This window comes from Tenrec ecaudatus, chromosome 2 (assembly GCF_050624435.1).
Source record: "Tenrec ecaudatus isolate mTenEca1 chromosome 2, mTenEca1.hap1, whole genome shotgun sequence".
Taxonomy (NCBI): Eukaryota; Metazoa; Chordata; class Mammalia; order Afrosoricida; family Tenrecidae; genus Tenrec; species Tenrec ecaudatus.
Window position 1 is genome coordinate 193,738,272 of NC_134531.1, and position 72,089 is coordinate 193,810,360.

The 72,089-nt window shown below is 43.8% G+C and overlaps 1 protein-coding gene, 5 non-coding genes and 1 pseudogene across 6 annotated transcripts; 5 read left to right on the forward strand and 2 right to left on the reverse strand.

The window, feature by feature from the left end:
* The first annotated feature begins 3,180 nt into the window (after positions 1–3,180).
* TRNAV-CAC (transfer RNA valine (anticodon CAC)) lies at positions 3,181–3,253 on the forward strand. The gene has a single exon. It is a non-coding gene; the product is annotated as a tRNA-Val (tRNA).
* A 359-nt stretch (positions 3,254–3,612) lies between these two features.
* Positions 3,613–3,685, forward strand: TRNAK-CUU (transfer RNA lysine (anticodon CUU)). The gene has a single exon. It is a non-coding gene; the product is annotated as a tRNA-Lys (tRNA).
* An 11,857-nt stretch (positions 3,686–15,542) lies between these two features.
* Positions 15,543–15,615, forward strand: TRNAT-UGU (transfer RNA threonine (anticodon UGU)). The gene has a single exon. It is a non-coding gene; the product is annotated as a tRNA-Thr (tRNA).
* A 4,284-nt stretch (positions 15,616–19,899) lies between these two features.
* Positions 19,900–19,971, forward strand: TRNAP-UGG (transfer RNA proline (anticodon UGG)). The gene has a single exon. It is a non-coding gene; the product is annotated as a tRNA-Pro (tRNA).
* Positions 19,972–20,401: 430 nt separating this feature from the next.
* Positions 20,402–20,474, forward strand: TRNAV-AAC (transfer RNA valine (anticodon AAC)). Its single transcript has one exon. It is a non-coding gene; the product is annotated as a tRNA-Val (tRNA).
* An 18,234-nt stretch (positions 20,475–38,708) lies between these two features.
* Positions 38,709–40,444, reverse strand: LOC142440253 (glyceraldehyde-3-phosphate dehydrogenase-like). The gene is made up of 2 exons (XM_075542739.1): positions 40,305–40,444; positions 38,709–39,396 (listed from the first exon to the last, which is right to left on the reverse strand). Exons 1-2 carry the CDS (start codon positions 40,442–40,444, stop codon positions 38,709–38,711), a joined length of 828 nt encoding a protein of 275 aa, XP_075398854.1.
* Positions 40,445–54,115: 13,671 nt separating this feature from the next.
* LOC142441160 (chromatin accessibility complex protein 1 pseudogene) lies at positions 54,116–54,557 on the reverse strand (annotated as a pseudogene).
* Between the last annotated feature and the right edge of the window lie 17,532 nt (positions 54,558–72,089).

Below are 72,089 nucleotides of genomic sequence, written 5' to 3' on the forward strand. Positions count from 1 at the left end.
CATATCAAGAAAGCTACTAAGAGCAGATGGACATTGGGCCTCCTCATGCATAATCCCCCAATACAATAGCACCTCGCCCTGCTAAGCAGCCATTGCAGGATACCCATCTTCCCGACATGATCACTGAAGACAGCCGTGTGTGTAAGCAAACGTGGTGAAGAAAGCTGATGGTGCCCGGCTATCAAAAAGATATAGCGTCTGGGGTCTTAAAGGCTTGAAGGCAAATAAGCGGCCATCTAGCTCAGAAGCAACAAAGCCCACAGAGAAGAAGCACACGGCCTAAGCGAATACAAGGTGTTGAATGGACAATGTAGCAGACACCAAGGAACAAAAACAATCATTGCGTAATCACCTTCCTCATAATCGCTGAAGACGAAAGTGTGCATAAGCAAGTGTGGTGAAGTAGGCTGATGGTGCCCGGCTACTGAGAGATATAGCATCTGGGACTTAAAGGCTTGAAAACAAACAAGCGGCCATCTAGCCCAGAAGCAACCGAGTCCACACGGAAGCAGCACACCAACATAGGTGATCGTGAAGGGCAGAGGAGGCCAGGTCTCAAACAACAAAGGTGGGGTGGTGGTGAGAATCACATCACCGTAAAAGAGGGGGAGTACATGATGGGGACCCAATGCCCATCTGTAGACAGCTGGACATCCCTTCCAGAGGGGTAGTGGGGAGGAGATGGGCCACTCAGGGTTCAGTGTAGCAACAATGAAACTAAAAACCTTCCTCTAGTTCCTGAACGCTTCCTCCCCTCCCAATCATCATGACCCCAATCCTACCTTGCCTTGCGGACCTGGTTGTACCAGAGGATGTACAGTGGTGCAGTGGGGATCTGGAGGCACAGGGAATCTAGGACAGACCCCTCAACACCAGCGGTGGGAGTGGCGACACCAGGAGGGAAGGGGGTGTAGAAAGGGAGAACCGATCTAGGAGATCTATGTGTAACCTCCTCTCTGGGAGATGGGCAATGGGGAGGTGGGTGAGGGGAGACGCCGGGGAGTGTAAGTTAAGATACAATAATTATTTATAAACTATCAAGGGACCAGGGGTGGGATTGGGGAGGGAGGGGGACGGGAAAAAAAGGGAAACCGAGCTGATTCCAGGAACCTAAGTGGAAGGTGAATTATGAGAATGACGAGTGCAACGAATGTATAAGGGTGCTTTGCTCAATTGATGTATGTACAGATTGTGATAAGCGCCTTATGAGCCCCAATAAAAAGATAAAAAAGAAAGCTACTAAGAGAAAGAGAGAAAAGTTGACTAATGTTTACCATAGGTGAGGGTGAAGAATTGTTGCTCAGGGGCAGGCACTAAGTTTATGGTAATGGTGGTGGAATAACTTGGAAAAGGATATCAATAATAGTTGCACAACACGAAGAGTACAATGAATTATGCATGTCGAAGTTGAGAATATTTTGTTGTGTGTATTTTGCCACAATTAAAAAAATAATAATCACACTAATAACTGCACAGAAGGAAGAAGAAATATTTTAAAGTGGATCGTGGTAATGATTGTACGACTCCTCTTGATACGACTAAACTATTGAATTGTATGATATGTGCAAGAAGCGTCTATAAAACTGTTAAAGCAAAATGAACTCACTACCCTCCAGTCGCTTTCTACTGACGGAGATCCAGTGGGGAGAAGCTGACTGGCCGCAGGGTTTCCAAGGCCGATCTTTGTAAGCGCACGCGGCCGCGTCTGTCTCTCGAGGCCTTGCTGCTGGGTGGAGGCAGGCCTTATGGTTAACAGCCAAGCGCTCCAACCGCGGAGTACTTCAAGGGCAGTGCTTCAACAGTGCTCCTTCCAGTACAATTGCAGCCGTCAAAGGGGAGAGGGGGGAGGGAGGGAATAAAGGGGAGCTGATATCAAGGAGTTCGAGAAGAAAAGAAAATGTATTGAACAGACAGAGAGAGAGGTTGTACACTGGTGCATATGGGAGCTGGAGGCACAGGGAATCCAGGGTGGATGATACCTTCAGGACCAGGGGTGTGAGGGGCGATGCTGGGAGAGTGGAGGGTGAGTGGTTTGGAAAGGGGAATCGATTACAAGGATCCACATGTGACCTCCTCCCTGGGAGAGGGACTGCAGAGAAGGGGGGTGAAGGGAGACTCCGGATAGGGCAAGATATGACAAAATAACAATCTATAAATTATCAAGGGCTCATGAGGGAGGGGGGAACGGGGAGGGAGGGGGAAAAAAGAGGACCTGATGCAAAGGGCTTAAGTGGAGAGCAAATGCTTTGAGAATGATTGGGGCAGGGAATGTATGGATGTGCTTTATACAATTGATGTATGTATATGTATGGATTGTGATAAGAGTTGTATGAGTCCCTAATAAAATGTAAAGAAAGAAAAGGAAAAAAAAAGAAAATGATGAGGGCAAAGAATGTACAGCTGTGCTTTATACAATTGATATATGTATGGATTGTGATAAGAGTTGCATGAGCCCCTAATAAAACGTTAAAAAGAAAAAAGAAAATGATTATGGCAAAGAATGTACGGATGTGCTTTATACAATTGATGTATGTATATGTATGGATTGTGATAAGAGTTGTATGAGCCCCTAAAAATGTTTTTTTAAAAAAGAAAGACAATGTATTGAAAATTATGAAGGCAGCAATTATACAATTATGCTTCATCTAATGGAGCTATGGATTGTATAGTATCTGGAAGAGCTCCTAGTAAAATGTTTTTAAAAAAACCCACAGCCTTGGAAAGCCTATGGGGCAGCTCTGCGCTGTCCCTGGGGTCACTCTGGGTCGGAATGGACTAGATGGCAACGTATGGGTAACGTGCGTGCGGAATTCCCAGTGAGTGCCAGGTGCCAGGGCTCGCCCTCCAGAGTGTGACCGGAGAGACTCTTGCCACTTGGCAAGGAGGCTCCGAGTGTACGCGAGTTTCTTAAAGGGGCGGCGGGGAGGGGTGTCCGAAGACTTTGAAGTTGCTCCAAGGACACAAACTGTGATTGGCAAGGTGGTGGGTAGCTCGGTGGCTGAGCCAGCCGAGCCTCGGACTCGCGGGGTTGTCGAGGCAGATGTGTCCAGCTGCGGGACCTGAACACCGTGCAGCCGGCTGCGCGCCGCGCCCTGCAGACCTCGGTAAGGCGCGAAGCCACCTAGCTCAACCACTGGACGGACTTGGCTTGAGGACTGTCAAGCCCTCCTGTAGCCGGTGGTTTCCGTAGTGTAGTGGTTATCACGTTCGCCTCACACGCGAAAGGTCCCCGGTTCGAAACCGGGCGGAAACAGTACGCTTACTTTTATTTTTCATTTCGATTCTTCTGCTGTGCATGCATTTGTCTCTGTTTCGGGGCCGCAGGTAATAAAGTGAGATCACAATAGAGCCGGTTGACAACGAGTTATTCATACATGCTGGCAATCTGGAGTGAGAGCTTACTCAGCCCTTCTCTTGTCCTTGTCTTCTGGAGCCCGCGCCTCTACCTTTTCTGGAGAAAGGTTGAAGGTTTAGGACCTAGACTCTTGTACCGAGGACAGAGGCAAGCACATAGCAAAGACTTGGGCAATCGATTCTACAAAACGCCTTAAAAGACAGATACAAGTCTCTTTGAAACCCTAGTCTCTAGAGACTGAGCCAGTGCTCCAGGTCGCCCGGCTAGCTCAGTCGGTAGAGCATGAGACTCTTAATCTCAGGGTCGTGGGTTCGAGCCCCACGTTGGGCGGACGCTTGATTTTTTGGAAATTAATGTGGTTAAAAGAAATTTTTGTGACGAAATTTGGCCAGTCAAAAACTTTGTTCACATAGTCACTGTAGGGCTTCTAGTCGGGGAAACCCACATTGATAGGGCTTTCACAGAATTAGGGGGAAAGAGTAACCAGTGAGAGCTAGCTAACAAACTATTAGGTTATATACCTCCCGTTAAGCTTCCACCTGCTGCTATCTATATATCCACTCTTAAATCCACATTCAACAAATAATCTACCTATATTGGGGATTAGCTTAGAAGGAAATACAGAGTGGTGGATGAGCTGCCTGAGATGTGGCTTCCCAAAATTGTAGGTAATGGGCTTGGTACCCCCCGCCAGCCACCCCAGGTATTTGTGAATATCAGTCTTCAGTATAGGTTACAACTCATTGTAAAGAAGACTCCCCACTCCCCGCAAAAAGAAGACCTACATCCTCACAACTGGCATCTTGATAAGTGGAGAACAAATAGAAGTCGTTGGATCCACAATCAATGCTCATGGAAGCAGCAGTGAAGAGATCAAGCAACACAGTGTGTTAGGTAGATCTGCTGCATAAGATCTCTTTAAAGTGTTGAAAAACAATGATATTACTTTGAGGACTACGGTGCGCCTGACCCAAGCCATTGTATTTTCTGTCATCTTATATGCATGTGAAAATTAGACATTGAATAGGAAGACAAATGAAGAATCGATGCACTTGAATTATGGTGTTGGCAATGAATAAAGTAAGTATCATGGACTGCCCAAAGCACAAACAAATCTATCTTGGAAAAAGTATAGACAGAATGCTCTTTAGGAGCAAGAATGGTGAGTCTTGGACACATTGTTATATACTTTGGACACGCTGACAAAGGACATGATTGGTTAAGTAGTGGGGCAGGGAAAAAGAGGAATGTCCTGGACAAGATGGATTGACACAGTGGCTGCAACAATGGGCTCAAACATAGGAACCATTGTGAGGATGGCACAGGACCAGGTGGTGTTTTGTTTAGTTCTGTAAATTCCATCTACTTTATATTTTCTATCTGTACACGTCACCACTACATACACACCAGACCATAAGGGAAATCTGTTGATAAATAAATAAATATGTGAAGCTGATCGATAGAGTTGCTGAGTAAGGTGGAGCATCACCTTGGCAGTTTCAGAAATGTGTCCAAGGGGGAGAAAGGGAGAATCACAGATGGAGTGGGTGTTGGAGGGTGTGTTTTAGTTTGGTACCCTAGGAGGCTTGTCTGAGCACATAGATTGATCAGAGTCTATAAACTAGTCAGAGTTGCTGGTACAGTCAGAGCCCATCAATGGGAAGTCACTGTTTCTATGATACACAGGGCTTGAACAAACGGATGTCCGGTATGAACTATGATGTTTTGTTTTGTATAAATATTCACTTGCACATTATGATTTCAAGGTCTTCACTGGAACTGGAAAACTTTTTTTTTTTTTTTAAAGAAACTGACTTCTTTAGTAAGGAGAAGTCAAGGTGGACAGGTCTCACTTCCCTGATTTATAACAAACTAAAGACACACTCATCTGAGTTTTTGGCTACATTTCTCCCCCCACCCCGTCCCCCCTATTTTGCCCCTTCCCCTGCCGTATCTCTGGTCAGGCCCAGTTGAGAATGCTCTTCTAAGCTACCCACGCAGTTCTGGGCACAAAAAATTCAAGTGTTCATCTCTTAAGTCATGTATGAAAGATACGGGTCTGGGTGGGATTTCTGGCCTTTTCTCTACGGTCATGGAGGATGCACCATCAGAGGGACATGCTCTAATTTATGTTTTAGAGGGTTTCGCAGAGGAACAGTGCACAGGAAGTGTAATGGGGTGAGGTAGCTTATGGGAGAAGGATTGGGGAACACAGCAAGGGTGCAGACAGAAGGTCATCCACCGAGCCAGGCAACAACCAGAGGGATAAGGAAGATGGGCTGCAGGGCCAGTGCTAAGGAGCGCTGGCATTGGGAGTGTGAGAGGTATTTGAGTGTCCTGAATGCGTTGGGTGAGAGGTATTGAGGAATATACCTAAGAGAACAAACACGTCCAGGACACATGTGAATACGACGCTTATGTTACTGCTGGGGCCACAAATGCCAGGTTGGGTGCTGGGTACTGTTGTGAGCGCGGGTCGTGACTCTCCAATTAAATGGAGAGGTATGGAGGGGACAGGCAAATATTCCCTTCAGGCCAAAGACGTGAAGGTGTGCCCCAAAGAGGAAGAGATTCACATAGCTAACTACCTGGTGACCTTTACCAGAGAATTAGACCTGGGCAAGGGGCCTCCTGCCCTGCCCTGGGCACAGACCCTAAGGATCCCTACCCAAGAGGGACTCAGCCTTCATCTCAATTCCTGTACCCCAGGTATCCGGAAATCCTCAGCGAGTAACAAACATTTGACATTGTTAACCATCGGTAGTACTTTTAAATTTGCATATATGTAGATTGAGACATTCAGTAAGCCTTATCATTCCCAGTTCTTTTTTTACTGAATATCCAGTGTTAGGAATTATAAACATTAAAAGATTGATACGTTTTGAGAATGTTTCATTACATTTTCAAATTTTAAAAATATTTTCAGCCTTATTTTAAAACAATGAATAAATATTTGGTGAGAATTCATTTCAATTTTACCCTTTACGAGCTCATTTTGCATAACTTAGAAACATTTTTGAAAACACCTAAATATCTTAATATTTAGTTGTTTGTTTTGATCACACTTGGCTAGACTATATCGATGTTTTGCATACAATACTTTGAATAGTTGCATTTTATTTTTTAACTCTTTTAGATAGTTACTGCCAATTGTCAAACACAAATTTTGTGAAAATTCCAACTCCCAGGCTGTCAGTTCCAATCTTCTGAAACCACCTTGCCTTTCCTGCGGTGGGCTCCGCTGATTACGGTTGCTCTCTTTTATTTTTCTAATTGCCGCGCTCGACATTGACATTGTCATCCTGCCTACTGAAAGCCAATGCTTTAGGATGGCTTGGCTCCAGAGCTCCACCCCCAGTGCCTAGAACCTGGAGAAGCAGGTGGTGACTGTACGTGTTACGCAGTTCTTGGAATTAGCCCTAATTCGGGAGTTTCTGTAGTGTAGCCGTTATCACACTCGTGCAGCCGTGTGCAAGGTCTCTACCTAGAAGCTAACGTTGCAGGCGCCGCGGCGAGGAGACAGGTGAGCCCTAGGGAGCCCGCCCGGCGCTGAGACCCGTCTCCCGGCCGCTTTCCACGGCCGTCCCGTCGGGGCGACGGCGACCGCTGGCCGCTCAGGTGGCCGCAGGGAGCGCGGCCGCGCGTCTCTCCCCCGCACTCCGCCCGCAGCGCCCCGGCTCCCGCCGCCGTGTCCGCGCCGCCCCCCGCCGTCCCGCGAGTCCCGGGTGGTGGTGGACGCCGGCCAGGCGCACCCTCCGCCCCGTCTTCACCAGCCCTCACTTGCACCGCGGGCCGGGGGCTGGGCACGAGTCTGGGGGCGGCTGCAGAGGGGGCAAGGGCAAGAGGCCCTGGAGACCCCAGAAGGCAGCCGGAGCCGCCCCCGCGGGGTTGCTCACTGTGGACAGCACCCAAAGGCAGCTTGTGGATGTAATGTGAACTTCAGGTATCTTCGGTGGTCTTTCCACAAGGCCATGTTCATTGTGGGGATTAGCGCACTAAATCGATTATAATTCGCTACTGCCTCCATAAACCAAGGGCGTGTGCGTGAAATATTGACTATGCCAACGCACGGGACACGCAAAAGGCACGTGGGGAGGATGAGCAAAGTCTGATTGGTTGAAGGTTCGAAAGAAGGCTGGATGTGACACAACGCCAAGGTATTTAGCTCTCAGTCTGAGCTCTGGCGGGGAGAGGAGGGTAAGGTGGACAATGCTTGCCCTCATGCTTGGTTAGGGCCTGAGCACCGGCTGATGTGTCCTGTGCGTTGATAGAGTTCAGTTTCAGGCATGTCAATTCAATATTAAGCTTGTAGGCCTGCTGGGGATTCAGCTAAGGGTCTTCTTATTACACACTTAGGAAGTGTACACCAGGCCTTTGAACGTTTTTCTTTCTTGATGAGGAGTCCTTATTTTAAAAAGCGAGACTAATACCAAGGCTTTGATAAACTGAATATGTTGGGTAAGTGTTGGACTTTGAACTGCAAGGTTGGTGGTTCAAATACACCAGCCATCCACCCTAGGGTGAAAGAAGATCCTGCCAACTTCCATAACGATTTACAGAGCTGGCTCAAACAGCATTACTGTCACATAGCGATTGAGGTAATTGTGGTTATACTGGATTTACCTCCCTCTTGACCCAACCTCAACTTCTTCTAGGTACAAGTATTTCTTGCTTGTTCCATGACAAGAATTTCTTCCCTGGGCTTTAAAATGTTCATGGTGGTCTTGTCTTTCTTATTCATTATTTGTTTTTATATCCCTGTATTATTATTTCATCCTTACCACTTTTTTTTGTATACAAAGAGGTTTATATGGGGAGTGAGGGAGGGGAAAATGAGGAACCCAGGAGGTACTGTTTTCGACTTAGAGGTCCGGAGAGGCTATCAGTGGGTAAAGTCATTGTTCCCTGTGACAGAAGAGCAGTCCAGGCAAGGGGCTAAAAAGACCCCTGATACCAATTTATAAAGTCCTCTTCAGAATCACGAAACACATGCAATGATGCCGAATGTAGGACAATCACAGGCCAGTGGGTAGAAAATCTTTGGATCCCATGGTGTTGTAAGCATCTCAGCACCAGCAGGAGTCTCTAACGTGGCTTCTCCAGCTTCAGAGATCTGGTTGCATCTGGGTAAGTCCATTGGCTTCTCCAGCTCAGGACACTAGTGTAGTTCGATGTATCTTGTCAGCTGCAATGTATCTCCCAGGGAGTGAGGAGAAAGAGAGAAAGAGAGAGAGAGAGAGAGAGAGAGAGAGAGAGAGAGAGAGAGAGAGAGAGAGAACCACTTTGTTTTATATTGTTTCTGGTGGGTTTTCCAGTTTGCGAATCACAGGAGTAGATGCATAGAGATAAGAGCTGATAGAAGGGTCTGTAGGGGAGAGAGGGGTGTTGGGTGGGAGAGAGGGAGGGTGAGGAGGTTGGGTGGAGTAAAAATGTATGTGGGAAAGGAGAGAGCACTGGAACGGATGGTGATTACACAACTCATTTTAAAAGCGATTTAACCATGGGGGTGGGATGTTCTAAAATTGATTGTGGTAATGATTGAACTATTGAATTGTATGCTATGTGGATGAAGTGCCAATAAAAATAAAACTGCTAAAAAAAAAAAGTCAGACTCTTGCTCTATACAAGAATCCAGAGCACTTTTTGTAAGAGATTTCAGCAGATCCACTCAATGTGTACGGCAGCAGTGCAGCCTGTTTCCACACATGGGAAATGGAATTTGTGCTTCCATATATGATAGAGGGGACAGACAGACAATATGTGATAAGCAACTTCTCTGTCATCACTTCCACCAAGGATGACATTGATGACAAAATGTGTTAAGCATCAGCATAACTTACACACACATAGACAACTGTTATTATATCAATTTCTTTATCCTTACTTGATCATAGATTGTTTTGGTTACCTTTCCAGAATTTATAGATATTCTCACCCTGTTAGGAAAGCAGATATCCCATCAGTAACCCTACCCTGGAAGGTACAGACTCAGGGAGTAAGGGGTGGGGTGAATGGAGAAAGGTGAGGACAGTGGACCTGAGAATTCTCCCAGAATCCACCTGCTAAATCAGTTTTCCTTACAGTCTCTCACAGTTTTCCTGGCTGACTTGAGTGGGCACACACCTCCACTCCCGACTGAGACTCTGGGCTTCACACCCTCCAGTCTGACCTCCTTGACTGTTCCTAGGCTCTGGGAGGCCATAACGTCACTGGGTCCTCGGTCACTGCTCTCAAGGAAGATTTTGACTTAGACCTCAACTAACAAAAGACAGTCTCACCTGTCCTCTTGTGGAGGCAGCGAAGTTCAAAGCAACACAACAAACCGCCTTCAACTGGATAACAAGATCTACAGAAAACTACCTCATTAAAAAAAATACAATGCTAACTAGTCATTATGGCCTCACAACTTTTCCAAAATCATTTTAATAAGTTGTAAGTAATCTCTATAATGCTTAAATTGTAGCTGTTTGTCTATAGGAGCCCCTTTATACTGGCTCCTTTGGTCTTTTGGAATTGCCCTCAGAAAAGCATCTTTGATTCTTGGCAGTAATACATGCTTCAGATCCATATGCAGTGTTTTCTGCACTAAGATGCGGAGAGTGATCAGGAAGCTCAGATTCTTTACAATGTCGAGTAAAAGAAGAGAGGTAGATCTGGATGCGGAGCAGTGTAGGGATAGAAATGTCCCCAATGGAGTCTGAGCTCGCCATTTCTGGGTATCTTCGACACAGAACTAGAAGGAGAATACGTTAATGCACATGCGCTCACGTCGATGGTTCCATTTAGTTCTGGCTTTGATAAAGCTTTCCTCCCCAACCCACAATAAGCAGAATATTTTCTCTACAAAATTATCTACCTAAATGTTTAACTTCTTTAATTAAAAAAACAACTAGGAAATGTAGAAGGGTTCAATGAACCCCCAAGTACCTACTACTTGGGTTCACCTGTCCCCCACTCCTTCTATCTTTACTTCTCCCCACTGCCCACTCTCCTGTTCCCACTTCCTGTGGCATCCTCATAGAGCTCCTCAGGGGCGACCCATCTATGGGCGCTTCATTGACCATCTCCCCTCACTCTGGTGGCTCTCATCCTGCATAGCTCTTTGAGGTCTAGAACTTATATTAATAACTACAAGTCACATGAACTGGACTCCAACTCTGGACTAGGAGCTCTTATAGGTGCGGGGCATGCATGAACTCATTTCATTTTTGCAAGTCTATGGAGTGACCCCTTCATTGATTTCATTCATTTGAATCTCAGCAAAAAAAGACCTGCCTCCTCAGCTTACCTCCTGGTGGGCAGTCTGCAAACCAAACCAGTGGACACACATGGAAACTCACTGGGAGAGTGATTGGACTGAAAACAAGAGTGAAGTGAGCTGAGAGAGCGTGGCAGGCAAACAGAGGGCAGCACTAGAGAGAGAGAGAACAGGAAAGCCTTAGCAAAGGAGGTGCCCTTGAGATGGTTCAGGAAAATAGGAAAGAATCAGCCTCCCAAAGACTGTGTGGAAGAGGCCTTCAAGAGTGTGTTGTGGGAGTAAGTTTCCTCTGGGCAGTTCATCTGACTCTAGTGAAAACACTCCTAAAGGCCAACAAACAGTCCTTGAACTAACTACAAGTTTCTCTTTCTTTCTTTCGTCATTGGCTTGTTATTGTTATTTTGTTTTCTTTTGTTGATTAGTTTGCTCTGTCTTGTTTTTGTGCATGTTATTATCTCCGCAGGTCTGTCTAAATAAGATAGGCTGGATGAACAATCTGGAAGAGAAAACAATGGGACCAACAGTTGGTGGGGGGGTGGACATGGGAGAGGGGGAGGGGGGGAGGAGGGAAGAAGTGGTATTAACAAACCCAGGGACAAGGGAAGAACAAGTGATCCAAATTGGTGGTGAGGAGGGTGTGGGAGGTCTGGTAGGGCATGACCAAGAGTAATGTAACCGAGAGGAATTACTGAAACCCAAATGAAAGCTGAACATGATAGTGGGATAAGAGGAAAGTAAAAGGAAATAGAGCAAAGAACTAGGAGGCAAAGGGCATTTATAGAGGCCTAAACACAGGCATGTGCATATGTAAATATATTTATATAAGAGGATGGGGAAATAGATTTATGTACATATATTTATAGCTTTAGTATTAAGGTAACATATGCATATTGGGCCTCCACTCAAGTATTCCCTCAACGCAAGAATACTTTGTTCTAATAAACTGGCATTTCATGATGCTCACCTTCCCGACACAATCGCTGAAGACAAAGCGGGTGCATAAGCAAATGTGGTGAAGAAAGCTGATGGAGCCTGACTATCAAAAGATATAGTGTCTGGGGTCTTAAAGGCTTGAAGGTAAACAAGCGGCCATCTAGCTCAGAAGCAACAAAGCCCACATGGAAGAAGCATGCCAGCCTGTGGGATCACAAGGTGTCGAAGGGATCAGGTATCAGGCATCATCAGAACAAAAAAATCATATCATTGTGAATAAGGTGGACTGCTAGTGGAGACCTAAAACCCATCTGTTGGCAATTGGACATCCCCTTACAGAAGGGTCGCGTGGAGGAGACAAGCCAGTCAGGGTCCAGTGTAGCAAGGATGAAACATACAACTTTCCTCTAGTTCCTAAATGCTTCCTCCTCCCCTCCCCCACCCTCAACTATCATGATCCAATTCTACCCTACAAATCTGGCTAGACCATAGGATGTACACTGGTACTGATAGGAACTGGACACACAGGGAATGCAGGGTGGATAATCCCTTCAGGACCAGTGGTGAGAGTGTCGATACTGGGAGGGTGAAGAAAGGGTGGGGTGGAAAGGGGGAACCGATTACAAGGATCTACATATAACCTCCTCCCTGGGGGACGGACAACAGAAAAGTGGGTGAAGGGAGACGGCGGACAGTGTAAGATATGACAAAATAATAATTTATAAATTGTCAAGGGTTCCTGAGGGAGGGGGAGCAGGGAGGGAGGGGAAAATGAGCTGATGCCAGGAGTTTAAGTGGGGAGCAAATGTTTTGAGATTGATGAGGGCACTGAATGTACAAATGTGATTTACACAAATGATGTATCTATGGATTGTTATAAGAGTTGTATGAGCCCCTAATAAAATGATAAAAAAAGAAAAGTTCTGGAAGTTTGGTTTGCCAGGCAAGTTGGGGCTTGTAACTTTCAGACGCAGTTAGCACAGCAGAGATGCACTAGCACAAAGCTGCCCCTGACACACCCTTTCTGGGACCTGCCAGATGCGTGTTAATAGTCCAGGAGGCTGGTGCTCCTGCGGCTGGCAGCAGCATCTGCTCAGATTGCCTGGTGGGCCTTCCCTTTCCCGCCTCCTCCTTCCGTGGCCGTCTGATGTGATGGTGGGGCTTCTGGAAGGTGACCTAGTTCCTTGCCTCGTGTTCCTCAGGGACAGGGGCTGGGGAGACGGAAATACAGAGAGTGAGCTGAGCTCTAGGGTTGCTGACTCTCCCCTGTCTCCTGGTGTGAATGCCCAAACACAAGTCTGAGCAAGGGCTTCTGGCTGGCGGAGGGAGGGAGCATGTGTGTTTGTGTGGATGTGTGCGTGCTTGTCACCTTGCGCCAGGCAATCAGGACCCTGGGTCCTAAGGGCTGGTGTCAGGACCAGCCTCCACCAGCATTCTCCAAGCTGAAGGGCGCTCTTAAATCCTGAGCTCTTTTCTGACAGGAAGAGAGCTCTAGAACACTGCAGCCCATCCACGCATTTGAATGCCGCCGGCCTCCACACGGAAAACCCACTTCCAACGTGCAGTTTTCTACTTAAACCACCTGTTCATCAGCAAGAAAACCAGCTGTTTGGACCGCTAGTGTGGCTTTTTGATTGAGTAGTTCAATAACCTTGTATTTCATATAATAATTGTGTCCAAGTATCACATATTTGAAACAAACAAACTCCACTGCCATCATGGTGACCCTCTCTAGAGTTTCCGTGGCTGTACACCTTTATGGGAGCAGAAAGCCTCACCTTTCTCCCAAGGAGCAGCTGATGGGCTCATACAGACACGTGTCACACATTAGTCATGACTAATGATGAAGCACAGTATCATGGGTCACAGAAGATCTGGGCATTTGGTGCAGGCCAGGCGTCTGTGCAGGTGTCCTCCGTACCTGTAGGGCCAGGTCCACGAACTGTGGGGTAGCCGTGGTAATATCTGAGAGGTCCCACAGTTGGTGGAGGGCTGGGCGATTCTCACTTTCAGTGTGTTCTTCCTATTGTTAGTCTGACCCACACAGCCGGATTTTCTTCATAAAGAGGGTTTTTAGTAGCACGTTTGCTATTATGGCAAATATGTGTTATTCTGCATACATGTTCATATACCGCGTTCCATAGTGACATTAAATATCTGTATAGTACTGATTGTACATATTGTTTGCACTTGTCTTTTTTATTATTATTAAAGGTTTGAGCCTGAGTGTTTTAAGAGGGTTGTAGAATAAAAAATGAACACGAGCGTAAGGGTCACAACCACGTTAGTCGTGTGGAGTAGCAGACCCGAGGTCATGAATTCTTTCAGCAAAGACCACGATGTTTCATTTCCGTTTTTCCACAGTGGTGTACACTGGCGGTGTGACCGACAGGCTGCTCCACGATGGCAGACTGTCAGCTCTCCTAGGTTGGTGAGAAACTGGGCCAGCAGGTGCCTCTGGCTCCATCCTCTCGCCATCTTTTCCCTCCCGAGGCCAACTCTTACAGGGCCTGTGCTTGTCATTCAGAAACCACGTGCACAGCCTTGCTCTTCTATGGAAGCCTTGTCATCTTGCGAGTTCCCACCTGTATAAACTGCCTGGGAGTGCCGAGTGTGGGGATTGGGTTGGGGAGGGGGAGGGCTGTCAGACTGGTTGGCTTGCTACACTTACAATGTAAAGACAGCAAATCCGGGGGGGGGGGGGGGGGAGATGTTTGTGAAAAAAATGGAATAAAAAGATGGCACCATAGTCACAGTACAAACTTAAAAAAATAAAAAAGATAATGGAAAATTTCTACGAGCGTTTTGAACTTCTGTGTTTGTGAATGCGATGCAGACAGCGAGTTTTTGAAGCATGTGTGTCTGCAGCGTAACTACATAGGTATCTTGAGAGCTAAGGAGATTTAACAAAAGCGATACTAGGAACTGTAGTGACAGGGAAGAGATGTTTTCCCTTGGTCACCAGGGCAGCCTGGTGACTTGATGTCACAGTGCCTTGTGGGTCCGTGTCTGCATTTCCCCCACTGACCCTTCCTTTGGGTCCTGATAAAATCAAGGTCTCTGAGAATAATCACTGCCTTCACTTGGGCCCTTCTTATTCCAGCCCTTAGCCCCAGACTTTGTGAACAGGAAGAGCCACCAGACCTCAACTTCACCCTCAGTCATCAACTGGGGGACCCCCAGGAGCTTGCCTCTGCCTGACCATTGACCTCAGTCCAGTGGCTTTGCATGGACCATAGGGCCGGCTGACCACGTGCTACCAGGCCAAGGTTCACCACCTATAGCTGTCACTTCGTCTTTTGTGGACTTGGGACCCCAGGCCCCTTCACCTCAGTCCTTGTAGGCAGCAGCACCGTCCCCCACCCCCAGCAACCGCACCCCGGCTGTGTGCCCTTCGGGAGACCTGACCGCGCCAAATTCCCGAGATTCTCAGTGAATCTTAGAGTTGCCTTTTCCGGATTCTCCCCGTCTCAGCCCAGCACCCCAGCACCCCCCAGCCTTCCGGTTCTCCCGGACAGGCTCTCCATTTCTGCCCCTCCCCCCGTCCTAACTGCTCCTTCGCGGTCGCGCCCACCCCAGACCCACCTTCCCAGCCCTGGCGGCGACACCTCGCTCCTCCACTGCGATCACCGCCAGGAACTCCGCGCTCACAAACCCCATTGCTGCCTTCGCCCGACCCACACCCATTCGGTCACAGAGCCGGAACTGTCCCCCCTGCGCTGCGCGGGGCGTCCCTCCGCGGCGCGTCCGTCCCGCACCCTATCCCCCCAACTCCTGCTGGCAGGCAAAACCGGCCTTGTCTCCCCGGGGCGCTCGCTCAGGATTTGCGGCCCGGCGGGCCAGGAGGTGGCAATTCGGTTCTCACCAATTCTTGACTATCACACCCCTTCTCCGGGCTCAAAGGCTCGGCGAAATGATCTGCGACTGCGCAGTCCACGGTTGTGCGGGGACGATGACAGCGTCAACAGTTCGTGCGCGGCGACCGATCTCAAAGGTGGCTCCATAGCTCAGGGGTTAGAGCACTGGTCTTGTAAACCAGGGGTCGCGAGTTCAAATCTCGCTGGGGCCTCATGAGTCTTTTTTTTCCCCCTCTACATTTTTATCCTTCTTCCCAAAACGTAGTTCCGGGAAGGATACTTCTTTTCTACCTTTCTTGGACCTGTGGACCCTGGCGGGATTCTTCCTCTTGCACACATGTGCGCTCAGTCCTTGCTGTTCCTCTAACTCCAGGAGACGGCTGCAGGCGCCCTGCCTTCTGGGATCCCGGGTTCTGCGGACCGCGGGGTCTCCGCGGACGACAGTGCCCTCGCTCCCCCCTTCCCTCCCCCTAGCTTTCCTGGTCCGCGCTCCCTCTCGACCAGTGCACACAGAGCTGCGTCTTTGGGTTTCTCCTCGCGACAGGCGCTCGCCTCCGATTTAATTCTTTCCAGGGTGCTGCGAGTGAGCCCAGGCCCGTCTTCCCGCGACCCCTCCGCCCGGTGCCCGCCGCGCGCGTCTCCCAGGGTGGCCCTCTCGCCCCGCGCCCCGGCGGGAGTCCTTCCCGCGTCCGCGCGCGGCCGCGGAGTTTCCCACGCTCCTCCGGATCCACCTGCGTTTTGTCTCGGGGGGAATTATATAAAGAAAGGCGCAAACCAAAGTCCAGACCAGCAATACCGGAGCCTCAAGGATGACTCGCAGTTTACGTTCGCTTCCAGTGTTAAAAAAAAGTACTTTTTTGAAACAAAAATGGAAAACTCAGTGGAGCCCAGTTGTATTCTGACACACCTGAAGCCGCTGAGTCGGAATCGACTCGTCGTACCGGTGTAATGTACGCAGACTTGCTGACATTTATCTATCTGTTTAATGTACGTTCTTCCTTATTTGCTCCTCTATTTCTTTACGCTGTAATGGAATTCAAATGTACAAAATGAGCAGCTGCCAGCCTGGCAGGCCAGCACCACTAAGGGCCCTCAGGGCTGTTGGGGGGGGGGGGCGGTGGTCTTGTCCAAGGGGGCTCCAAGAAAGTCCTGAGCGAGGCACCGCCCATGTCGGGATGCAGCTGACTCCAAGGTGGCTCAGTAGCAGAAAACAGAACCCAGGTCCCATATATGGTGAACAAAGATCATTAGCGGATTCTCTGTGGGGAGCCGTGGAAGGGTGAAGAGGATACCCCCACCTCTCTCTCCCAGGACCAATTCCATTCAAAGAGCCTAGATTTTGTTTCAAGACTCAGATGACTTGGGCTGAGGGGACTCCTGCACTCCAAAATGTCCACCCCAGAGGGAGGTAAACGCCCTGTAGAAGCCAGGAGGAGACTCTGTGAGTTATGTGGGGTCTTAAACATAGCTTCCCTGCCCACCAAAGCAGTGGATACCTAGGACGCCTGTGTGCTTGTGGGGAGGGGAACAAGGAGTTAACAGGTGGGTCCCCAACAGCAGTTTTGCAAACTAAAGGAATCTCGAGTATAGAGGTGAAGATGGCGGGGTCTACTCTAGTGAGAAGCCAGAACTGGGGGAGTGAAAGGTGCCAGGCAGGATGTTCTGCAAGTCTGATAGGAGGCCAAAGAAGGGTGATTGCACCCACCCTCAGGTCACCTGTACTCCTCAGGCCAGGTCCAAGTAGGTGAGTGAGGTAAGAGACTTGTGTGGAGGCAGGGCTGTCTCCGGTGGGCAGACATTTGAGGGGATCTGCTTGCCCACGGGTATTCGTTATATAACCAAGTGTCAAATCTGGGAAGGTTGCAAAGAACTGAGATGTGGAGAGAAGAGAGAGGGGCTGGGGCTGGGGACTGGGGGTCTGGGGAGAGCCGGCAAAGGGAGCCTAGCAGAGAATGGGGATGAGGACATAGACTCTAGGCTCCCTAGCCACCTATGTTCACTAGCCGCCTTTCCCCAAGCTGTGTATATGTTCATCTGCTTGGAGAATGCCGCTGGCAGCACATCTCTGACACAGTCCTGGATGGGTTATGAGACTTATACGAGAGAGAATCCGAGTCACTCTTGTTTTACTCCTAAGTAACTCAGGGTAATTAAAGAGGAGCTGTGTAACAAGAGACACAAACAGCAGCTGGCACAGCGACCGTATTTGAATTTGGTCCCTCTCAGTGCCAGAACTGCAGCTTAAATGGACCGGAAAACCCAGATTGTGGGCACACTGCAATCACATGACCCACTGTTATTGAGATGGTAGGAAAGGTTCTCTAGAGAAGCAAAAACAGTGATTATATAAAATAGATTAGCTCTGCGTGAGAAAGACCAGGCTCTCTACTCCTGTAAAGTTACGATCTCAGAAGCCCACAGGGGGTGCTATGAGTCAGCATTGACGATGGCAATGAGTGGCATATATTTATGTGTGTGTATATGTATATGTGTGTATGTATATGTATGTACATATAGCTATGTTGTCGAGCTCAATTTGTTCTAAAATCCTGTTCCAACACTGAAAAGTTTGAGAATCGACGATATTTTCCCATAAGAAATAATGGAAAACCATATAATTGGTTTTGAGGCCCCGAAATTACACTTATAAATTCATTGTCCCAGGACTTTGCCACCAAGTTGACAGCCCTGGTTTGGGGAAATACCCTCTAAAACATCTAAACACAATCAATACTCAAAAAGCCCCAAACCAAACTCACTGCCATCAAGTTAATGGCAGCTCAGAGCCTCCCCCTGTGGGTCTCCAAGACCATAACTGGTTATGGGAGTAAAAAGCCCAGTCTGTCGCCTGAGGCTGGCCTGTGGTATCTACTGGGATCACAACCCAACACATAACCACTACACCACCAGAGCTCCCAAGATCGTGCATTAAATATGAAAACACAATTCAGTACACAAAATCACAACATTTTGCAAAGAGAGAGTCCAATGGTGAATGTTTCAACGCACTAACAGAAGCACTGTATGCTGTCTGAAGGAGAACAGCGCTTAGACGGAAGCCCGTTCCATTGTGTCCACTGTTGAGCCGAGATGCATGACTTACTCTGTTTTTTTTTTCAAGTCAGATTTTCGGTTTGACTCTTGAGAAAAGTTATGGATACTAAGATTAAAAAATTTTTTTTGCTGTTCCAATAGTGGCAAGTTCGAGCTTGGAGCTGTTGACAACTGACGTATCTAATATCCATATCTACATATATTAATATAAACAAATTCCGTATATATTAAGTATATAGTGTGTGTATATATATAGCTGCTCATACAGTTGTAGAAATGTGTCAGTGCAGATTCCGGTTCAAGTCAGTGGATCCGATGTTAAGTTGGTTGTTTTTTTTCTGAGTAGGGTAGCTTCCAGGGCTGAGGAACCTGGAAGCAAGAAGACAAGCAGGAAGACCACTGCTGGTGGATACAGAGGATGATGAGTTAAAGCTTGGCAGGTGAGACAGTAAATTCTGATGGCTCCCAGGGTGAGCAAACAATATGGCAGACATTTAGCTCAACTTCAAGGAACCTCAGATTGAAGAGCTGTTTGTAGGATCTAGACCAGCAAGAAGTGAGGGAGTTCTCCACAGTGTGTATGTGTTTGTGTGTAGGCACCTGGGTGAGGGGTACAATCTAATCTAATCTTCCCACAACTGCTTGGCTGCTCACAGCGGATCTCTCATAACGGAATTGTTTACATTAGGTTATATCCTGAGGGATGTCTCAACTGCCATACTACCGAGAATACAAAGTAATATGTTGGCAATATCCCTAATAAAATGACCCCCTGCGTGAGCATTCACGCTGATATAAGTTTCTAGGGATATGCACCAACTTGCTAGACCACCAAGTTATCGGTAAGAGGCTGGGTTTCACCGTTCTCTCTCTTTTCTGCCGTACCCTTCCCCAAATTTTCAGAACATTTTGCGGATACATATTTGTTGCTCTCTATATTGTGATAAAACGATTACAAAAAGCTCCCTGCTCTATTACCAGGCTCAAAGGAGCACCCAGGTTTCACATGGCGTCTTGGGACACAGGACTTTACTGGTTTACAACCCCTCCAAACCCGGGGCCCAGCTCTCTTCCGAGGCTCGCGGTTCTTTCCCGGAGCGCTTTGGCTCTCCCGTCGTCAGCACCAGTCCCTGGGCACCCGACGCGCCTTATTTGGTCTCCCTTGGGGAAGGGGCGCCTTACCCCTAGAGCACTTGGGTACCTCCCCTCCAGCTGCCGGCGCAGGGAGTTCCTGCTTTGGATTCCAGGAGTTTTGAGTGCACCCGAGACCCCAAGGGTTAATGGTGGACGCGGAGAAGGCTGAGCAGAGATAGGTTGGGCTGAGTGGCTTCTGAAACTCCGAGTACATTCACGCCGCTTCCTCCGCAAATATAAATCAATTTCACTAGTGAAATGCAGATTAAATCGACACATGGATCGATCTATAAGCTCACTTACCAGCTGGCTCGTTGGTCTAGGGGTATGATTCTCGCTTTGGGTGCGAGAGGTCCCGGGTTCAAATCCCGGACGAGCCCGTCTTTTTGCCCCGCCCCCTCTCTCCAAGTTTCGCTCAAACGGTGTTTTGCTCTTTGCCAAGTTTGCAGACGCCACTGATAAGGAAAACGAGAGGATGCGGGAGTGAGTGGGTCACGCTGGAACCGAGACGTACTGGTGTGAGACAAACGCAAATCCCACTCGCAGTCCCAAATAGGCAGAATGCAGTCCACGGGGGGCATCGTGCAGGTGTGAAATAAACGCAAATCCCACTCACAGCCCCGTATAGGCAGAATGCAGTCCACGGGGGGCATCTGCAAGTTCGTGGCATTACCAGCGAGCGAACGCAGTCTGGTCTCAACTCTTGACCATAGAAACTGTTACACGCATTTCTTTGACGCTCTGTACACACTAACCCAGCAGTAAGCATTGTGCACAGTCAATAGAATATCAGCAGAGCTCCACCCTCAAGTTTCCGTAGTGTAGTGGTTATCACGTTCGCCTAACACGCGAAAGGTCCTCGGTTCGAAACCGGGCGGAAACAGGGTTATAAGTGTTTTAGCTTTATCGCTATTTAAAATTTATTACAGTGAGAAATCTGGAGATTGAAGAAAGAAGCCTCCCCTCGCCTCTGATATCTCATTAAGGGCTACTCCCCATAATCTCAAAGGTGCGGCATAGTGGCTGCCCGGTGGCCTGATGGAGAGTAATAGTCTGGGAAAATTAGAAAGGGCATTTCCATTCTGTCCTATAGGGCCACTAGGAGTCGATATCGATTTGATGGCAGTGGATTTCGTCTTGAGGTTTTTTTTTTTGTTGTTGTTCACAAAAGAGAGAAAGCGTTTACAAGGCTGGTCTTGCCGCAGCCACTCCACCGGCACCTTAAAATACCTTCTCTGCCCACACTCTGGTCTGCCCTGTGCCCGCATTACACGGGCGTGGTCCCCGGATCGGGCTCGGCCCTGGCCCGATGGAACCAGACACTGCCCCACGAAATTCCCGTGGAATCAAAGGCAAGCGCCTCGTTCTGGCCTTTTGCAACTAAAGGACAAGCAAGAGCGCCCAAGCAGGTTCAAGAAACGGTACTCACGCCAGCAGCCTGAAACGTTCATCCAGCTGCTGGATTTTTCTTTAGAGTGAATATTATTCTTTAATCCCTATGTGCAACTGAGGCTTGGGGAGATAGCGCACCATCCACATACCGATGGACAGAATTCACTTAACCGGGCTCTGGGTGATGAAACCGGCGTCAGGAACCATAAGCCGGATGGAAGGAGGAGGAGGAATCACAGCGACACCACCTCAGAAATCGCTCTCCGTGTGCTTTGGAGAAGAGCCGAGGACAGGGGTGTGGGGGTATGGGTGAGGGGAGGAGTAACACTCTAACTCTTTTTGGTTTGGTGGGCATGTGTTGTTTTTTATACATCAAGAAAAAAAAGCATACAAAAATCAGCACCCTCTGTCCTTTAGGGAAAAAGAAACAGATCAAAATCCATCATCTCTTTTTGCAATAGCACCCACACAGGTGACCACATTGCCCATGGTGTCGAGAGCCTCCATCACCGCAGCTTTGTTGTCTGGGGTTTTTATCCCTCAAGAGGTGAGCATGCGGCTTTCTTTTTTAGTTTGTTGACATGGACAGACTTTTCAGAGGTTCAAACTGAGTCTGATTAGAAACTCAAATTATCAATTGATTCCCTTTTTAGTGCCAGGCTCTTCCCTAGTATGTCAGCACCACGTGGTCAGAGAGCTTGCTTGGATTGGTCTTGCACGGTCCCTTGTTCCTTGCTGTCCCATCACCTTTCTTTAGACAGAAGAGAGGCAGCATAGAGCTTTTACATGATGAGTGAACCACCCAACACAGCTCTCACTAACGTTGCACATGACTTCTAGGTGTCTAAAGCCACAGCACGTTTGTGTTCCCATCTTCCTCAATTTCTAGGAAGTGGTAACACACTGCACTAGTCCTTGAGATTTAAAACCTCATCTGTCTTCCCTCTCACCTCCTGAGTCTCAGGTTTCAGTCTCACCTCTTTTCCCTCTACCTGATGCAGTTGTTAGAATTCAGGACATGGGCCGAGGCGTCTACTCTCTTCACCCCTACTCTCTCTAGGTTACTTCACACACTTCCACGTTACACGGACTGCCAATGCCTCGCTGTGGTTTTCTCCAGTCTAGGTCTCTCCCTGAGCTGCTTCTTTGACAGCTCCACTCCAAGACTTTCAAGGCTCTTGGAACTCTAGCTCTACTCACTGAAATGTATGATCCATTCCCAGCAAGAAAATGGTACTGGCCTACACCACTGTACCACTCTTGACAACACCCTCACCCTGTCAACTGTTTCCACTCACCAATTCGAGTGGATTAGTCATGAGTGCTCGAAATCCTCAGCGTACTATCTCCGCTGCCCTATCATTTATGCCAACACATCAGAAAGCGTTCACATTTTTTGTTTCTCTCCCATTAACTCAAGCCCAGCATTTGCAGAAAGAAACTAAACAGAATAGATACTGATGGTGGGTGCTAGGCAAATGGTTACAGGAAGGAATTGATAATCATGGAAATCTCATCACGCACAGTCCTGAGACCCTAGGGTCCTCTCTAAGGAATGACATCCGTCACGTCACACCTCCTCCTGGACAGCGCTGAAGGAGGGGGTGTAGACAGAAGTACTCTCTCAGAACTCTCTGTTGTAAATGTCTTATAACGGATTCCCTTTCTTTGCCCCCTAAATTGAAGATTGTTGTTGAGAAGATACACAGCAAAACATACACCAGTTCGACTATTTTTACAGTTCAGCGGCACTGATAACATTCTCGGAGTTGGACAGCTGTTCTCGCTCTCCGTTTCTGAACGGTTCTTCCCTCTAGTGTACACGCACTGCGCCTAAACGTTCGATCTTTCCCGCCATGCGCGTTGCCCTTCCCACCTTTCAAGGTGTTCTTGACAACTCAGTGCCATCTACATAGTTCTTGAAAGAGCATCACACTAATTAAACTAAACTCCTGTTGGGTTTTAAAGATGACCAAAGGGGATATCTTTGGTTTATGTTTAAAGATCGCTAAAGAATGAGTTTCAGGGACTCATTTAACCTCTGCGTCTTCAGAAAGTTTAGCATCCATGAGAATGTAAAATTCTGTTCTGCCTTTCTCCCCTTTGAGCAGGATTCTTCTATAAACCTTTGATCAAAACGTTAAGTCATGGTTAGTCACATGAGGTAAGTCAACTTTACAAGGGATAAAAATAATTTTAACCTGCATTTCACTCATAATATGTATTATCTGCTGCCTCACATGTAGTCAAGGAGAAGAACACCTTGGACCAAGGTGATGAACACCGACTCATCAACACTGTACAGTTTCCTGAGGATGACGGTGTGACCGTCAGTGGACTACCAGCACTGGGGTTCAAAGCTCAGGTTAATTATCAGTGCGCTGGCTACAGCCTGTAGTCAAAAGGAATACATGTATATATGTGTATATGCATATATGTATATGTATATATATACCATATTAAATGAAGGGGGAAGTGCAGAGTGGAGACCCAAGGCCCAAGTGTCGGCCAATGGAGATCCCCTCATAGAGGGGTTTAGGAGAGGAGATGGGTCAATGAGGGTGCGAGGTAGTACCGATGAAGAACACAGCTTTCCCCCAGATCCTGGATGCTTCCTCCCCCCAACTACCATGATCCGAATTCTAGCTTGCAGGGCTGGATAGGGCAGAGGCTGTACACTTGTACATATGAGGGCTGGAGGTACAGGGAATCCAGGGTGGATGATACCTTCAGGACCAAGGGTGTGAGGGATGATGCTGGGAGAGTGGAGGGTGAGTGGGTTGGAAAGGGGGAACTGATTACAAGGATCCACATGTGACCTCTTCCCTGGGAGAGGGATAGCAGAGAAGGGGGGAAGGGAGACTCCGGATAGGGCAAGATATGACAAAATAACGATGTATAAATTACCAAGGGCACATGAGGGAGGGGGGAAAGGGGAGGGAGGGGGAAAAAAAAGAGGGCCTGATGCAAGGGGCTTAAGTGGAGAGCAAATGCCTTGAGAATGATTGGGGCAGGGAATGTATGGATGTGCTTTATACAATTGATGTATGTATATGTATGGATGGTGATAAGAGTTATATGAGTCCCTAATAAAATGTAAAAAAAGAAAAGAGGAGAAAAAAATGATTAGGGCAAAGACTGTACAGATGTGCTTTATACAATTGATGTATGTATATGTATGAACTGTGATAAGAATTGTATGAGCCCCAATAAATTGTTAAAAAAAAAAAAAGGTATACATGTGTCAGTGCCCGAAGAGGGAAGGCGCATGCTCTGTTGGAAACTGCAGCTTGGAGACACAGAGCCCTGTCTCCCTCCAACCGAGGCCTTGAATCAGCCCAAAGACTTCTTCAGCACTCTAGCTACACACTTGTTTCTAACCACTAGGAAAAATCCTAGAAAAAGCAGCGAGAAATAGTGTGCTTACAGAAAGAAAGTCTCTCTCTCTCTCTCTCTCTTTCTCTCTCTCTGTCTCACACACTCAGAGACAATTTGGTCTGAAAGTGTCCTTAGAATACATAGCAAAAGGACTTATCTTTTTTTGTCTTTTCATTTTCGCCGGTCTGACCGACCAATTCCATCTGGACTTTTTCTTTTTTTAAATTTTCATTCATTAATTTATTTTAAGCCATTTTATTGTGGGCTATTGTAGCTCTTATCACAATCCATACACCCATTCATTATGTCAGGCACTTTTGTACATATGTTGCCATCATCATTTTCAAAATATTTTCTTTTTACTTGAGCCCTTGTTATCAGGTTCTCATTTCCCCCCTCCCCCTCCTTCCCTAATAAACCCTAGATAAATTACAAATTACTATTATTTTCATATCTTACATGGTCTGCTGTCTCCCTTCACCTTCATCCCCATGTGGGGTGGTATGTGTTGATCTTTGTGATTGGTGCCCCCTCTGTTCCCCCACCTTTTCCTACCCTCCTGGTATCGCTACTCCCATTATTGGTCCTGAGGGGTTTATCTGTCCTGGATTCCCTGTGTTTCCAGCTCTGATCTGTACCAGTGTACATCCTCTGGTCTAGCCAGATTTGTAAGGTAGAATTGGGGTCATGATAGTGGTAGGGAGGAAGTATTAAAGAACTAGAGGAAAGTTGTATGTTTCAACGGTGCTATACTGTACCCTGACTCACTCATCTATTCCTTGTGACCCTTCTGTAAGGGGATGTCCAATTGTCTCCAGATGGGCTTAGGGTCTCCACTCATGCCCAAATCAAACACGCTTCTCAGTCATTTCAGCAGATGTGAGTCTGGGCCTGCGAGTGGGGCCTGTTTGGGTCAGCTCTACCGAACAGTAGGAAGCCTGGGAACACTGTGGATTGAGTGTCGGTCTGCAAACCTGCAGCTTGGAGGTTCTATCCCACTAGCTGCTTCTCAGGAGGAAGATGAGGTGTTTGCTTAGGTCAAAATTTACAGTCTCAGACACCCTAAGGAGCAGTTCCACTTTCCCCTACTAGTTCTTTTTGTGTATGCTGATGAGTGGGAGTGTCTTGTTGTTGGCGCCATCTACTGCCCACAGACTGTGGTTGCAATGTTGAAATGAGGTCTGGGGTCTCACTCATTTACTGGTATTCCGTGAAAGTATTCCCCTCTTACTATGGGGATAGTGCTAAACAACTGGGGGCCGTGGGGGCCTGTGAACTTGGATGGAAAAACCAACTATCCTAGTGTCCCTAATCTCTAGCAGAAATTGATTGCACTGTGAATAGAGGGTACAAATCACAGACATATTAACTGGACCGGGGACTGCCTTGCCAAATAAAAGCCACGCAGTCTTTTTTTTCCCACGCAGGTTTTAACGTCGCTTCAAAATTGTTGCAGACATCTTGAAACACCACTTATGATGTTTAGTCTTTCAAAAATTGTGGTAATTATTAGATATATTGCTAGATCTTGTTATTAAGTATGTCATTAAGTATGTTATCAAGTAGATTAACGCATTTAGTGTTATATTAGAAATTGATTTTAAAATATTGTATAACTTACTAGAATTGAGTTCCTTTGAAATATAAGTTTTCTGCATTTTAAATGATATTTTAACACACGTGGTCCATAGTTTTCACTCGATCCCTAAACTCTGGCAAACAATGTGAGAAGAGGTGTGGCTCAAAGATAGAATCACGGGACCACTATTTGACAAAGCAGCAAGTGAATTCTCAGGGAACAAGTGTGTGTGTGTGTGTGTGTGTGTGTGTGTTTAGATCCAACGGTAGTTGGGGAGGTGCGCTGGATTGTGAACAGCTTTACAGTGGTCAAATATGAATGAAGTGCTGGTGATCTTCGCTAGGCACAGTGGGGAGAAACTCCAAAACCAAATTCACTGCCATGCAGGCCTTGCTGGCTCGTAGCAACCCTTTAAGACAGGGTAGGACTGAAAGGGGAATCCAGCCCCTAGCACATCATCCCGGGTCCGGAAGGCGCAGTTGTACAGCGATAATAAGTAAAGATTATGGCAAAGTCATAAAGACCATGAGAGATAGAAGAGAGAAATAATGGAGTCAGACACATTTCATAGTATCAATGCTCACCTCAACTCCGCTTGGTGGTACACGTGGAGAGAGGGGGAGGGGGAGGAAGACAAGGGGAAAGGGAACAGGGGAGCAAGGATGGGAGAGGAGAGGGGGAGCCAAGGAGAGGCAAGGGAGGAGCTGATAAAGCTCTTTATTGCTAACCCAGCCCTACATATATTTGGGGGTGGTGCAAACCCACTAATTACAGGTAAAGTCATACGTCACAGGAAGGGGTTTCACTATAGGTTATACAGTAATGGACGGGGGGGGTATCCACGCAATAGGAAGAGGAGGGATTGGGGGCACACATGTGGCAAGATGGGCAGATCCTAGATTCAGGATGGCAGCCTAACTTTGGATGTCTCTGAGCCGGTTTGACCTGTTCCTGGATCTCCATAGAAACCATGATCAGTAGGGTGTGAACCCCACCTACAGGAACCAAGCTAATGGTCACAAGCCTTTAGGGAGAGGTACCCTATTGTCCTTAGCAGCAGGGAGCGGGGCCTAGTCTGGTGACTGACTGCCTTCAGGGAGGAGGTCTCTAAGCTTCTGACCTCTGCCCCATATGCTAGCAAAAAGCCCCTAATGTTTGGCATGCCTTTGAGGGAGACAAAGCTGGGGAAAAGTCTCTTTATAATCCCACATAGGACTGCCCCTGTGAGTTTCAGAGACTGTAATTTCTAAGGAGAGCAGAAAGCCCTTTCTCCAGCGGAGCTGACTGGTAACCACTACGTCACCAGGACTCCTGTTGGGGGGAGAGCCTGATGGAAAGGAGGATGCATCTGAGGCAGATCAAGGCTGAAATTGAGTGAATGAAGGACCATCACTCCCCACATGCTGACTTTCATCTCACTTTGTGATAAGCAAACATTTACACCCTAACTCGCACCACCCCTGCCCCAGGCTCTAATCTGAATGCTAAGGGCACAAAGATTCCTGTCCTCTGTAAACTCATGGTCTGTCTGGTCGGGAAGGCAGATATTCAGCCTGAAAGATGGATGAATGCACCCCCAAGGACGCTAGTGAAGGGACAGGTGAGAGGCAGGGAACTGCAGGGGAAGAGCAGGCTGTGGGCACAGGGGAGGAGAGGAGTGAGCGGACATGGCAGCATTTTATGGACAATGGGCAGCACTCCTGACTCGGGACCCAGGGTAAGACACCCTAGCTTAATACACTGTTGCAACTGAACCCCTGTGTGACAGCAAAGAACCACAAGTCAAGGCCATGGGTTCAAGAGCTGGGCCTGATATAAAATCTGCAGGGCCCAGAGCAAAATGAAAATGTGTCTCTCTCTTTCCACCTGGTTAGAAGCAAAAGGAAAATTAAAGATACTGTGAGGGAGTTCCGAAAAGTTTTTGTGAAAAGCGAGATGGATTTTTCCCCAGCTACCTTTGGAGGCTCCTGTGTAAAAATCTTTTCCCTCTGTTTTTCTGTTCTACATAGCATCACTAGGAGTTGGCACTGACTTGAGGGCAGCGAGCAACAACATCATCATCAACAACAGCTACAACAGCAAATGATCTCACCCATGGGAGCCTGGTGGCATAGTGGGTTACGAGTTTGAAACCACCAGCCACTCACAGAAGAAAAATGATGTTTTCTACCCTCATAATCCCACAGGGGCAGTTCTACTTAGTATATATCTATATCTATATATCTATATCTATATCTATATATATCTCACATCATATCATATCATTCCATAGTCCAATCACATCAAGAAAAATCATATAATTGCTACCACAATCTGTTTCCAAATGTTCTTCTTTTACATGGACTACTTGACATCTTCTCCCCTTCACCCCTTCTCCACCACTGAACCCCCCTCCAGAAACTTTTATTTTACTTGCTGTCTCTATAGGTTCACCAATCCTGGGTTTCATGTATTGAGGAACAGAAAAACATATAACACAACTTCAAGAGGGTGACTCAGGCTTATAGCGTCGCTGAGCTGGAATCGATTGGGTGGCAGAAGAGACGATCTCTCTCATGACTTGTCAGGGTGCTTTTCTATCTGATGTTTAATAAAAGTGTATGAAAATAAATGAACTATTAGCACAGATCTCTATATCTACAGTGTGCAATGGCAGGTAAATGCGAATATAAGAGCATTTAATCCATATGCAGAGTTATCAATATCACACAATTAAAAACATTTTATTGATATATAATTCACATATACAAATCAATGATTCCAATACACCAGAATGAGTTATACCATCATCATATTTATGGATAAATTTGTAGGAAAGGTAAATACACATATACAGATATCTTCTGTTGGACCAGCTTCTGTTTTCTATTTCATTTCTTGACACATCACACTTTACGAATAGCTTCTACTCCCTGATGAGTAAGGAAGGACTCAAAGGAAAAGGAACAGTGGACTGCTAGTCTTCCCTCCTCCTTTGGTGAAAACGGTTTGCTAGTAAGTGGGTTGTCAATGCATTGAAATTCTATGAGGAAGATACTTACCAAAGATCTCCTTGACAGACGAAGTGGCCTTTGAAGGGCTGTCAGCACATTCCCCCCCCCCCTTACTCAGTCAGAAATATAACAGCTTGCCTTGTACTCACTTTAAGTCTTGTTGACTTCCCATACATCCTGAACTCTCTGGAATTCCGAGTCCCTGGGACGTCAGCAATGCTATATAGGATGAGTGGAACAGCAAACATTTACCAGCGATTACCTCCTCTGCTCATAGGCATGCTCCCTTGCCCCATCCAAGTCCTCTTAAAGACTACAAGGTCAAAGATGGAATTATAGAGAATGTGAAGGAGCCCGGCTGGCACTCCCTAGTAAGTGTTGGACTACTAAAACCACAAGGTCAGCAGTTCAAACCCACCAGCCACTATTTACTCCAGTAAAGATTTATAGTCTTGGAAACCCCAGATGAGTCAGAATCGACTTGATAACAGTGGGTTATTGATTTGCTAATTTGGGGACTTTACCCCCCCAATACTTCTTTCAGGAGTATGAAAAGTATGGAGACTGTCACAAAATCATGGTTGGCAGTTCAGCTCATTGCAGTTGCAAATGGAACCCTGCAGAGCTGACAGTGGGGAAGGGACCGTGCTTGGGATGCTATGGAAGATAAGGACAGTTTTCAAGATTGGTTCAGGAACCTCATTCAAAGCCCTCAGGATATGATGCATGGCGATTTGACCCGAGTAACCCAATTTCCATCAAGATACACACAGGCAGATGCCTGATGGGGAGGCTGCCCTTCTTGGGCTGGGTGGGAAGTGGTGGTACTCTACTTTCAAACACACTCTACCGGAAGGCAAAGCTTCTCACACTGCAGGCCACTAGTCAGAAATAACTCAATGGAGGCTGAATGTATGTGTATATGGAAAAATGGTTTTAGGGATATCACTGTAAACCTAGTGTATAGAATTTAAGCTCTAAGATAGTCCAACAGAACAAAACAAAACACCGCCCCAGCCCTGTGTCATCCTTATAGTCGCTGCTATGTTTAACTCCATTGTTGCAGCCACTGTATCAATCCACCTCCTGGAATGTCTTCTGCTTTACCAACTGGCTCACTGCTTTACCAAGGATAATGCCCTTCTCCAAGGACTAATCCCTGATGGAAGTCTCACCATCCTCCCCTCTAAGGGAATTCTAATTGTACTTCTTCCAAGACAGATTTGTTTGTTCTTATGACGTGATCAGAAAACGTTCATATTGTGGGTTTAAAAAAAGTCTCTCTCTATAAGATCGGCAGTATAAACAATGTCGGGAAAACAATGGGAAAGATGGTTCCGGGGGACATGAGAGAGGAGGAGGCAGGGGAAAGGAAGTGGTGAGCCAACAAACTCAGGGACAAGGGAAAAACAAAGGACCTAAAATTGATGTTGAGGAGGGCGTAGAAGGCCTGGTTGGGGTTGATCAAGTGCATTTTAGCTGAGAGGAATTACTGAGAGCCGAATGAAGGTTGAACACGATAGTGGGACTGGAGGAAAGTAAAAGGAAACAGAGGAAAGAGCTAGAAAGCAAAAGACATTTATAGAGGTATAAATATAAACATGTATATATGTAATATATTTATGTATAGTGATAGGGATATAGGTCTATATGCACATATTTATGTTAAATATTAAGGTGGGGAAGCAGACATTGGGCCTCTATTTAAATCCTTCCTCAACCCAAGAATACTTTGTTCTATAACCTGGCATCCTGTGATTCTCACCTTCCCAACACAACTGCTGGAGACAAAATGAGTGCATAAGCAAATGTAGCGAAGAAAGCTGGTGCAGCTCAACTATAAAAAGATACAGAATAGTAACTCCATGTGCTTGCCCTTCCCTTCCTTTTTCCAACATCTTTTGGTGCTGCCATCATGGTGCCCATGAACATCTTGGATGACGCTCTCAAGAGCATCAATAATCCCAAGAAGAGAGGCAAGTGCCAAGTTCTTATTGGGCCATGCTCCAAGGTCATTGTCCGGTTCTAACTGTGATGATGAAGCCCGGCCACAGTGGTGAATTTGAAATCATTGATGATCCCAGAGCTGGGGAAATTGAGTGACGCTCACGGGCAGATTAACCAGTGTGGAGTGATCGACCCTAGACCTGAAGTGCAGCGCAAAGATCTAGAGATGTGACAGAACAACCTACTACTCCCTTCCCGCCAGTTTTGTTTCAAGGTGCTGATGACCTCCGCCAGCATCATGGACCATGAGGACGCCAGGCGAAAACACACAGGAGGGACAATCCTGGGCTTCTTTTTCTAGGATGTAATGCATCGAAACAAATAAAATGCTGAATTGGGTTGGGGGGCAGAGGATACACCATCTGGGGTCTTAAAGGCTTGTAGTAAAACAAGTGACCATCTAGCAAGGAAGCAACAAAGGCCACAGGGAAGAAGCACACCAGCCTGTATGAGCATGAGGTGTTGATGGGATCAGGTATCAGGTATTAGAGGGTCCAAAACAAACAATTGTATACAGGTGAATGAGGGGAGTAGGAGTGGAGACCCAAGACCCATCTGTAGACAATTGAACAGTCCCTCTGCGATAGTTTATTGTGCCAGCCTGGCCGATAAACACAAGTAGGCTTAATTGAAGGGCAGAGGGATAAATGGCTTGGTGAGCCTTGCCTTGCTTGTTCTGTGCCTCAGTTTAAAGGGGTACACTACCTGTGGGATGCCTAGCCTGTGGACTGTGTCGCTGTAAGTTGAGGTCCCTTTAATCCCACAGGATTGGAATGTTTGTCTCTGCAGCTGGGGACCGACAGTTGGTGACAGTTGGTGACCTGCCTTGCTATTTGCTGCCTGGGTATATATAGCCCAGCTCTCTCTACAGAAGGGGACTGACAACTGGTGGCTCTCAAGCCTTAAAGGACTGCTAGTGCCTCACTGCTTTATAATTTAACTGTTAATTTCTTGTATTATCTATCTATATAATTTAATGGTTAATTTCTTGTATTATATGTCTATCTTTATAAACATATTAATATATAATTACTAGCAATCTGGTTTTGTCTCTCTAGAGAACCCTGTCCAACACACCCTCACAGAAGGGTCACAAGGAAGGGACGAGCCAGCCAGGGTGCAGCATAGAACTGACAAAACACATAATATTCCTCTGTTCTTTAATGCTTCCTCCCCCTGCACTATCATAACCCCAATTCTACCCTACAAATACAACTATACTAATAAATAAACTAACTACCTCACAGAGTATGTACATTGGTACAGATAAGAGCTCTTGACACACAGCATCTAAGACAGATAAAGCCCTCAGGAACAGAAATGGGAATAGCCATACCACGAAGATACAGGGAAAGTGGAGGAGATGGTGGAGAAAGGGGAACCCATTGCAATGATTGACATATAAACCCCCTCCCCTCAAGGGGGATGAATAATAGAAACATGAGTGAAGGGAGACAGAGGACAGTGTAAGATATGAATATATATGGAGTAGGGAACCAGTGGAGAGGTCTGAGGGACCGGCCCCAATCCCAACTATGTGGACACTTGTCCTGCCCCCAGAAGAACTTATTTTAGAGGACAGCACTGAATCTTCAGCTCAGGGAGAGGGACATATCTGATCAGAGCACATGGGAGCAAATGAAGGGAGAAGAAAAGAGAGTGGAGCACATCCTGGCTCACTAAGTCTTGACAATATTTCTGCTCAGAGCATCCAATGCACAGAAAAGACCATATGGCCAGCCCCACTATGAGACATGACATCCCTCACTGACCCATAGCCCTACAGGGGACAACACTGGAGACACAGTGTGGGAATTGCATCTGATCTGATCCCAACACACCGAGGTAAAACACTAAGGGTGTGGAACAGAACAGCAAGGGGAACAGAGCAACGAAGTCCCCAGGGAATAACCAAAATAGACTTTGGGGCTAGGACTTGGTGCCCCATCAGACTTGACTGGACAACACTCCTAAAGGCCAACAAACAGTCCTTGAACTAACTACAAGCTTTTCTTTCTTTCTTTTTTTTTGTCATTGGCCTTTTTGTTGTTGATGTTTTGCTGTATATTGTTGCTTGGTTTTGCTCTCTTTTGTTTTTGTGCATGTTATTATCTCCACAGGTCTGTCTAAATAAGATAGACTGGATGCACAACCTGTAGGAGAAAACAATGGGACCGACAGTTCCAGGGGGACATGGAAGAGGAGGATGTGGGGGGAAAGGTAGTGGTGTTAACAAACCCAGGGACAAGGGAACAACAAATGATCCAATTCGGTGGAGAGGAGGGTGTAGGATGCTGATAGGGTGTGATCAAGGGTAATGTAACTGAGAGTAATTACTGAAACCCAAATGAAGAGTGAGCATGATAGTGGGACAAGAGGAAAGTCAAAGGAAATAGAGGAAAGAGCTAGGAGGCAAAGGGTATTTATAGAGGTCTAAATAAAAGCATGTACATATGCAAATACATTTATATATGAGAATGGAGAAATAGATCTCTATGTGCATATATTTATAGGTTTAGTATTAAGGTAGCAGATGGACACTGGGCCTCCACTCAAGTACTCCCTCAATGCAGGAATACTTTCTTCTATTAAACTGGCATTCCATGATGCTCACCTTCCCGACACAATCGCTGAAGACAAAGCAGGTGCATAAGCAAATGTGGTGAAGAAAGCTGATGGTGTCTGGCTATCAAAAGATATAATGTCTGGGGTCTTAAAGGCTTGAAGGTAAACAAGGGGCCATTTGCTCAGAAGCAACAAGCCAACATGGAAGAAGCATACCAGCCTGTGTGATCATGAGGTGTCAAACGGTTCGGGTATCAGGCATCAAAGAACAAAAAATGAAATCATTGCGAATAAGGGGGAGAGCTGAATGGAGACCCAAAGCCCATCTGTAGGCAATTGGACATTCCCTTATGGAAGGGTCATGGGGAAGAGACGAGCCAGTCAGGGTGTAAGGTAGCAGGGTAGCAATGATGAAACATACAACTTTCCTCTAGTTCCTAGATGTTTTCCCCTACCCCCACTATCATGATCCCAATTCTACCTTACAAATCTGGCTAGACCAGAGGATGTACCCTGGTACAGATAAGAACTGGAAACACAGGGAATCCAGGGCAGATGATCCCTTCAGGACCAGTGGTGAGAGTGGCGATACTGGGAGCATGGAGGGAGGGTGGGTTGGAGAGGGGGAACTGATTACAAGGATCTACATATAACCTCCTCCCTGGGGGATGTACAAAAGAAAAGTGGGTTAAGGGAGACGTTGGACAGTTTAAGATATGACAAAATAATAATTTATAAATTATCAAGGGTTCATGAGGGAGAGAGGAGCATGGAGGGAGGGGGTAAAATGAGGTGCTGATGCCAGGGGCTTAGGTGGAGAGCAAATGTTTTGAGAATGATGAGGGCAATGAATGTACCAATGTGCTTTACAAAATTGATGTTTGTATGGATTGTGATGAGTTGTATATACCTCTAATAAAATTATTTTAAAAGGATATGAACATATATATGTAATTTATAATTTATCAAGGCTTTACGAGGGTGAGAGGGGAGGGGAGGGAGGGACCAAAGGGAGCTGATACCAAGTGCTCAATTAGAAAGAAAATGTTTTGAAAAGGAAAATGGCAACATATGTACAAGTGAACTTGATATCATTGATGTATGGATTGTTATAAGACACCCCAATAAAATTATTTTTTTTAAAAAATGTGCCTCTTGCTCAAGAAAGTATTGGAGTCGCAATCCCTATAATGGAATGCCACCACTTGTCTGTCAGTTTGTCATGCTGAGGTGGCTATGTGTTGCAGTGATGCTGGGATTTCACTGGAATTTCCAATAACAATAGGATCACCCAAAGTGAACCAGTTTCAGCAAAATTTCCAGATGAAGAATAGGCTATGAAAAAAAATCAATTGGTGACTTTTGAGGAATTAGCCACTGTGTATCAGTGGAAAAATTGTCATATACTTAAGGCATCATGAACAGAAGCAGAACATTGTTAGAGATGGTGCCAGAAGATAAGCCCCTTAGGTCAAAAGGCACTAAAAATATGACTATGCTTTCTCACAGTATTGCTGATAATTATGATGGGGATGGAGTAAAGGCTTAGAGATCGTCATTTGCTGATGGGGCACAACTTAAAATGAAAAGGAAAATCTGAAAACATCTATTAATAATTGGAAGTTGGAATGTACAAAGTATGAACCTAGGAAAATTGGAAGTTGTCAAATGCAATGGGGTTTATAAAGATTGATATCCCATGCATTCGTGAGCTGAAACGGACTGGTATTGGCCGTTTTGAATCAGACACTCATATGGTTTATTCTGGCAGGAATGACAAATTCAAGAGGAATGGTGTAGTCATAGTCAAAAAAGACATTTCAAGATCAATCTTTAAGTACAATGCTATCTGTATTAGGATAGTATCTATCTGAATACAAGGAAACTCAAAACAACTATTAGTTAGGTTTATGCACCAACCACTAAAACTAGTGATGAAGAAATTGAAGTAGTTTACTAATGTCTTCAGTCTGAGATTTATCAAATATGCAATCAAGATGTACTGATAATTATTGGTTATTGAATCCCAAAGTTGAAAGAAAAGAGGAAGGAAAACGAGTTTGAAAATAAGGTCTTGGTGATAGAAATGAAGGATATTGAAAATACCACAGACTGCCAAAAGAGAAACATGTCTGTCTGGGAAGAAGTACAGTCAGAACGCTGCCTAGAATTGAGGATGGCAGAACTTTGTCTCATGTACACTGGACATGTTCTCAGGAGAGACCAGTTTCTGGAAAAAGTCGAGGGCAAACAAAAAGAGGAAAACCCTCGACAAGACGGATGGACAGAGGGGCTACAGCAATGGTCTCAAATACAGTGACAATGGTGAAGATGGCGCTGGGCCAGGCAATTTTGATCTCTTGTACATAGGGTCATTATGAGTTGGAACCAACTTGATGGCACCTCACAATAACAACAACATAACAAATGAACAGGGTTCATTTGTTGTCACGTTAATAGGACCATATCAGGGTAAGGTTGTCCTAAATCTAATCACTCCCCCCCATACTTTTATTGGGGTCTCTTACAGCTCTTATCACAATCCATACATTCCTCCAGTGTGTCGAGCACATTGGCACATGTGCCGCCACCATCATTTTCAAGGCATTCTCTTCCCACTCGAGCCCCTGATATCAGCTCCCCATTTCTTCCCCTCCCCCCTGCCCAGCCTCCCTCTTGAACCCTTGATAAGTTATAGATTATTATTTGCATATCTTATATCATCTTCCATTGCCCCTCACTCACTTTTGCATTATTGGTTCCCCTCGGAGGGGGTTATATTTTTATCCTTGTGATCGATTCCCCCTTTCTCCCCACTCCCTCGCAATATTTCTATTCTCATTGTTGGTCTTGAGGGGATTAGCTATCTTGGATTCCCTGTGTTACAGGCTCTTATCTGTAGCAGTGTGCTTGTTTTGGTCTAATCTACATGATAGTGGGGGGAAGGAAGCACCAAAGAGATAGAGGAAAGTTATGTGTTTCATTGGTGCTATACTGCACCCTGACTGGCTCATCTTTTCCCTCTGATCCCTCTATGAGGGGATGTTCAATTGTCTATAGATGGGCATTGGATCTCCACTCCATGCTGCGTGCCCCCCCTTCACATTGAGTATGATTTTATTATGGGTCTTACATGCCTGATACCTATCCAATCAGCACCTCTTGATCACACAGGCTGGTGTGCTTCTTCCATGTGGGCTTTGTTGCTTCTCAGCTAGATGGCCACTGGTTTATCTTCAAGCCTTTAAGACCCCAGATGCTATATCTTTTGATAATTGGGCACCATTAGCTTTCTTCACCACATTTGCTTATGAAGTTTTTTTGTCTTCAGGGACCGTGTTGGGAAGGTGAGCATCACAGAATTCCGGGTCGTTAGAACAAAGTGTTCTTGTGTTGAGGGAGTACTAGAGTTGAGGCCCAATGTCCACCTGCAACCTTACTTCTTAATATATAGATATGAGCACATAGTTCTATTCATATATATATATGACTGTATTAAGACCTCTATAAATGTCCTTTGCCTCCTGCTTATTTCCTCTACTCCCTTTTACTTTCCTCTTGTCCCACCATCATGTTCAGCCTTCATTTGGGTTTAGTAATTCCTTGCTGCTACATTGCCCTTGATTAAGGCCCACTAGGCATCCTACAACCTTCTTTCCATTGATGTTAGTTCACTTGTTTTCCCTGGAAACCTAATCACTTCTAAGTGATAATAATAAAGTAGCATAATCAGAAAGACATACGAGCACAAGTGGAAGAAGATTGCTACCAAGGAATCAAATATTGCTGACTACCAGAAGTTGAAGTAGACAAAAACAGATCTCCCCCTAAAACCACATTCTGAATTCAGTCTTCTAGCCTGTGAGAAAATCAAGTTCTGTCCTTTAAAGTCATCAACTTGTGGTTCCGTTACAAACAATTCTCGGATACTACGACAATCTTTTGTATGCAATCTTTTTGTATGCAAAACCAAACTCATGGCCATCAAGTTGATTGTGACTCACAGTGACCTTGTAGGACAGAGTGGAACTGCCGTGTGGGTTTCTGAGGCTGTAAATACTTACTCTTCTCCGTGGCAAACTAGTGAGTTTGAACTGACGCCAGTCTATAACCCACGATACCACTGGGGCTCCTTGTTGTATTGTAAAGCACACCTTAGAACCAGAATCTAAAAGAAAACACAACTAATTTATTGACTCAGTCAAAATCCTTAGAGGAGCAAATAGCCTCAACTTTCTCCCTTTGAGCAGTTGGTGCGGTTTGAACCCTGCCAACACTTACTTACCAGTGCCACGAGGGGTCCTCAATAAAGCTGTTACAAAATCTGAAAAAACAAAAAAACAACTAACAAAACAATGAGATCAGCCAGGATTTCTCAAGGTGCCAATTGCAGCATGCAAAAGGACTCCAGAGACACTGAGACATGCTTTAACAATGGCCATGCTTCTGTAACTCTTCAATATGTTAGACCCACAATTTGCACATTGCAATGGACTCTATTGGTATTATCATTTGTAAGGAAGTGGAAGTACAAAAATTGAATACATGAAAGAGAAATGCCAGCTAAATGAAAGTACAGCCATTGCAGAAAGGGAGAAGGGGCATGCGAGTGATGGAAGTCATTCAGTCCATGATTGCCAAAGTGGACAAACTGCATGTCACAGAAAGGGGACAGATCGATCCCATTTATGGTTAAGAGCACCTCCAACCAATGGTCTATATTTGTACAAAGTGCCAGTGTCGGTTGCTATTTTGTGTGTCATGTGTACATATGTCTGGAAGGACTATAGGAAAAAGGATGCCATGAACATCTATCGGTGCTTGAAGAGATGGGGTCTCTCACTTATTTTCAATATATTTTTAAATGAAAAAAGAATTTAGTGTTTGCTTATGAGTACTTTGAGTTGCAGAAGAGTTATGGCATTTAAGAATATGTGAGACTCTCTGGAAGCGTCCAGTAAGGTCTGGATTAACTTCTCTATTCATCCCTAAGGTGATCTCAGGCAAGTTGGCATCATTTGGGGCCTGAGCTACTCATCTGTAGAATGAGAGTACAGTATTAGCTTGGCAAAGTGGTCCTTGAGGGCAATGCCAGCCCCAGCATCAAAGGTGGAAGAGTGAGTGTCACTGATAAAATCACAGGAGACAATGTGGTCCTCAGTGTAGCTCAGGATGCCCTTTAGGGGACCATCTGGCATCTACTTCACCACATTCTTGATGTCATTGCAGCTTTTTTCAGATGGCAGGTGAGATCCATGACTGACCCATTGGGGGTGGGAACACGGAAGGCCATGCCAGTGAGTTTCCCATTCCGCTCTGGGATAACCTTGCCCACAGCCTCGGCAGCATCAATAGATGTGGGGATGATGTCATGGGCAGCCCCATGACCATCACGCCAGAGTTTCCCAGAGGGGCCATCCACGGTCTGGGTGGCAGTGATGGTGTTGACTGTGGTTATGAGTTCTACAATGCCAAAGTTGTCCTGGATGACCTTGGCCAGGGGGACTAAGCAGTTGGTGGTACAGGAGGCATTGCTGACAATCTTGAGGGAGTTGTCATACTTCTCATGGTCCATGCCCATCACAAACATGGGGCCATTGGCAGAAGGGGCAGAGATGATTACTTTTTCGACACCACCCTTCATGTGAGCGCCAACCTTCTCTAGGGTGGTGAAGACACCAGTGGACTCTATGACATACTCAGCACCAGCCTCGCTGCATTTGGTATTGGTGGGATCACACTCCGGGAAGATGTAGATGGACATGGACTTCCCTTTGATGATAAGCTTCCCATTTTCAGCCTTGACGGAGTCATTGAATTCGGCATGCGTGGGATCATTCTGGACCATGTGGTCCATGTAGTTCAGGTCAATGAGGGGGCCATTAATGGAACAATGCCCACTTTGCCAGAGTTGAAAGCCGCGGTGGTGACCAGGCATCCAATGAGGGCAAACATGTTTACTCCGATCTTCACCATGGTGTCTTCAGGATGCGACTGGGACTGTACCGGAAGATGTGGCTGCCTGACTCATGAGAAGGAGCAGGAGCCAGGAAAGATAGTTTCTTATAGAGTGGTAATGAGGGTTAGAGCAAAAAGTAATGGCTATCAAAAAGCCTGCTTAATCAACAGGGGTGTCTAGATAGAGTCTATGTTAGTTTCTGGAAATATATATTTTTTATGTTTGTTAGGTGTCACTGATTGGGTTCTGATTCACAGCGACCCGATGAATCACTATGAATTCACTATGAATAGAAAGGGACACTAACCGGTCTTGGCCCAATCCTCACAATTGCGCTTATGCTTCAGTCATTGTTGCAGCCACTGTGTTAACCCATGTTGTTGAGAGCCTTTCTCTTTTTGACTGACCCTCTACGTTACCAAGCATGATGTCCTTCTCTAGAGACTGGTTTCTCCCCACAATGTCCAACGTATGTGAGACAAAGTCTTCCCGTCCTCGCCTCTGAGGAGCATTCTGGCTGTACTTCTGCTAAGACAGATTTGTTTATTCTTTTGGTAGTCCGTGGTGCTTTCAATATTCTTCTCCAGCACCAGAACTCAAATACAATAATTCTTCTTTGGTTTTCGTTATTCAGTGTCCAACTTTCATTTACATACGAATGAGGGAATTGCAGATACCATGATTTGGGTCAAGTGCACCTTATTGCAAAAATAACATCCTTGCTTTTCAACACTTAAAAGAGGTCTTGTGCGGCAGAGTTACCTGATGCAGTGTGTCGTTTGTCTCTTGACTGTTGTTTCATGAGCATTGACTGTGGATCCAAGCAAGATGAAGTCCTTTACTATGTCAATCTTTCCTCCATTTATCATGATGTTATCTACTGGTCCAGTTGTGAGGATGTTGATTTTCTTTACAGTAAGCTGTAATTCATACTGTTTGGCTGCAATCCAAGGAGTCCTAGCAGCATAGTGGCTACACATTGGACTATTAGCTACAAGGTCAGCAGTTGAAAAACACCAGCCCTCCATGGGGGGAGAAAGATGAGAAAGACTATAGTCTTGGCAACTCACAGGGGCCTCTCTACTCTGCCCTACAGGGTCACTATGAGTCAGGATTGACTCAATGGCAGTGATCTCAGGGGCTATAGCTGGAGAAATACAAGGCCCACCAGTGTGCTGCCCTCCTAGCACTTAGAGTGAAAGGGCCATGAGCAGCAGACAAAACACAGACGAATGAAAATGAAACACACCAGTGGAGATTTAAAGGCAGGAACACTTACTGGCTGGGAGAGGACTGGGGGACCTTCTTAGGTTGAGGGCCAGAGATTCCTCTCTGAGGAAATCTGATGAAAGAAAGTACCCTGGGAGGGTCAGGAGGAAGGGCCCTTCTTGTGGAGGAGGTGACCGTGAGAGAAAGGTGCTGGTGCTGCTTGTGAGGCCTGGTGGCTAGAGGAGAGTATACTGGGCCAACATATTGGTAGATGTCGTATACTGTCTTCCCCACAGCTCCCCTCCCAACGCTGAGGGGGAAGGCATTGACTGTTGGGCCAAAGGCTCATTCCCTGCAACCTAAACTTGTGTTTGTGAGGAACTGAGAGCTCTTCAGTTTTTGATCAAAACAGCTTTTGATCAAAGACCTGGGGCTGTTTTAGCAGCTAGCAGCAACCAGTTGTGAATCCAGGGTCCCATTTGGTGGGTACCATCAGCCCAACATTCTTCTTTGCAGTCTGCCCTCAGTCCGCAGGTTCACCAGCCTAGGGACCCAGAAGCATCAGCTCCCTCTAGGATTCATTAGGCAAGAAACTTTTTAACAAGCACTAACAAGCTTTTTAAGGGCTGCCCTTCAGGAAGGAGAGAAAGAACTTCATTTATTGGGACTGTAGATAATAGGTCCCTTGGTAATTCTTGGTACTTTCTAACCTAGTAAGCTTGCTTGAGGGAGCCTCTCACCAAGCCCTGAGCTCCTTTGCTTATTCCCTACTCCCAGTGGGAGAGGCCCCAAAAATCTCACAGCTGGCCTGAAGCCAGCCCCTTCTCCAGAATAGCTCAAGGGAGACATGCCATGTAGCTCTTAGGCTTACGCAGGCCTGCTATCTGCATCAAAGGAGCAGGAATTAGCACAGCCTGCCAGGCCCTTGTGGCATAGTTGGTTAAACACTCAACTGGTAACCACAAAGTAGGTGATTCAAATTCACAAGCTGCTCAAACTCACCAGGCCACTCTTGGAAGGAGAAAGATGGGGCTTTCTACTCCTGCAAAGCTATGGTTATGATAGGCTATAAAAGATGGCAGCCTCTCCAGCAAAGATCTGAAGTAAGAGTAAAAATCAGAAGTCATCAAAAATGAAATGAAACGCATAAAGAATGCATACAAAATAGGAATTGCTGAATTGAAATGGCCATTTTGAATCATACAAAATAGACATTATTAAACTGAAATTGGCCATTCTGAATCAGATAATTGTGTAGTTTACTAGGCTAGGAATGACAAATTCAAGAGGAATGTCACATTAATCATCTGATGGGACATTTCAAGATCTACATTGTAGTACAATATTTTCTGTGATAGGAAAGTATCCATCTGAATACCAGGACATCCAGTCAATACAATTATTACCCAACACCAACCACTAAAGCTAGTGATGCAGAATTCGAAGAGTTCTACTAACATCTTCAGTCTGAAATGGATTAAACATGCAATCAAGATGCATTGATCATTTTGGTGATTGGAATTCAAACGTTGGACACAAAGAAAAAGGAACAGTAGTTGGAAAATATGACTTTGGTGATGGAAATGAGGCTGGCGAGCACATGATCAAAGTTTACAAGACCAGTAACTTCTTCATTACACTGTTTTTCAACAATACAAACAGTGAGTGTACACATGGACTTCTCCAGATGGGATACACAGAAATCAAATTGACTACATCTGTGGGAAGAGACAATAGAGAAAATCAACTTCATTAGCTAAAATGAGGGCTGACTGTGGAACAGACCATTAATTGAGGATATTATGTAAGTTCAAGTTGAAGAAAATCACAGCAAGTTCATAAGAGCCCACATATGACATTGATTCTGTCCCACCTGAATTTTGAGAACATCTCTTAAATAGATTTGGCTCATCGAACACTAATGACAGAAGACTTGATGAGCTGTGGGATAATATCAAGAATATCCTACATGAAGAAATCAACAGTCTTTAAAAATATAGGAAAAAGAGGGAACCGATCACAAGGATCTACATATAACCCACTCCCTGGGGGATGGAAAACAGAAAAGTGGGTGAAGGGAGATGTCGGATGATGTAGGATATGACAAAATAATAATAATTTATAAATTATCAAGGGTTAATGAGGGAGAGGGAACAGGGAGGGAGGGGAAAATGAGGAGCTGATTCCAAGGACTCAAGTGGAAAGCAAATGTTTTGAGAATGATGATGGCAACAAAGGTACAAATTTGCTTGACACAATGGATGTATGTATAGATTGTGATGAGTTGTATGAGCCCCCAATAAAATGATTTAAAAAAAAGACAGGACCAGGACAAGGGAACAAGTGATCCAAATTTGTGGTGAGGAGGAGGTAGGAGGCCTGGTAGGGTGTGATCAAGGGTAATGTAACCAAGAGGAATTACTGAAACCCTAATGAAGGCTGAACATGACAGTGGGACAAGAGGAAAGTAAAAGGAAATAGAGGAAAGAGGTAGGAGGCAAAGGGCATTTATAGAAGTCTAAATAAAGGCAAGTACATATGTAAATATATTTATGTATGAAGATGGGGAAATAGATTTATGTACATATATTTATAGGTTTAGTATTAAGGTAGCAGATGGACATTGGGCCTCCACTCAAGTACTCCTTCAATGCAAGAATACTTTGTTCTATTAAACTGGCATTCCATGATGCTCACCTTTCCCACACAATAGCTGAAGACAAAGTGAGTGTAAAAGCAAATGTGGTGAAGAAAGCTGATGATTTCCGGATATTAAAAGATATAGCCTCTGGGTTCTTAACAGTTTGAAGGTAAACAAGTGGCTATCTAGCTCAGAAGCAACAAAGCCCACATGGAAGAAGCCCATCAGCCTGCATCATCATGAGGTGCTGAAGGGATCAGTTATCAGGCAACAAAGAACCAAAAAACATATCATTGTGTGCTCACCTCCCTGATATGATTGCTGAAGACAAATGGGTGCATAAGCAAATGTGGCAAAGAAAGCTGGTGGTGCCTTGCTATCAAAAGATATAGCATCTGGAGTCTTAAAGACTTGAAGGTAAACAAGTGGCCATCTAGATCAGAAGCAACAAAGCCCACATAGAAGAAGCACACCAGCCTGTGCAATCATGAGGTGTCAAAGGGATCAGGTATCAGGCATCATCAGAACAAAGAATCATATCATTGTGAATGGGGGGAACTGAAGAGTGGAGACCCAAAGCCTATCTGTAGGCAATTGGACATCCTCTCATGGAAGGGTCATGGGGAGGAGACGAGCCAGTCAGGGTACAGTGTAACAACAATGAAACGTAAAACTTCCCTCTAGTTCCTAAATGCTTCCGCCCCCTACTATTATGATCCCAATTCTACCTTACAAATTTGGCTAGTCCAGAGGATGTACACTGGTACAAATAGGAATTGGAAGCACAGGGAATCCAGGGTGGATGATCTCTTTAGGACCTGTGGTGAGAGTGGCGATACCAGGAGCACGGAGGAAAGGGGGAACTGATTACAAGGATCTACATATAACCTCCTTGTAGGTCTGCTGGTCAAGGTGTTAATTGGTGGGTGACTAATTAGTCCCCTGTGTCACTGTTTACCTAGCAGCTAAAAGCATTGTAAGATAACTCAGTCCTTTATGACCTTGCAGCTGAAAGCAGTGTGAGATTCATTTGAACCCTGCATGTCCTTGTGCTTATCTTAGAATATAGTGCTGTTATTATTCAAGTGTTTAGAAAGTGTGCCTAGTTAAGTAACACCTGCATAGATAGACGTTCAGAATATTTTTTAAAATAAGTGCTTTAATGTTTAATTTGTAACCATTCCCTTGTGTAAGAAAAGTATAAAAACCAAGCTTTGAATATACTCGGTACTTCAGTCCATCAGACTGTTGTCCACCCAATCCCATGCTTTGTACATGTCTTTCTTTTCCTTTCATCTGCACGCCTCATTTCAGATGCAGCTTGATGCAGGATAGCTGGTCTAATCACCCGCACCTCCTCCCTGGGGGATGGACAATAAAAAAGTGGGTGGAGGGAGATGTCGGGACAGGGCAAGATTTGACAAAACAATAATTTATAAATTATCTAGGGTTCAGGAGGGAGGGGGAGCAGAGAGGGAGGGAAAAAATGAGGAGCTGATGCCAGGGGCTTAAGTGGAGAGCAAATGTTTTAAGAATGATAAGGGCAATGAATGTACAAATGTGCATTACACAATTGATGTATGTATAGATTGTGATAAGAGTTGTATGAGCCCATAATAAAATGATTTTAAAAAATTTAAAAAAATACAGGAAAGAAGAAAAGTTCAGTCAATGTCAAAAGAGACTCTGAAACTTGGCATTGATCATGTTGTTGCTATTGGGTGCGATTGAAAATATTCTGACTCTTAGCAACCCTATGTACAACAGAATGAAACACTATCTCGTCCTGTGGTTTCCTCTGAATTGTTCTTCTGTTTGATTCCATCAATGAAACCACTGTGTCAATCCATCCTGTTGAAGCTCTTCCTCATTTTTTGCTGCTCTGCTACTGTACCGAACATGATGTCCTTCTGTAGGGACTGGCCTTTCCTGACAAGGTATCAAAAACATGGGAGACAGAATTTCTCCATCCTTGCCTCTAAGAAGCATTCTGATTGCACTTCTTCCAATACAGATTTGTTTTTTCTTGCTTATAGAGAAGTTAAGGCAAATGGAAAAAATGATGAGGTAAAAGAGCTGAACATAAATAAATAATGTGTATAAGATAAAAACAAAAGAGCTGAACATAAAGCCTCAAAGGGCAGCTTGAGAAGACAAAGTAAAACATTTTAATGAAATGTGCAAAGACTTGGAGTTAGAACACAAACGAGGAAGAACATACTTTGAATAGCTTAAGATGAAATAATTGAATGAAAAAAAATCAATCTTTGAAATGCAATATTAAAAATTCAATGGACAAAATATTGAATTATGCTTCCTGCATGAAAAGGAGATGGAAAAAATACAGAGTCATTTTACCCAAAAGAACTGGTCAACACGTGGGGCCTCAACTCAAGTACACCCTCAGCACAAGAACACCTTGATCTAATAATCCGGCATTCCTGACATGGTTGCTGAAGACAAAATGGGTACATAAGCAAATGTGGTGAAGAAAGCTGACGGTGCCTGACTATCAACAAATATAATGTTTGGGGTCTTAAAGGTTTAAAGATAAACAAGCAGCCATCTAGCCGAGAAGCAACATAGCCCACATGGAAGAAGCACACCAACCTGTGTGATCATGAGGTGTTAATGGGATAAAGTACCAGGTACCTAAGACCCAGAACAAAATTATATCCAATGTGAAGGGGTATGGGGGGTGTGGAGACCCAAAGTCCATCTGTAGACAATTGGACATCCCCTCACTGAGGGGTCACAAGGAAGAGATGTGTCCGTCAGGGTGCAGTATGGAACTGATGAAACACACAACTTTCCTCTAGTTCTTTAATGCTTCATTCCCCCCACTATCATGACCTCATTTCTACCTTACAAATTGGATTAGACCAGAACATGCACACTGGTACAAATAAGAGCCCATAACACAGGGAATCCAGAATAGATAAACCTCTCAGGGCCAACAATGAGAATAGAGATACAGGAGGATAAGGGGAAGGTGGGGGTAGAAAAGGGGAACCGATCACAAGGATCTACATATAACCCCCTCCCAGGGGGATGGACAATAGAATAGTGGGTGAAGGGTGACAGAGGACGATGTAAGATATGAAACTTATAATCTATGATTTATCAAGTGTTCATGAGAGAGGGAGGGTGGGAGAGGGAGGGAGAAAAATGAGGAGCTGATACCAAGGGCTCAAGTAGAAAGAAAATACTTTGAAAATGATGATGGCAACATATGTATAAATGTGCTTGACACAATGGATGAATGTATGGATTGTGATAAGAAATGTAAGAGACCTCAATAAAAATATATGAAAAAAGAACTGGTCAACATTTACCCATTTGAAGAACTAGCATTTGATCAAGAACTGACAGTACTGAAAGAAGAAGTCCAAGGTGCACTGAAGGCATCAGCCAAAAACAAGTCTCCAGGAATTGACAGGATACCAAATGAGACCTTTCAACAAGGTGATGATGTATTGAGAACACTTAGCTATGTCAAGAAATTTGGAAGACAGTTACTAGGCCAACTACCTAGAAGAGATCCATACTTGCACCCATTCCAGAGAAAGATGACCCAACAGAATGTGGAAATGCTTGAAAATATCATTAATATCATATGCAAGTAAAATTTTGCTAAAGATCACTCAACAATGACAAAACCTATATCTCATCCCATACACAAAATCAAATCCAAGGTGTGTCAAAGACCTCAATGTAAAACCCAAAGCTATCAGGACCAATCTAAGTACCTAGTGCAGGGAATACATGAGTTATCAAGATAGCAAAGGAAACACACTCCGTGGAATGCAAAAAAAGATGAATGGGACCTATTAAAAATAAAACACTGTGTACATCTAAAGACTTCAATAAAAGAGTAAAAAGAGAGCCCATGGAGTGTGGGAAAATATTTATTTATTTATTTGGAAAAAATATTTAGTAACTACGTAACTGAGATAGTTAAAGTTTATTGTGCCAACCTGGCCGATAAACACATGTGGGGTAAATTGAAGGGCGGAGGGATAAATGGCTCAGTGAGCCTCGCCTTTCTAGTTCTCCGGTCTCTTGCTTTGTGATGGTCGGATCAGGGTGCAGCTGCCTTAGCCAGTTCCCTGCTTCAGCTGGCAAGGCTCTTGCAATATATCCCCGATGAGCAGCCACATGGACCTACCCTGATGCAGCCCTGGGTGCTGGGACAGCTGTGTGGAGACCCTTGCCAGGGCTGAGATGCTTACACATTCACTGATTCAGCTTTCCTCCTGCAGTTGGTGTCATAGTGCGTGTTTTGTGAGATGGAGAAGGACTTTGTGTAATGGTGTCGGACATATGGGTTAATGTTGTGGGCTTGGGTGGCATTGGGTTGGGATGTTTTTTCATTTTTTTTTATGTGTGCTTAACCTTTATATAATACTGTGTCTTAAACATGAGTTTCTGTGGATTTGTTTTCTAAAGTACCCAAATAACACAATAACAAAGAACCATTTACTATAATCTACAATATTTTACAAGCCTACAACAAGAAAAAAACCTAATAAAAAACTAGTAATACTCTGAGAAGGTGGGTAAAGGACCCGAACAGGAAATTCACAAAGGATGACACTCAAATGTCTAATAAACACACGAGTTAATGCTTCTGGCCACCAGCCATCTAGGAAACGCAAGTGCAAACAACCACAAGATACCATCTAACACCCATAACTGTAGCCCAATTAAAAGAAAGAAAAACATAAACATTACAGCAAATGCTGGAGAGGGTGTGGTGAGATTGGAACTCTCATCCATTGCTGGTGGCCTTGTAAATACATGCAGCCACTGCGGAAGGTGATATGGCAATACCTAACACAGATGGCACTTGAACCACCATATGACTCAGCAATACCATTAATGGCACACACCCAAAAGCAATAAGAAACAGATCATGAACAGACGTTTGCTCCTCCATGTTCATTGCAGTAGAGTTCACATTAGCAAGAAACTGAAAACAGCCCAAATTCCCATCAGTATGAGATTTGATAAAAATCCTCTTGGTATACTCTAGTATATGTACAAAACGGAATACCACACATCCATAAAGGGGGCAAAAAACCCAGCAATGAAACCACAGTACACCTCAAGATGTGGAAGGACCTGGAAGGCATTATGCTGAGTGAAGTTAATCAATCACAAAAGGACAAATACTGTCGGAGTCCACTGCAGTAGGAACAAGTAGCAGGATGGGCACAAGCTCAGGCTCGTAGGGCATCCAGTCTGCTGGTTGGAGATCGGACAACCTGGTAGAGAGCCTGACCAGTGCCAAGGAACCATACAGCATCGCTTTAGGTAAGTACTTTGCAGGTCACTTTGCCAGAAGGCACCTCACGACAGCTGGGATCAAATGGTCAAGGGTGGGAAAGGGGATGTTTTCTACTGTGTGACTGCCATGTAAATCTATGATGAGGTTATCCCCCGCCCCCACAACAGGTAGACAGCCCTGTCAGAGGGATGAGGGGGTACTGATGGGTAAAACAACTCAGGATCGGAGAAAGGGAACAAACATATCTCAGGGAACACAAATGAATGTCTGTTGGTAGGAGAAGAGGGGGTACTGACCTCCAGTTGGGGGGGAAATGACTGAAAATACTTTGGGGGACAGTAAGGTGGGGAGTGTCTTTGGTGGTTTATAACAAATGGGCCACATTGACCCATATTTCTGGGTGCATCCTGGGGACCCAAGCTGGGTGCTGGGAATGCTGGGACACTGAATCCTGGATCTTCAAGGTGCACAGTACGCTCCAGAGGCTGCATCAGTGAGATCCATTCGGGAACTCCACTGGGTGAACTGGACTCTACCTCAGACACACTTGTAAACTGGAGGATGTACGTTGTAAAATGCATGGTGTCTGAGGAAGCAGAAAACAGATGTACCAAGACTCTTGAACTGTTGGTAGGAGGACAAACACTGTTTTGCTACATCAGTGCCCTATATACTGTATTAACATATGTATTATTCCGGCAAAATCATGGTGGTGGACATTCTGTTTTATTTTATTCATATTAGGGTGCATCTCAGAGATATTATGTTATTGGGGCTCACTCTCTTGAAGTTATGCTATATGTTTTCCAGTAAATGATGAACCTATAGGGAAATAAATAGAATAAGGGTTTGGGGGTGGGGTAAAAGGGAGACGATGTCAAGGAGTCCAGGAAGAAAAAATATGTTTGGAAACTGATTGTGGAAGCAATTGTACAATTCCGTTTGACATAATTGAACTATGGAATGATATTATATATGCACTAACTTCCAATTAATAAATTAAAAATATATCTAGAAATGGGTTTGGGGCTTACACTAAACCCGACCTCCAACAACTAGTTCTTACATCATGGCTCTGGTCGATACTCACTCTCAGGAAGGGAACACAGAACATTTGCTATAGCAATGTTTCTGGAGTCTTAAAGGCTTGTCTCCAAACAAGCAGCCATCTAAGAGAGATATCAAGTCAGTCAACATGGAAGAAGCACACCATCATCAGTCACTGAAGTATTGTAAATCATATAATCTGAAATTGAAGGAGGATTAACATCAGAGCCTCAATTGTGAGAATCTGGTTTGCAGAAGGCTGTGGATGACAGTGGGAGCCCGAGATTCATTTGTGGGCACTACATAGGAAATAAGTCTGTGGTGATCTCCTCTATCCACAATGGAGGGATGGTAGGAAAGTGCTTACTAAGCAGAGTACAATGGAGAGATGACAACAGAAGATCAAAGCCATAAACCTGACTTGAACAGTTAAAACTTTGCCAGTATATCTCCCCTCTGAGGCATGCTGGACCTGATCTGGTTTCCAACATTTCTGCATTTTTGTTTGTTTTTTTCTTATTTGTTCATATTATGGTGTATCTCAGAGGTGCTATGTCATTGGAGATCACCCTCATAAAGTTGTGTTATGTGTTTTCTGTGTTTTGGTGTATGAAATCCAGGATTGATGAACCTATAGGATAGCAAAGGGTTTCGAGTCTGCGGGGTGGTTTACACAGATGGTGGGGGTAGGGGTGAAAGGGAGATGATGTCGAGGAATCCAGGAATAATAAGAATGTTTGAAAACTGACCTTGGTAGCAATTGTACAATTCTGCTTGATATGATTGAACAATGGAATACTATGATTATATGTATTCATTCCCAATTAATAATAATTTTTTATTTATTATAAAAAGATCATTTAATGACAGTTGCAGCAGTACATTGATACGGAGCTGCCAGAAATTCAAGCTGGATTCATAAAAGAACATGGAACATGGAACATGGGATATCATTACCAATGTTACTTATAGCAGTGATTACCATTATCCAATGGCATTCAATTCATAACAAACTATGGATAGCACTGGCAAGAGTAAAAATTCCAGGATGCTTTATTGTGCTCATGCAGAATCTAAAATCAGGAAAAGTGTGCATTCAGGGTTTAGCCTCTCACCAGACTGTTTCAATCTGTATATCATGTAAATAACCCACGAAGCTGGACTATGTGAAGAAGAATGTGGCACCAGGAATGGAGGAAGGCTTATTAACAACCTGGGCCATACAGAAGACATAATATTGCTTACTGAAAGTAAGCAGGACTTGAAGCAGTTGCTGAAGCAAAAGGATTGCAGTCCTCAGTATGGATTTTAACTCAATGTAAAGACGACCAAATCCTCACAACCAGAGAAATAGTTAACATTATGATACACTGAGAAAATATTGATGCTGTGAAGGACTTTGTCTTGCTTGGAAATATCAGCTCACTTAAACCCTACACAAAAATGAAATAAAACTACAATGTTGAAAATAGGGAATCAGAGATAACATTCCAGAATGAAGACAACAAAGTAGTAGAGGGACTAGAGTAGATAAACAAACAAACAAACAGTTGACCAGGCAAGAAATCGAATAGTTCATAAGAGAGAGCAACTGCCTCAATGTTGGGGAAAATAGTAAAAACCAGCTAATTTAAAAGAAAATGGTATTAAGTTATTAAAATATAAAAAGAAGAAAAGCAAAAAAACCAGAAAACAGTAAAATAAAACAAAGAAAGTAAAGAAAAAGATGACAAGAAACCCACACACAAATTGAACTCAGTACAGAAAATTATCAAGAAACCAATAATACCACATACACACACCACCACATAATACAACCAAATGATAACTGAATGTAAATGGATTAAACTCACCAGCCAAGAGACAGAGACTAGCAAATTGGATAGAAAACAGAATCCAATATACTGTTTATAAGAAGCACACCTTAGACAGAAAGCCCCAGACTAAACATCAAAGGATAGAAAAAATAATCAAGATTTTTATCTAATAGCAATCAAAAGAGAAAGAAAAGATAAAAAACGGGTGGCAATGTTAATTTCTGATAAACTTCCAAGTAAAAGCCATTATTAGAGACAAAGAAAGGCATTATATAGGATTAAAGCCAATATTCAACAAGAAGATAAAACCATATTATAAGCACCCAATGAAATAACTTAACAAACATTAATCCTATTCTTATATGTGCCCAATAATTGGCAACTTAAGACTACTGTATGTTTTCTATTTTCACACTCTTTGTTTTTCTATGAATGTCTTCGTCCAGTAGCTGATGTTCTGCTCTAGTGAATGAGCTGGGTTGAAAGTTTTGCCCTATCTCCAACCCTCCTCTTTTGCATAGTGTCGTCACTAAGCTTTAATACGTATAAGTCAATAATCCACATATTGTAGTCTAAAACACTGCACTATGCACGCATATTTTCCTTTTCTCAATAGTATTTTAAATTGTATACCATTGGCTAACTTAATGAAATTATTAACAAAATGACCATAATCTCTATTGGGATTATTAATAATATTCCCCAATAAAACAATAATGATGTCTCTGAATGGACCAGGAACATATAAAAACTGTAGATATATGAATGGATTTTGAGTTTACACTTGGGCCCTGATTCAGAAAAATCAGTTCTTACGATGTGACCCTCCTTGATACTTGTCCTCATTAAGAGAACATTGAAGCAAAATGTGGTGAAGAAATCAGATGGTACCTGCCTATCAAAAAGAATAATGTCTGAGGTCTTAAAAGGTTATTTAAAACAGTCATCTAAGTGAAGTGTCAACTAAATCCACCTGGAAGAAGCACACCAGCCTGGGTGAGCCAACAATTATGAATAATAAAATCCAAGACTGGAGGAGGGAACCATATTAGAGATTAACTTCTGAGAACCTGATTTTCAAAAGGCTATGGATGACAGTGAAAGTTCAAAATCCATTTGCAGGATGGCTTAAGTCTCCAGTGAATCACTTCTGACCATTGATTAGGGATGTGAATAGTCTTGCTATCAAGCAGAGTGCAATGGAAAGTGGATAAATGCATGTGTAGTTACATTAAAACTTAACATCTTGTGCCAGGGAGGATGAAGACTATTGTGAGGTCTTCATATGTTATGCCAACATCATCTGCTACATCATGTGCAGAACATTGTAGTTTCTTCCTGGAGGCTGGCCCCATCTCTCCCTACACAATGGCAGCATTCCCTTCTTGGTGATCCAACCCAACAGCAGGATTGCACTAAGGACCCTCGGTGATACAGGACACATGTCCCTGAACAAGATCACACAGTATTGAAGGCTTGATCAAACAAGATCACCTCATGCAGCCACCAGACACTCCTGTCCTCATGTTGGGACACCATGACCACATGCATTTCCTTCTTCCCACAAACGCTGTGTTAGCTAAGTTTTCCTGAAGAACACGAGAACTGTCTGAAGTGCTGTGTTCCAGTCTTTGCCTTTGGCTTGGGATGAGCAGGGAACGCTACTCCCAGACAGGTTGCCAAGGGTCTCCTTCCCATGACTTGAGACACTCTGATTGTGAGATGAGCTGGCTTCCTAGACAGAAGCTGGGTTGACTGGCGGTCACATGAAGACTGACAATTGTTCTTACTGCAGATAGGTCCAGGTATTGCTCACACAGAAGAGGCTTCTATCTCAACACCATCAACCATAGCCCTCCCATTTTGTGAAACATGCAGGGAGGATAGCAGGAGGGTTGGTGCACACAGAACAGTGGGAACCCATGTTCTTGTCACAGCTCATTTTGCTTTGTACCTTCTCATAGTTTCTTTCTTTTTTATTGTGGTCATGGATTTCTTTTTTTTCTTCTTCTTTTTTTTCCCCATTGTCTTTTTAAAAAAACATTTTATTAGGGGCTCATACAGCTCTTATCACAATCCACACATATACATACATCAATTGTATAAAGCACATGTGTACATTCTTTACCCTAATCATTTTCAAAGCATCTGCTTAAGCCCTTTGCATCAGGTCCTCATAGTTTCTTTTTTATTTTTAGTTCCATAAAACATTTTATTGTAAAAATATACACAGGGCTTTTTTAACAGAAAAGACATGGTATAGTCTTTTACAGTTAAAAAGAAGGCATATTTGGACAAAGCAAAGCATTCTCTTGACACATTAAAATGTAACATGCGACTCAAACTTCATGTGTAGCTCAGGCTCCATCGAGTTGGTTACAAGACTGAACTTCAAAATATACAAACAAAAATTCATATACAACTGCCCGCTTAGGGAGGCTTCCAGATCGATCAGCAACTTTAGACACTGAGCAGGCGCTTTGCCTCTGCAGCATCAGAGCCGTAGCTGGCCAGCTGCTTTGGGGTCACTTCCTGTCGGCTCTGTGGGAGGGGCTGCCTCCCTCAGGTGCGCTGGCTTGGCCTGGGAGACCCCAGCTCCTCGAAGGCTCTGGAAATGTGGGAGACCCAAGTCCAAGAGCTGTGTCTTTGAAGCAGTGTGGCAGACCAGGCAGGTCTCGCCAGGCTGAGCTGCGAGGGACTTAGGAGTCGGCTTCGTCGTCCTCCTCACCGTCCTCCTCTTCCTCCTCGTCTTCCCTCATCTGCTCCTTAAGCATTTTCAGGTACTTACTGGCTAAGATCTTCTTAGGCAATATGTCTGCAAGAAACTGGAAGGCGTCGGCCTCCTGGGTGGCATGGGCCAGGTCACTGTAGGACAGCGCTCTTTGGTCTCGCCCACCGCCATGCGGGTAGGAATAGTCGGCCAGGTACTGAACAAAGAGCTCCGTGGCCTTGGCCGTGAGCACCAGCGCCTCCTGGTTAATGCTGGACACCTCGGGGGAGCTCTTCATGATGACCCGGATTCGGGACAGGGGCAGCGACACGAGTCGCTGCTCCCCGCCCTTGTCTTTGCTGACGACCACGTCTGCCATCTCTCCACTCCCTGCTCCGGGGGTGGCGACCGCAGCAGACCCACGCGCGAGCTCGCCGCCGCCGCCGCCGACTCCGCAAACAAAGTTGCAGCTGGGTGCTGGAGCCCCGCTGCCCCATGGGAATTCGAGTGCTCGGAGGCGCGGCCGCGAGCAGGGGCGGCCCTTCCGGCGGGGACTTCATAGTTTCTTAAAACCACTTGTTATTTCAATATATTCCTCAAAAATGCTCTTGCTTTGAACATCAATTTCTTACTCCAGGATTATAGATCCCTGAAGAGGATAGGTGGGTCAGGGCTTACCTGCTCTCTTAGACCTTTGGGGTGTGAGGACCTAAGCACAGCACCTGGTGGGAGGGGTTGTCCTTCATGCTCACAATGTGCCAGTGTGCCTTTGTGATAGTAAGATCACATGTAATGAAATCCATTTTAACATTCTAGATGCAGGTTTTGCTTAAGTCAGTTTGCCTCTGGCTATTGTTAATGTTTGTATGATATTTAGATATGAGCAGTGTTTACAATATTGTTCATTCAGAGAAACTACAATTTCTATAAGATAGTTATGAAAATTTCTGAATCGTGCAACTAATTGGAATAGTTCATCTATTTGTCTGTCAACTTTGGAAGTAATTAAATCAAATTGAATGAAAAAGGAAATAAGTTTGTATTGAGAAGGTGATTTAGTCTAGACCAATTCAAGTCCATTGTCTCGAAGCTAGACACCACACCACCCTCTTCAGATTGATGCAGTTGTTAGCTGATGCAGCAGGAAGGCGAATCAGGATGTGAGTAGCTCACAGGCTGGTGAGTGCAGAGCTGTGTGAATCCTAGGTCTGCAGGAACGTGGCCGGACACAGACAACTCCTAGGGATGGCAGGCCACACTGGCAGCTCCTGGAGTGAGATGCCGAATCCAAGCAAGTAGGTAGGCAAAGAGGTGCAAGAGAGAGAGGGGGGAAAAAGTTATCAGTGTTCCCCTTAAACAAAAGCCACACCCCCAAGGAGGCATCATTAGGTTGTGACCTGAATAATAGGTTGGACTTTACCCTTACCTCCACACCCAACCCAACCTAACCCAACCCAACCCAACCCAACCCAACCCAACCCAACCCAACCCAACCCAAACCAACCCAAACCAAACCAAACCAAACCAAACCAAACCAAACCAAACCAAACCAAACCAAACCAAACCATAATCCACAAAAAACTCCCAAACTCATTGCCATTGAGTCAATGTGGACTCACAGCGACCCTATAGGACAGGGTAGAACTATCCCTGTGGGTTTCCAAGACTGTAATCTTTACAGGAATAGAAAGATTTTTCTTTCCCCCAACACACTGGTACCATCAAATTGACATGAAATCTCACCATCACACCAATGTTACAGAGAAAGGAAGGAAACGTAGGATAGGTAAAGCACTACCAAAAAACAACAAAGTTGGAAGTGTCTCATGTCCGTCTCTCACTTCAAAACTGATTACATAAGCACAGCAGTCAAAATAGCTTGGTACTGGCATAGCAATAGACATGTAGCCCAATGGAACAGAATAGAGAACCCAGAAATAAAACCAAGTATCTACAGACAACTAAGATCTGATAAAGGGACAAAACACATCAAGCAAGGAAGAAATAGTCTCTTCAACAAATGATGCTGGCAAAATTGGATGTCCATGTGCAGAAGAATGAAATAGGATCCAGACTCCATACCATATACAAAATCCAACTCAAGATGGATTAAAGATCTATCTGTAAACTCTAGACTATAAAGATCATTGTCAGGGGAGCCAGCCCCGAACAAATCATCACAGGTCCAGCAGGAGCAATTGTACAGCGATTATATATATAAAGATTACAGTAAGTCATAGAGAATAAGAGAGATAGGAGAGAAAGTAAAATGAAGGAGTCAGACACATTTCACATCCCACTTGGGGATGTGGAAGGGGGGAATGGCAGGAGAGAGTGTGATTTACTTCTAACCAAGGCTTACATATCTTTGGGGGTGTGCAAGCCCTCTGATTACAGGTAAAGACATACGTCACAGGAAGGGGTTGTACTATAGGTAATAAAGTAATGAGAGGGGGAAGTCTAGGGGTATACACACAATAGGAAGGGAAGGGATTGGGGGTATACACATGTGACAAGATGGGCAGATTCTAAATTCAGGATGGCAGCGTAACTTTGGATGTCACTGAGCAGGTTTGACCTGTTCTAAGCTCTCCAGGGAAACAATCACTATCCTATCAACAGGGTGCAAGTCTCACCTACAGTAGACCAGACAGGAGTCTGACTGCTCTGGATGGCTGAATGCCTACAGGGAGAACATCTCTAAGCATCTGACCTCCCACCACGTGCTGGCAAACAGCCTTTTAGGTTTGGCATATCTTTGGGGGAGACAAAGCAGGAGAAAAGTCTTTTTATATCCCACAGGTCATCAGTGGAAATATACAGACAAACTTATGGGCCCTAATAGAAGGCATAAACATATTATGAAACATTATAATAAAAAACCGACCTAACAAGACAAAATAGAAGACTGGGGCCTCCTAAAACTAAGACATTTGTGCATATTAAAAGACTTGATTAAAAAAAACCCCTCATAAACTGTGAGTTCGACAAATTTGACAATGATTTATTGGACAAAGGGCTAAGTTAAAAAATCTATAGAAAACTGAAATAGAAACTCAAGTGAAAAAGATGACTAATCCAATAGAAAAACGAGCATAAGACATTAATAGATAATTCATCTAAGATGACATCCAGGCAGTCAACAAACATGAAGAAATTCTCAGGATCATTAACCATTCATGAAATAGAAATTAAAACAAAGATGAGACGGCACCTCACATTGGCACTGATAACCAAGTTAAAAGAAAACATCCAGAAAATAATAACTATTAGAGAAGATTTGGAGAGATCGGAGCCCTCAGACACTGCTGATAGAACTGTCCAACTATATGGAAGACAGGATGGTGGTCCCTCAAATAAATGGGACTAGAAAGACCATTTGACTCCGAACATTCTCTGCGCCATATTTACCCTAAGTAAATAAGAAGCAAAACACGAGCATATACAGGCACACCCATGTCTATCCCAATAATATTCACAATAGCAAGAAGCTAGGAACACCCCAGATATCCTTCAGTGGAGGAATAGATAAGTAATCTTTGGTAAAAACATGCAATGGAAGACTAAACATTCATAAAGAATAATTGTAAATTTGTCAAACACCTCATGGCATGCTCCCATTTGGAAGAGAGTATGCTGAGTGAAGTTAGTTGATCCCATCAGGCCAATTACTATATGAGACCATTATTACAAATGGAAAAATCAAGAAAAATTATTTTCATACTAGAAGAAGCGGACTTTGATGATACAGAGAAGCTGGGGTGAAGGGGGAAGGGAAGGTAGTGAAAGAAAAACATATATTAAAGAAAGATACACAGATGGTAACACACATAGATAGTTGCACAGATGATTAAATTCAAGAACATGTATAGTGGCATAGATAGTTTATTTCAAGAAAAGCAAGGACATTGTAACTGTGGGGGTAGCCAGCCCCCCTCCCCCAACTAATCACGGGTTCGGTAGGCGTAATTGTACGGTTAAGATATATGAAGATCATAGTAAAGTCATAGAGAGGTAGAGGAGAGAGAAGAGAGAGTGAAATAAAGAAACCAGACACATTTCATGGCAGCATGCTCGCCTTAGCCCCTCTGGGTGGTCCACGTGGAGGTAGGGGACGAGAAGGCAGGAGAGAGCTCTCATCAGCTTTTCTATTTCTAACCAAAGCTTAGATATCTTTGGGGCATGCAAGCCCTCTGATTACAGATAACAATGTGTGTCATGAGAAGGGGTGGTAACATAGGCAATACAAGCAATAGGAGGGGATGACCTAGGGGTGTACATGTAATAGTTCAGGGAGGGAATAGGGGTACGTATGTGGCAAGAGGGGTGGTGACTCAATATAGTAGCCCAAGCTTAGTCATCCTTGAGTGGTTCCGGGCTTGCCTTTGGGCCCTCCCTCAAGAGAACAATATCAGAGGGAGTGGGCCCTACTTAGGGTGAGTCAGACTATACAGTCTGGGTGCTCTGGATACCCTTAAGGAGAAGAACCTCTGACCTACATTCAGTGATCTCCTAGTGTACAGTCATTTACCACGTGTAGCAAGTGGCGTTTTGAGTTTGGCATATATTTGGGGGAGACAACTTGGGAGATATCTTTCTGTTTCCCACGTATAACTTGTGTTGTTAGATACTGTGGAGTTGGTTCTGACTCATAATTGACTCTGGTACAACAGAACTACACACTGCCTGGTCCTGCACTATTCTCAGAATTGTTACGTTTGAACTCATGTTGCAGCCACTGAGTTAATCCATCTTGTTGAGCGCTTCCTCTTTTTCACTGCCCAAGCATGATGCCCCTTTCCAGGGACTAGTCTCTCCTGATAACGTGTCCAAAGCACTGAGGTAGCTTCACCACCCTGGTCTCTAAGGAACCTTTGGCTGTACTTGTTCCAAGAGAGATTTGTTTGCTCTTTTGGAAGTCCATGGTACGTTCAATAGTCATTGCTGACACTCTGGCAGGTAGATTTTATGTCAACTTGAACCTGTGTGAAAGTGTAGGGGTTAAGTTCAACCTATCAATTAGGATGGGAGACCTGATGGCGCCTCCTTGCAGGTGTGGTCTTTTTTTTAAAATTAATTTTAACAATTTATTAGGGGCTCATACAATTCTTATCACAGTTCATACATATACATACATCAGGTGTGGTCTTTTAATGAGAGACACGGGGAACTTCCTCGGTATACTTTCATCTTTCTGTCTCCAGGGACTGTGTCTCCCTCCTGGAGAGGCAACCTGGAGAGCTGTCAGCACCCTGCCATGCTTCCCCCAATCTTGGATCATGCCACTTGGCACCAACCAGCTTGTGATCTCCCCGCTTCCTGCTTTACCTTTCTTTCTTTCTTTTTAAAAAACAATTTTATTGGGGGCACATACAACTCTTATCACAATCCATCCATCCATCCATTGTGTCAAGCATATTTGTACCTTTGTTGCCATCATCATTCTCAAAACATTTTCTCTCCACTCAAGCCCTTGGTATCAGCTCCTCATTATTTTTTCATGTCTTACACTGTCCTATGTCTCCCTTCACCCACTTCTCTGTCGTCCATGTCCCAGGGAGGGGCCATATGTAGATCCTTGTGGTCAGTTCCTCTCTTGCTTCACCTTTCTGTGGCATTGGCCTGCAGCTCCATGAGTCTGAAGAGGGCCCCTACTAGCATCAGACCCAAGGATGTGAGTTGGACTGGTCTGGGATGACTTTCTTCAATGTATGACTGTCACTGTATTTTGCTTCTTTAGGCAACTCAGCCTAACACAAGCTTCGTAATTCAAATGCATTGATTCTTCTTCAGTCTCGCTTATTCAATTCCCATCTTTCATATGCATATGAGGCAATTGAATATATCATGTCTTGGGTCAGGTGCATTTTAGCCCTCAAAGTAACATCCTTGTTTTTCAATACTTTAAAGAGGTACAGATTTACCCAATGCAATGTGTTGTTTGATCACTTGACTGCCATGTCTATGAGCATTTTGAATCCAAACAAGGTGAAATCCTTGACAACTTCAATTGTTCCCCCCCTCCCATTTATCATGATGTTACCTATTGGCCCAATTATGAGGATTTTGGTCTTCTTGGCATTAAGTTGTAACCCCTATTGAAGGCTGCAATCTTTGACTTTTATCAGCAAGTACTTCAAGTCCTCCTCACTCCAGCAAGCAAGAGTATGTCTTCTGCATATTACATGTTGTTAATAAGCCTTCCTCCGATCCTGCTGCAGCTTTCTGCTTCATATAGCCCAGTTTCTCTGATAGTTCACTCAGCACACAGATTGAAGGAGCGTGGTGAGAGGATACAGCCCTGATGCACAAGTTTCTTAATTCTCTTGTTCTGTTCCCACCACTGTCTCTTCATCCATGTATAGGTTTTGCCCAGGAACAATAAAGAGTTCAAGAATTCCAATTCTTCTCAAGGCTATCCATACTTTGTTATGATCCACATAGTCAAATGCCTTTGCATAGTTAATAAAGAACAAGCAAGCCTTTCTGCTTTCAGCCAAGATCCACCTAACATCAGCAATGATATCCCTTGCCCCAGGTCCTCTTTGAGTCTGGCCTGAACCTGTGGCAGTTCCCTGTCAATGCACTGCTGCATTGTGGAGTGATCTTTAGCAAACATTTATTTGCATATGATATCAATGATATTATTCAGTAATCTTTTTATTCTATTGGGGCACTTTTTTGGAGTGGGTACAAACAATTCTTTCAGTCAATTGGCCAGGTAATTGTCTCCCAAATTTCTTAGCATAGAGGGCTTCATCAGCTTGGGGAAACATTTTAGTTGGTATTCCATCGATTCCTGGGGACTTGTTTTTGGCTAATGCTTTCAGTGTGGCTTGGATTTCTTCCTGCAGTCCTATTGGTTCTTGCTCATTAGCTTCTACTTGAAATGGTTGAGTGTCAACCAGTTCTTTTTGGTACAGTGACTTTGTGCATTCATTTCATCTTCTTTAATGCTTCCTGCATCATGCGATATAGATGCAGGGATTTTTCAATATTTCAAATTGAGGCTGACTTATTTTCTTTAGTTCTTTCGGTTTAAGATATGCTGACTGCGTTCTTCGTCTTTGCTTTTATAACTGTAGGCCTTTTCACATTTTATTATAAATACTTTACTTTGCCTTCTTGAGCTGCCCTTTGAAATGTTCTGTTCAGCTTTGCGAGCTCATCATTTCTTCCATTTGCCTTAGGTGCTCTATGATTAACAGCAAGGTTCAGAGTCTCTTCTGACGTTCACTTTGATTCTTTCTTTGCTGTCTTTTGAATGACCTTGAGCTTTCTTCACGTCTGAGGTTCTTGATGTCCTCCCACAGCTTATCAAGTCTTCTCTCATTTGTGTTCGGTGTATTCAATCTGTTCCTGAAATGTTCTCAAAATTAAGGAGGGATATACACAAGGTTGTATTTTGGCTTTATGGATTTGTTTTCATTTTCTTCAACTTCAACCTGAATGGCCTGTGGCCTGGTTTTAGCTGCTGATAGTGACCTTCTCTATTATCTCTTCCCAGGATATGGTCAATTTGATTTATGTGTATTCTATCTGAAGACGTTCATGTGTACAGTTGCCCTTTGTGTTGTTGGAAAAAAGTGTTTGCTACGAACAAGTTGCTAGTCTTGCAAAATCCTATCATGCGACCTCTACTTCATTTCTTTCAACAAGGCCACACTTTCCAACTACCGTTCCTTACTCTCTGTTTCCATCTTTTGAATTTCAATTGCCAACAATTATCGATACATCTTGATTGCATGTTTGATCAGTTTTAGGCTGCAGATACTGATAAAATTCTCTAATTTCATCACTAGCTTTAGTTTTTGGTGCATAAATTTGAATAATAGTTGTATTGACTGAGTTTCCTTTTATTAGAATAGATATTATCCTATCATTGGAGTCCCCTTAGGGATTATGTGTTGGGCTACTAGTTGCAAGGTTACCAGTTCAAAACCACTAGCAGCTCTGCAGGAGAAAGATGACCTTTCTACTACAGTAATGAGTTACTGTCTTGGAAAATCAGAAGTCTTACAGGGCTGTTATGAGTTGGCATTGACTTGGCGGCAGCGAATTTGGTTTGCATTTCAGTATCTGTCAATGTTCAATGGCTCAGGTTTTCAGAGGCTAAGTCATCAGAAGTAGACAGACTATTCCATCTTCATAGTGCATTTTTAGTCACTGTGCTGAAACTCGTTCACTTTGGGTGACCCTGCTGGCATTTGAAATACCAGTGACATAGTTCCAGCATCACAGCAACACACAAACTACTACAGTATGGCACTCTGATAGACAAGTAATGGAACTTTGTGATAGAGCATCATTAAAAATAAGTCTCAAGAGATCTCAAGCAGAAAGAAAATGTTTTGAAAATGATGATGGCAACCTATGTACAAATGTGTTTGACACACAGGCATCAGAAGACTCAAAACAAATAAACATTTTGATGCGAACGAGGGGGCTCAGAATGGAGACCCAAAGCCCATCTGTAGATAATTGGACATCCCCTTACAGAAGGATCACAAGGAAGGGATGAGCCAGCCAGAGGGCTGTATAGCACCCACAAAACACAACATTCCTCTAATGCTTCCCCCCACCAACTATCATGACCCCAGTTCTATCTTAAAAATCTGGCTAGACCAGAGCATGTACACTGGTACATATAAGAGCTCTGAACACACAGAATCCAGGTCAGATAAACTCCTCAGGACCAATGTTGAAGTAGTGACACCATGAGGGTAGGGGGAAGGGGAGTTTGTGGAAAGGGGAAGAAAGTGGGGGGGAAACAATAGCAATGATAGATGTATGCCCCCCCCCTCTTCCCCAGGGACAAAAACTGGAAACATGGATGAAGGGAGAGAGCAGACAGTGTAAAATATAAAAATAATTTATAAATTATCATGGGTTCATGAGGGTGGGAGGGTACGGGAGAGAGGGGCAAAAAGAGGAGCTGATACCAAGGGTTCAAGTAGAAAAGAAAATATTTTGGAAATGATGATGGCCACATATGTACAAATGTGCTTGATACAATTGATGTATGGATTGTTCTAAGACCTGTTAGAGCCCCCAACACAATGGTTTATTTTTAAAAAGTCTCAGTGAGAAGATCAGGAAACTGAGGCTGCATAAATGCTTAGCTTTGAGGCAAAAGCTGGATTGAGGCCTCCAGGCAGGCCAAGCAGCCTCCTCAGTAAAAGAAAGAAAAGAAAAAGCTCTTTGAAATCCATAGGGCCTGTTCTCTACGATCCTATATACATGTGGCTATAATTTGGAATTGACTTGATGGCACAGTTGTTTTGTTTTTTTAAATCAACCCCTTCCCTTGCCTGGCTGGGAGTGAGCCCGACAGCTCCCACAGTCCCCAGACGAGCCTCGAGGCCAGGTATTTAAAGGTGCACATCACTTGGACCCCACGACTTGTTCATTCATCAGTTTGTCTACCGCGATGACTTGTGTGCTGCTGCAATGTTGTGGCTCTTTCTAGGGACAGAAAACATCATCTTTCTCCTTGGGGCTGGAAGACCCTCTATTGCCAGGAAAGATGCTTTCCCAAAGTAGAGTCCACATTAGTGACATGCTGTGGATGGAGGAAACTTCCAGCAGTTTTATTTGCTGATATGGTGGGATTTAAAATGAGAAGAAACAGCTATAGATGCCCATTAATAATTGACATGTGGGATGTTTGTAGTATGAATGTAGGGCATTTTTGAGTTGTAAAAAAATTAAAATGCTTACAGATTAAAGTTCTAGGCATTAGTGAGCTGATGGGTTTTGGTCGTTTTCGGTTTGGGCCATTTTGAATCAAATAATCATACAGTCTACTTTGGGGAATGACAAATAGGAAAATATGTAATTTTCATAATCAGAAAGGACATTTCAGGATCAGTCTTGAAGGATAACACTGTCTGTGATTGGATAATATCCATAAGCCTACAAGGAAGATGAGTTAATAAGCTAATATTTCAATGTACATACATGTACATACATCAATTGTATAAAGCACATCTGTACGGTCTTTGCCCTAATCATTTTTTTTCTCCTCTTTTCTTTTTTTTACATTTTATTAGGGACCCATACAACTCTTATCACCATCCATACATATACATACATCAATTGTATAAAGCACATCCACACATTCCCTGCCCCAATCATTCTCAAAGCATTTGCTCTCCACTTAAGCCCCTTGCATCAGGTCCTCTTTTTTTTTCCCCCTTCCTCCCCTTTCCCCCCTCCCTCATGTGCCCTTGGTAATTTATACCTCGTTATTTTGTCATATCTTGCCCTATCCAGAGTCTCCCTTCCCCCCTTCTCTGCTGTCCTTCTCCCAGGGAAGAGGTCACATGTGGATCCTTGTAATCAGTTCCCCCTTTCCAGTCCACTCACCCTCCACTCTCCCAGCATCGTCCCTCACACCCTTGGTCCTGAAGGTATCATCCACCCTGGATTCCCTGTACCTCCAGCCCTCATATGTACCAGTGTACAGCCTCTGTCCTATCCAGGCCTGCAAGGTAGAATTCGGATCATCTACCCTGTTTTTAAGGTTGACTCACATTCGTTGTAGGTTAATATTATCTCCACTTCTTGAGATAAAAGGAGCCCTGGTGGCTCTGGGCTGATGGTTCAAATCCACCAGTCTCTCCATGGGTGAAAGATGAGGTGCTATGGTAAAGATTCCCAGGATCATAGAAACCCTATATATGATCACTAACAGCTGGAATTGACTAGATGGTACTGGGAGTGGGTCTTACCTGTTTTTAAAACTGCACACCATTTGTCATTATCTGGCCTGCTGTCTTTCAGTAACTGCTGTTGATTCGATGATAATGACTGGTCTTCTAGGTTCCTGCTGCCCTCTTGTGGCCATTTGTTTTCCTGGGCAGATAATATCTGGCCTCATGTGAATCCACCATCAAGATCCTTGCTCTTACGGAGCTTTTATCCTAGCGTTAATAAATTGTATACACAAACACATGAAATATACATGTATCTTAATAAACTACAAGCACAAACACATAAACTCATATACACAAATACCTTTTAGCAGACAAAGCTATTTTCTGTATGAGTACTTTGGGTTTATTTTCTTTCAAATATACATAAAATAAACATAATTAATTTGAAGAGATGTGGGCAACAAGTGAAATGCTTTAAGGAGAAGGTCAAGATTCTTCTTTCTCTACAATTACTCTTTAGGTAATAAAGGCAAATGCATCAGACAAAAGAGAGCCGTTTGTTCAGGCTATTGCAACAGGGAGAAATTTCACTATTGAGAAATATGTCAAAACCAATAAAATTCAAAAAAAAAAAGAAAAAAATTCAGAGTCTTGTGGAAAAAGGAATTAGTGAGGAAGGATGCGGGTGGGTTTTTCTCTTGAAATATGCAGGAGTATGGTAGTATTTCGTGATGAACAGTTTCTTTAAAACACAAAAACCTAGGGGATTTCTTAACCATTCCTATTTCCTGGCAACTCAAGGTGTAGGCAAATTTTAATATTGCCATGATTAGTGTGATGGTTAAGATGGTGTGTCAGCCTAGCTCATAATTCTCAGTGGTTTGGCAGTGAGATAACCATCCCGCAGATGGAATGTAAAGCTCTTAATTTTAATGGGTGGCTTTTCTTATTCTTCTTTCTTTGCTTGTGATGTTTGCATTATATCTAAAAAATCATTATTTAATCCAAGGTATACTCCTATATTTCTTCTTGGAGTTTTAAAGGTTTAGCTCTTACATTTAATGTCTGCTGCATTTGATTTTAAATTCCCTGCCTTTGAGTTGATTCCGACTCATAGCTTCCGCAAAGGACAGGTGGAACTCCCCCAAGGGTTTCTGAGACGGCCACGCTCAACCGGCATAGAGACCTTGATCTTTCTCCAGCAGAGCCTCGGGGTGTGGACGTAGCAGCCCAACAAGCAACTACTGCTGTGGATTACAATTTAATAGAAAGGAAATGAACATCCTCACAATGTGACCAGCAGAGGACGTCATGGTAAACAGAGAAGAGATTGAAGTTGTTGAGGATTTCATCTTGCTTGGATCCACAATCACTGCTTGTGGAAGCAGCCCTCAAGAGATCAAAAGACATGCTGCATTGGGTTAATCTGCTGCACAAGACCTATTGAAAGCTTTTAAAATTCAGCAGGTTACTCTGAGGATTAAGTTGTACGTGACCCCAACTCATGAAAACTTCAATGGCCTTTTATGCACATGACATTGAATAAAGAAGATCAAAGAAGAATCCGTGAATTTGAAATACGGTGTTGTCGAAAAATAGTGAAATACCATTGGCTACCAAAAGAATAAACAGAACAGAAGAAATAGTCAAAGGGAAACATCAACGAAGTCTCCATGGAAGGACACCAGCTCACGTGATCCAAGGATTGTAAATAGTAAGGAGGGAATGCGATCAGAGCTTCAACTGTGAGCACTTGGTTTGGAGAAAGCTATACAGACGACAGCTGACGTTAGGTGCCATCAAGTCAGTTCCGACCCATCGAGACCTTACGTACAACCGAATGAAACACTGCTCAGGCCTGCCCTATCTTCACAATTGTTCCCAGACTGGATCCCATTGTTGCAGCCACGGAGCCAATCCATCCTCCTTGAGGATCTTCCTCTTTTGTGCTGCCCCTCTGTTTAAAAAAAACATTTTTTTTTGCCCCTCTGTTTTACAAAACTTCATGTCCATCTTCAAGGTCTGGTCTCTCCTGACAAAGTAGGTAAGATTTCTCCATCCTTGCCTTAAGGAGAATTCTGGCCGTATGTCTTACAAGAAAGGTTGGTTTGTCCTTTTAGAAGTCCAGGATATGTTCAGTACTCTTTTCCAGTATCACAATTAAAATGCATAGGTACTTCTTCTATGGTCTTTCTTGTTCAAATTCCCACTTTCACATGAATATGAGGCAATTGAAAATACCATGTCTTGGGTCAGGAGCACATTAGTGCTCAAAGTAACATTTTTGCTTTTCAATACCCTAAAGAGGTCGGGTACAGGAGATTTATCCAATGCAACATGCATTTTGATCTCTCAATTGCTGTTTCCATGAACATTGATTGTGAATCCAAGCAAAACAAAAGTCTTGACAACTTAAATTTTTCTCCGTTTATCATGCACATTTCTCCAGTGGTGAGGATTTTGGTCTTTTTAACATATGAACTGTAATCCACACAGAAGACTGCAATCCTCAACCTTCAATAGCAATCCTCAATCTTCATCATGCTTCAAGTCCGCCTCACTTTCAGGAAGCAAGGTTGTGTCATCTGCACATCAAAGATTGGTCATAAGCCTTCCTCCAGTCCTGATGCCACACTCTTCTTCATATAATCTAGCATTTCTGATGTTTTGCTCAGCATGCAGTTTGAATAAGTAAGGTGAAAGGACACAACCCTTGCTGAGCACACCTTTCCTGATATTAAACCACGCTGTATGAGCTTATTCTGTCTTCACAACTGCTTCTGGACCCACATACAGGTTCTACATAGGAACAATGAGGTGTTCTGAAGTTACCATTCTGCTCCAGACTATCCATAATTTGTTATGTTCCAAAGAGTTGAATGTCTTTGCATAGTCGATGAAACACAAGTGCACATCTTTCTGGTATTCTCTACTTTGAGCCAAGCCCATCGGACATCAGCAATGATATCACTTGCTCTAGATCCTCTTCTGAATTCCGCCTGTCAATGTACTGCTGCAACTGTTGTTGAATGATCTTCACAAAACTTTACTTGTATGTGATATTAGTGATATTGTTCCATAATTTGAGCATCTTGTTGGGTCATTTATTTGATGTGGGTTCAAATATGGATCTCTTCAAGTCAAATGGCCAAAGAGTCTTCTTTAAAACTTCCTGGCATAGATGAATAAGTGCTTCTAGTATTTCATCAACTTGTTGAAACATTTCATTTGGTATTCCAACAATTCTAGGAGGCTTTGTTGTTGTTGTTGTTAATGCTTTCAGTACAACTTGGATTTTCCCCCCTCAGTACTATTGGTTCTTGCTCACATATTACCTCTTGATGTGGTTGGACGTTGACTTGTTCTTTGTGGTACACAGATTCTGTGTATTCTTTTCATTTTCCTTTGGTACTTTTTGTATCTTTCAATATTTTGCCCATATAATGTTTCAATAAGGATCCCTGGTGGCATAGTGGTTAAGCATTGGGCTGTGATTCACAAAGTCAGCAGTTCAAAACACCAAGTGTTCAGCAGGAGAAAGACCAGCCTTTCTACTCACTATAAATAGTTACAGTCTCAGAAACCCTCAGAGGCATTTCTACCCTGTCCTATCGGCCCGCTATGAGTCTGCATCAACTAGGTGGCAATGAGTTTTTAAAAAAAATTCAATATTGCAAGTTGAGGCTTGAATTTTTCCTTGAGCATTTCAGTTTAAGATATGCTGAGTATGTTCTTCTTTAAAAATTTTCTAACTCTAGGTTTTTGCACATTTCATTATATATTTTACATTATCCACTTGAGCTTTCTTTTGCAATTTTCTGTTCATCTCTTTGACTTCATCACTTCTTTCAGTTGTCTGAACTTTTCTGCAATTAACAGCAAGGTTTAGAGGCTTTTCTGACATCCACTTTGCTCTTTTCTTTCTTTCCTGTCTTTTGAATGACCTTTTGCTTTCCTCACATATGATTCTCTTGATGTCCGCCCACAGTTCCTCAGGTCTTCTGTCATTAGTGCTCAATGAGTCAACTCTGTCCTTGAAATGTTCTTGAAATTCAGGAGAGATAGACTCAAGGTTGTATTTTGGCTGCTGTGGACTTGTTTCAATATTTTTTAACTTCAACCTGAACTTACATACGAGCAATTATTCCATAGTCAATCTCTGGCCTGCCTTTAGCTGGAGATACAGAGTTTCTCCATCATCTCTTCCCACAGATGTAGTCAATCTGATTTATGTGTATTCCATCTGGAGAAGTCTGAATGTATAGTCACCATTCATGTCGTTGAAAAAAGGTATTTGCTGTGAACAAGTCATGGGTCTTGCAAAATTCTATCATGCTATCTCTAGCTTCTGTCTATCACTAAGGCCATATTTTCCAATGACTGTTCCTTCCTCTCTGTTTCATCTTTTTCATTCCAATTGCCAATCATTATCAATACATCTTGAGTTCATGTTTGATCTGTTTCAGACTGAAGATGCTGACAAAATTCTTCAATTTCTTCATTACTAGCTTTAGTGGTTGATGGATAAATGTGAATAATAGTTTCATTGACCGGACTTCCTTCAGAAAGAAAGACATTGTCCTATGACAGCATTGTACTTCAAGATAGATCTTGAAAGGTTCTTTTTAATGATGAATGTGACACCATTCTTCTTTTTTACTCTCCCAGCATAGTAAATCATATGACTTTATGATTCAAAATGCTCAATACCAATCCATTTCAGCTCATGAATGATTAGGATACCGATCTTTATGCATTCCATTTCATTTTTGATGACTTCCACTTTCCCTAGATTCATGCTTCATACATTCCAACTATTCATGGATGTTTGCAGCTCTTCCTTCTCATTTTGCGTCATGCCCCATCAGCAAAAGAAGGTCTTGAACACTTTGCTCCCACCGATTTTACTCCCTCCAGGTCATCATGGTTCACTCTACTTTGTGAAGGCAGCTCTTCCTCAGGCATGTATTTAGTGTCTTCTGACCCAAGGGGCGTATCTTCTGGCATTGACTCTGACAAGGTTCTGCTTATGTTCATGAAGTTACAAGTATCTGACAAGATTTTGATCCTATTCATAGGTTTTCTGTGACTAATTGCTCTCAAGTGGACAGCTTACTACTTCTTTGTAATGCGTTCTCAGTCTGGAAATTCTGCTCATACCTGTTCACTTTGAGTGACCTTGCTTATATTTGAAATACCAGTGACATAGCTTTCACCGTTCCAGGAACACACAAGCTGCCGCAGTATGATAGAGTTTAGGAGGCTAGACATTTGAATTTAGGCCACTAGCTCTCTCTATGTGATTGCTATCTGTGTGTACTCTGTGAGAAACTTCTTGTAGCATGTTCTCTATGTTCTTTGGATAGCCCCACTTTCCTCCATTACTACTTACTGGTTTCTGGGCCTACCCTCTTTTTTTTAATCATTCAGAAGAGATTAGATGCAGGATAGATTTATGACCTCATCACCATAACAAAACCCTGTTGACCCCAAGGTTTGTGGTCTAGAATGACAATTCATATTTTTGGAAGAAACAATTTGATCCATAGTAAATGGCAAGACATCTCCCTCTCTCTGGAGGATATTAATAGAATGGATTATCTAGCCCTCCAAATAAAAGTATGCCACTTCTAATTCATTTATAAAGGCCAAAAGTGCATGTACACATAAAAAATGTCAAATTCATATAAAACAAATTGTGATGCAATTATTGGGTGCTGTTAAGTTCATTTTAATTTCTGATAATCCGTGTAACAGAGTGAAACTGTCCCATAGGTGTTTTTTTTTTTTGACTTGTAAAAGAAAACCTGCAGATTACCAGGTTTTTCTCCCATAGAATAGCTCAGTGGGTTGGAATTACCAATCATTTAGTTAGCAGCTGAGTGTTTAACTACTTGTGACACCAGTATTCTTAGCAGACTGCTCCCATTAATATATATGGATGTAGAAAACCTTAGCATCCATATAACACAAGAAGAAATAGATACAGTCATTAAAAACAATTCTCAACATCAAAAAGTCCTGCAGGGATTTCTACAAAACATTTAGATAAGAGTTAACACAATCATATATAATTTATTCCAGGTATAGAAAAGGATAATATACTACTAAACTCATTTTATGAAGCAACTATAGCCTTGATATCCAAACCAGACAAAACATCACTAGAATAGAAAATTATAGATCAATATTCCACATGAACATAGATGTCAAGCATTTCAACAAGGCAATAGAATTCACCAAAACATTAAAAAATACATCATGATCAAGTTGACTTCATAGCAGGTATGCAACGATTGTTTCACATGAGAAAAGCAATCAATGTAACCCATCATATAAATAAACCAAAAGAATTACATGGTTATATCAATTGATGCAGAAGAGGTATTGAATAAAATTCAACATACATCTTTGATAAAAACACTCAATAACACAGGAATAGAATGGGAAATCCTCAACATAATAAAGGCCATATATGCAAGAGCAATGGCCAGTATTTCAATCAACAGAGAGAAATTGAAGCATTCTGCCATTAAATGGATAACAGAGAAGGTTGCCCTTTATCACCACTCTTATTTAATATAGTCTATAAGTCTGACCCAGAGTTATACGACACCAAAAAGGTATTAAATGGATCCAAATTGTCAAAGAAGAAGCAAAGCTCTCTATATTGACAAATAACATGATCTTATATATAGAACCCCTCAAAGACTCAATAAAATAATTGCTGGAACTAATTGAAAAATTTGGCAATGTAGCAGGCTGTAAGATCAACACATCACAATCAATTGAGTGTTTATATATTAAGGAAGAGGACTCTGAAAAGGAAATTAAAAGGACAATACCATCTGCAATAATACAATGCTTAGGAACAAATCTAACAACAACAACAACAAAAACAAAAGGTTTACACAAAGAAAATTATAAAACACTTCCTCAAGAAACAAAAGAGACATACATACATGAAGCATATCCTATGTTCATGGGCAGAAAGATTTAATATCATGAAAAGGTCAATATTACCAAAGGCACCTTATAAATTTAATGCAAATCCAATCAAAATCTGAGCACAAGTCTTCAAAGATATGGGAAAAACTAATCACCAACTTCATATGGAAAGGAAAGAAACCCACTATAAACGAGACACTACTAAAAGACTAAACATAGGAGACCTCTCACTCCCTGACTTCAAAACATAACATACAGCTATGGTAACCAAAACAGCTAGGTATTGATATGATATGTATGTAGAC

Excerpts from the sequence above, each read along its gene's own strand:
- LOC142440253 (XM_075542739.1), bottom strand. The coding sequence starts at position 40,444 with ATGTGTAGCCACTATGCTGCTAGGACTCCTTGGATTGCAGCCAAACAG. Across the intron at positions 39,397-40,304 it reads GGAGGAAAGATTGACATAGT|TTCCATTAATGGCCCCCTCA; the intron begins AAAGGACTTCAT and ends AAGTGGGCATTG.